Below are 72,089 nucleotides of genomic sequence, written 5' to 3' on the forward strand. Positions count from 1 at the left end.
AAATTTCACAGAGCTAACAATGCTCTGTGGAGGTTAGGAAACAGACTTCCTTGATCATCTTCAGAGGACTCCTCAATACATTCATCCCTCTGGTTACTAGGGAGCTGTGAGATTAAGTTGTATAATTAATTTGCACAGGTTATAGTTTGTTGTTACTGAAGCCCTACCCAGCTAGTACAGACAGCCAAGCACTGCTGGTGAGTACCCTCCCCTATTGGTAAATCCATAAGAATGTAAACTGATATATTGTGGAGCAGAGTTGTATATTCTCATATGTATATGTTAAAATCAATTAAATTTGAAAATATTCCTGGCTGTAGAAAAAGACCTGGGAATACTGACTTCATTAAGATTCCAGTTTTCCAACACAAACAATTTAGGGTGACATGCGATTAAAACCAGAACATATCATGACAGGGCAAGTATCATGAGGAGAAAGAGAGTCTGGGTCTAAGCTACATACAGCATGAGGATCCAATGGGCCCAGTGCTATGGGAGATCCCAAGAAACCATTGACTTTGTGTACATGAGTTTGCGTGTGCGCCACACGTGAGTGTGTGTGGGTGTGTGGGTGTATGTGTGTTGAAAGAACCTGGCCTCTAGCATTTTGGAGCACATACAAAGTTCTAAGTCAGGATAGTAGAGAAAGAGAGATTGTACTGTTTTATGTCAAGAACAACCCACATGCACTGAGTGAAAGATGTATGTATGAAGCCCATGTAGCTATCAGGGTTTGCTGAAAGCTACAACTTGGCAGAGACTTCCATGAGTCTCAGTCTCTGACTAATAGCAAAGGAAGTGGACCCCTAATCAGGACTCTATATCAACCCATAACTTATGGCTTTTTGTGTACATTGAGTTCCCTGATTCCCTACTGTTTCAGCAAGTAATCACATTGAATTATGAGCAAGAAGTGTCTTTAAAACAAATGTAGACATATCTCAGATCTGAACAATTATTCATGAAGAATCCTGAAATTCTATTAGGTAGAATGAAAACATCAAAAATGTAAACACTAATGTAAATGTTTTTCTGATTTGTACACAAAGCTGGATATAACAATATTAATAGGTACATTTTAAGTCCACTAAAGACATAAATATTAAAAATAAAAAGATGACTTAGCCGTTAAAAGCTTTTTTTTTTTTTGGTTATTTTCTTTATTTACATTTCAAATGTTATCCCCTTTCCAGCCCCTGCCCCCAAGACCCCTATCCCATACTCCTCCTCCTGCTTCTATGAGGGTGCTCTCCCACCTGTTCATCCACTCCTGCCTCCTCAAATTCCCCTACACTGGGGCATAGAGCCTTCACAGGAACAAGGGCCTCCCCTCCCATTGATGCCTGACAAGGCCATCCTCTGCTTACATATGCGCTGTAGTCATGGTTCCCTCCATGTGAACTCTTTGGTTGGTGATTTAGTCCCTGGGACCTCTGGCGGGGGGGGGGGGGTGCGGGGGGGGTCTGGTTAGTTAATATTGTTGTTCTTCCTATGAGGTTGCAAACCCCTTCAGCTCTTTCAGTCCTCTCTCTAACTCCTCCATTGGGAATCCCATGCTCAGAATAATGGTTGACTGCGAGCATCCACCTCTGTATTTGTCAGGCTCTGGCAGAGTCTCTCAGGAGACAGCTATATCAGGCTCCTGTCAGCATGCACTTCTTGGCATCCAGAATAGTGTCTGTGTTTGGCAACTGTATATGGGATGGATCCCCAGGCAAGGCAGTCTCTGGATGGCCTTTCCTTCAGTCTCTGCTCCATACGTTGTCTCTGTATTTGTTCCCATGAGTATTGGGAACAAGATTTGTTTCCCAGAACCCACATGGCAGGTCACAATCATTTATAAGTCCAGATTCAGGGCATCCAATGCCCACATGCATGTGGTGCACATAAATGCATGTAAGCATACACATGATCATAAAAATTAAAATTTAAATATGTTAAATGTAAGATAATTATAAAGGCAATGGCATTTAAAACAACACATTGTAAACATAAGGCTTTTTTGACTATTTTGTAATTACTCATCAAAATCAACTAAAAAGTAAGCAATGAAAAACAAATCCGAGTGAAAATGTTTGAGACCATACTGACAAACATGCTTTTTGGACCCTGATAACTGACAGCTCTATGTCCACACTAAGTGAGATAGACTCTTCTGTCTTAACAATTTTTGTCAGGGACTGCTAGATAGTTAATGAGTCATGTACCTCCTGAAGTTTGGACATTTTCAGAGTTGTAAGTGTGGACTTTCCCCAAGCTATTCCCAGAGACATTAGACATTCCACATGCTCACCACATGTCAAGGTCCATTTGACAGTAAAATCAACTGTATATTTCCTTATTTGGTTATTCATTTCCAAAAGCCTGGAAAAAATCTACTTCTATATCATGAGTCAATGAATTTACTTCAAAGATTAATGAATTTATTGAGCATTTTCTGTGAAGAAGGCATGATTTAAGAGTTTTACTTAGCTACTGGATGAAGCCTCTCAGAATTTCACTAAGCTCCTGTTTATAAGCATAGCAGAGTATTATTAATAGTGTCAGGGGTTGGTTCTCTCCCATGTGATGGGTCTCAAGTTGGGGCAGTTGTTGGTTGGCCATTCTCTCCATCTTGGTTCCATCTTTTTATCCCTGAACTACTTGTAGGTAGGACAAATTTTGGGTGGGAGGTTTTGTAGGATTGTAGTCCTCCTCCTTCCACTGCAGCTGAGAGAAACAGATGCAGAGACCCAAAGCCAAACCATAGGCAAATATCATCGGGGAGTCCTGTGGAAGAATGGGGTGAAGGATTGAAGGAACCACAGGGGTCAAGGACACCACAAGAAGACCTACAGAGTAAACTAACCTGGGCCCAGGGAGGCTCACAGAGACTGAACCACCAACCATTCATTGGCTGGACTGAGGCCACCTAGACTTATGTAGCAGATGTGCAGCTTGTTCTTCATGTGGGTCCCCTAACAGTTAGAGTGGGGGCCATCTCTGACTCTGTTGCCTGCCTTTGGTGCCTTATTCCACAGCTGGCCTGCCTTGCCTGACCTCAGGGGAAGATGATGTGCATCAGTCCTGGATGTTTCAGGGTGAGATGGTACCCATGAAGGGCCTCTCATTCTCTGTGGATAAAGAGATGGGGGAACGAGGGAAGTGGTATGAAAGTGGGACTAAGAGGGAAGGGGGCTTCAATTAGACTGTAACGTGAATAAAAATAATACATTAAGAGTTTTACTCAGATTGCCTTTTTACATCCTCAGACCAACTTTTGTGAGAATCCCTTTATTATACTCCCTTAGAGGATGGATAAATTGAAGTTCTAGAAAGTCTAATATTTTTCTTAATCACATAGTTAAGTAATGACAGTGCCCAGGGTCTTAGCATTGCAGCCTGGCTGAACCAATCCCCTATAACCTGCTACTTGCTACACAGAGGCCAGACAGCTAAAGCTCATGGAATCCTCACTTAAGGGATGTACAGATAACATTATAGAGACTGAAAACGGTATTTAGAACTGTGCATGCGCACACACACACACACCAATTAATGAAAAAAGAGACCACAATTTTGGGGAAAAAAAGGGGGGTGTACATGGAAGGATTTGGAGAGAGGTAAGGGAACAGAGAAATAATGTAATTTCAAAAAAATACTCTAAAAATCTGTGCATTCAATAAGGCTTGAGGGGTCTAGTTGAATCTTTTTCTTTTGGGCTTAGTCTGGCCCTTTTCATATTCTTAAATCTCCTTTTTCATGATGTCCAGACAAGCTTGGTATTTTATTTTGGTGGCTAAAGCCAGCTTCTTAGAAAAGAAATGGGTATGGGTATGATGATTTGACAAAACTGGACAGGGCGCACTGGGTCTGTGAGAGGCACTGTGGACAGAATATAAACACTGATTCATATGGCATCAAAGCTTCATCTGTAAAGTTGAGTAATTTTTATTTCATTGTATGTAGTATATGACATTACAGATGTGTAGGGAAAGAATTTTAAATGATTAATAACAAGAAAAATAAGTATTGTAACTCTCTAGCTACCATCATGGTGAATAGTCTTAATTTGAAAGCAGAAGACCTTCCATAGCATGCTTGGATGACACACTCTATATATACATGTGCGAATGTATGCAGGTGATCCTGCATGGTTAAAGTGTGCAGGATCATGTAAGTTTGGATACATATAGGTGTATACATAGATGCTGTAGCTTAAAAGATGGAAATAAAACAATGACTATGTGTTAAAAATAGATAAAAATGAGACCAAGCCAAGGTACTAAGTATTACAGTAATGGTAGGTTCAGAGTTCTTGAGGAGAAAGGAGGTTGTGGGTGAGTGAACTTTGGACATGTGTGGGGTAAATGTACGCTACATTCTGATACCTCCAGCCTATATTCCTCTGTCTAAAATACACAGACCTTCTGTTTGTAGGATGCTAGGAAGGGGTATGGACACAATAGCAAACCTTTCTACATTGTCCCTGTTGTCACCAATAGATACATATACTTATAAAATTTTACATGTCAATGAACACATATTTTACCAACACTGTCTGTGTGTGTGTGTGCTTAGAATTCTCTATGCATCCAGTGTTCAGGTCTCTGGCCCAAGTACATTTCTGAGGGTTGACTTTGGGTCATGAGGCATACAGACTTCAAAGATGTTAGGATCTGGCAATGTGGGAGATGATGAGAGAGCCAGTGACTGTTTGGGAACAAACACTGGAAAATTCTTTTCTTGGCAGGCAGTGTTTTCTGTCAAACAGGCCCGAACCATGTGCTAAGAACTGAGGTCCATATCTTCTCCAAGAAGCAACCTTCCCATCAAAGACACACGTGGATGGGAAACTCTCAACATCTCTGACGTTGCCTAGAGTGTGCAAGGCTATATGAACTGTGCAAAACATTTTTCATATGTAACCTTACACCTCTGTCAGGAAGAATGCTTTTCATTCCCAATCCTTCTCTAATGTCTGAGGTAAGGCTTTACTTGCTGATGTCATTCCCTGAGGTTCTACAGAATATCCCTTAATGGTGGGCAGGAGGGGCAATTTGCAGCCTGAAGCCAGCATGACAGGGCATAGCAAGGAACTTGTGTAGCTTTCAATTTGTGGAAAATGGATCTTTCGGTTTCAGAACCAACAGCTCACTTTTGTCTTGTTCTATAAAACAAACAGTCTACTTACTAAAAAGCAATGAAGATGTCTGGTAATTAGCCTTGTATATAACAAGATGTCTGACTTTAAAAGAAGAAAACCTTTCCCGGCTCACAGCTGCGGAGATGTTGAGTCTATGGTCAGTGTACCCCTCTCCCCTGACTGTGGTGAGTCTATGGTCAGTGTACCCCTCTCCCCTGACTGTGGGCATGTGACAAGGGAACTGTTTGGAGGAGCATTTGGGGGAAGCAGCTTCTCCTTTTGTGGCCCCATCAGTCCTGGCTCTCTCTCTGGATGAGCTTCTCAGGACTCTTACAGGAGCACACCAGTGCTCAGAAAAGGCCACTGGTAAACAGTGGGTACATGGCTGCAGGGATTTGTTTCCGTTGTAAGCCTGTTGTAATGGCTGACCATCATAATGAATTGACTGAATCCTGTAGGCAGGCATTTGTTCACCCATTTCTGTCCCTGTGGCGCAGACAATAAGGCACCCAGAATAGAGTTCTCAATTTTATTAGAGAATATATCTAAAATACATTATCCATTATGCTGTGGTATGTTATCTGAAGGGAAATATACTCTGTATCACAACTATATCAATTTTTACATCTTCATTTACACCTCTAGAAATCAAAAGTCACTAAGTTATAACATAATTCATTTTTAAGAATAACTTTGCTACAAATATATAAGCTTTTTAAAATTTTTTCTTTAATATAAGATCTTGGAAGGGTGAACATTCATCTCATTTATAATCATAAAACTATGACTGTTTTACCTGTTTTGCCTAAGTTACTTCAGTTTGTCTCATGATGTGGACTTGTAATTAATCATTCTACCCTCATATGGTTTTAAAAATAGCATTTTAACAAACAGGCCTGAGTATTCATTATCCTATGGCTGTGAAGAGAAGCAAGAGGCCCTGTCTGTTCTTTGCGTTGCATTGCCGTGGCAGAGAAAAGATGCCCTAAGTTGACCACTGGCCTGCCACTGTGCTGCCACCACATGAGACACCTGGGTCTTGCTGTTCACATTTTATTAGTAAGCACAACGGGTGAGAGGTAAAAGGTCTACAATACCAGATGCAGAGTTGGGATCCAAATCACCAAGCCTAACTGTGCTTAGCTACAGAGAGGCAGCCACACTTGTGCTGTTTGGACCCCTGCTGCAGAGTCATTTTATTTAAAGGACGCTTTGATCTTTCTATTCTTTAGCGGCTGAGCTGGACGCCAGTTGTCCACCATTGCTTCTTCAGGATCCCCCTCCGCATTGAAGTTCAGTTTACGGAAATGAGACATCTAAAAGACACAATGTAATTAAAGAAATTAGTTTCACAATATTACATACTTAAAGTGACATGTTTTAGATTTAAATTCAGCCTTCATGGGGCGGGGGTGGGGGGGGCGGACGCAGGTATACACCTTTGATCCCAGAACTTGGGAGGCAGACAAAAAAGGAAAAGAAAAAAAATTCAAACAAACAAACAACCAGCTAAATGCAGCCTCCACATGAAAAATCTATTTACATATACTATACAAAGCCACTGGGATCTTTCTTTAAATAGAAATTTTCATGAGCTTGCTTTTCTTGCTTTCCTTTTAAATTGAACAAAAATCTGTAAATTCCTATGGCATGTAAAGCAACATAAAGTTTTAAATACATATTAAAGTTGTATTTTCTGTCACAGAGAAGACAAAGTGCAACACGATAGGTAACTCCAGTCAGTTTTGGTCTTTCATGCTAACACTTTCTCTTGCTAGAGTCTGACAAGTGTGACTTAGAAATGAACAAGGAACACAATGCTCATGAGCATGATGGGAAGATTTGTTAAGCATCTCTGATCTTCAATACAAGGCTTCTGTGTTCCCAGGAAATCGGTGGAGGCTGCCTCAGAGGTGGGTGTGCCTGGATGTGGTGCTCAAGAGGTTTTTCAACCACCTACGTTGAATAGAGCCAAGAAGCATAGCGAAACAAAGGGCATCTCAGAGGAGGAACCAGAGCTGTGGCTCTGAGCTGTACACAAGACCTCCAGATCCTGTTTGTGGACCACGAAATGCAAATATGCACCTACTATGGGATCTTGCCAAAACATGCAATTCATATGTATAGTTTCATACCATTTTCTAGAGTACAGGGTAAATTCATTGTCCATAGCTATCTGTATTTGGCACTAGAGTATGTGCAGGCAATAAATCTACCTATCAAAGCTGCTATTGATAGAAAACTTTGAAATATCTAAGTTCTTCTTAGTGGAGAAATGAATGGAATGCCGATGTTTAGCACCATGTCTCAAGCACCGCATCTACAACAAGAAGTGGCGTTTTCATTTTTGCCTCGTGCTACTTGACAGTGCTTGCTCAATTGTTAAAACTCCGGGTTAGTTTTCAAGCCACATACCAGGCAAACATACCATCTTGTGGCCCACTTTGATTACACTGCATGTGAGTTCTAATTGTATATTGATTTCCTCAGAGGACATGTGTGAACTATTTTTATGATTAACACATTAATATTCTAACAGAGAGCACAGAAAGGAAGTGTGTTCTCGGCCACTTCATGGAACGCACTTCTATTTTCCTGGGCTTGCAGTTTTATCAACAAATTCCAGACAGTGAAATAAAGTTTGGCAATGTGACCTTTCTTGCATATCACAGGTCTAAACATTCATGATTCCAAAAATTTCTAGGTTTAAATTACACAGGCCCTCAAACAATTGTGATTTCAAAACTGGCTTCTTTTATATTACAGGGATCTCCCTTTTGGAATTCCTGAGAAATGTCCATTTCCCACATTTCGGCTTTATGCTAAGGAAGCCAGGAGGACTGTCAGGATTCAGAAGTGCGCCTCACAATCACAAGATTATGCTAAACTCTTCGTGAGCAAGAGGCTGGGAACTATCACTAACATCTGTATAACTTTCAATATGAAATCTTGTTTTTCAAAGACTCTCTTTCCTCCTAGCTGTTAAAAAGGAATAAGCTAATAAGCAGATATCATTCTCCTATAATCCTCACAATAAACAACACTTTCCCAGATTAAACAACCTAGCTAAGTACTGCCGAAGGTGCTGGCTAATACCAGCAAATCTTTACTGCCAAACACTCTGTGACAACAGCCACAGGGTGAGACCACAGGAGGATTAAATCCCAGGCCTGACTGGGAAGAGCAGCCTTTCTGCCTCCACTGATAGAGAACTCTCCTTAGAAAACCAACCTGCTCGCTGCTGACAGTAATGGGCTCCCTGAGCACGATCCAGGTCACACTTTCCAGCAGAGGCGGAGTGGTCAGAGAGCCAGGGTATGTCCAGTAGTCCAAGTTTCCAGGAAGAAGGGAGCAAGGATCGAAGTTAGCAAAGGCCGCACGCTTCCCCTGCAGGGCAAATACACAGAAAACAGTCAGCACAAGACTCTAGCAGGAAAGACTGTCATCCACAGGTCTAGTCAGCTCTTACTGCAAGGCTTGTGTGCAGAGGTTTCAGGTTTATTGACAAACAAAATGAAGAGCACTAGCACTGGACATTTTGCTTGGAAACATAGATTGGCAAGTGAGAGCGTCCAAAATTACTGTTTCATCTTGTCATCAAAACAATTCCTTAGGATTTTTTCAGTGTCCTTAACTGATTACATCTGGCATTTAAAGCTATATTGTTACCACTAAAATGGTAAATATAATTAGGTTGCAATAATAGAAATGTAGGTTCTTTGATAGTAAGGTGATAATTTTGCAATGATATTTCAGAGATCCATTAGAATTAAAACACAGTGTTCAGCTCTGGACACAGCACTTTTAAAGCAGTAACTGTGGGTGGAAATGTGAGATTTCACACCACTGTGTTCTTTATAAGGTCACTGAGAGACGAAGCAATATAAGATGAGAATAAATAAAGAGAACTAGACATAATTAGCAATCAGGAGAAAGAATAGGGCCATATGGAAAATGCATCATCAGGGCAATCACATGTGATTCAAGGACGGGAAGGATAGCTGCAACGGTTTACATGTAATAAGCTGGGTGGTATGTCAGTTGGAAGATGAGCTTTGTGTAGCCAACCTGCCAGGTGACCAGTCATTGCAGGTGGATGACCAAAATCTGCAGCACATCATTGCTGCACAGAGGATTAAAGCATAGAAGGAGGAACTCAGGTCATTGAATATGAATTTCCACGAAGCAGGCCTTTGTTCATCCCACACACCTCTCGATCTCTTGATTAATGTAGTGATCATAACATAGCAAGTTTCTCACGAGCATTTTCTGTATGAATCAATGGGTGGTTCGTTCAGAGGACTTTTCTGACTCTTTGATGTTCTCTAGTTCTTGCATATGTATGCTTCTAATAGCAAATCATTACAAATCACACTATTTATCAGAATTAGAAGCTACTTTTGCAGAAAGAAAAAAATCATTATATAGAAGCAATTATTTACCTCCAGTAAACTGTTCATGAAAACACCATGACATCAACAAGACTATCCATTCTGATCAAAGGAAGTTTTTAAAATCAAGAGTATTAAAAGACTTACCTTTGTTTTAATGGAATGCAGTGCTTCAAGGACTTTCTGAAGGCCTTGTGAGGCAGGTCCAATCTGCAGAAATGCAGGGGTTATAAGGCCTTATGAGTCAATTGGCACCACCACAATTTTGATTTGAGCAACTCTATCAAAAATTGTTCAGAGAAAAACAACAACAAAAGCAGCAACAAGTAAAATCCACCCCTTAGACATCCGTGGCTTGTAAACACTGTCAACACATGTTTTGGCAGCAGTCACTGAATCTTTAACCCACCTCAGCTTCTGTCTCTGTAACGCACTCCCCTGAATTAGCTTGCTCTGTGTCCTATCTCCTCCAACCACTAAGCTGAAAGAACAAGATCTTACCTCAGTGGATGCCTGAGGAGTGCACACTCTTGCCTACCCTCCTCCTACACACTCTTCCTGCCTAATCCCTGCCCCTCCCCGCCCCCTCTAGGTTTCCTAGTAGTCCCTTGACTCCTGTTCCTTTCCAAAAATCACTAACCATGTCCTCAGTGCTTTAAAACCTCACACTAGCGCTTCTCAGGATTATATCCTGAGCACTATTATCACGGTTCTCTGACTGCGGCCTCTGGGTGTCGCAAGGAGCCCCTGTAGCGTCCACTTCAGCATGGGACACTCGTAAATGCCCATCCAATGTTCTAGACTCCCCTTTCCGACTTGCTAGGGGCGGCTCAACTCTGAGATCCTACAGTTCCTAAAATTTGCTGACATTGAACCACCTAGAACCACCCCATCAGAACTTGATCTCAATTTAGCTGTCCGCCCAAAACAGAGTAGTAACCTTCACTTAAGGTTCAATTTAAACAAATTATATCCTATTGGCCATCTTCAGTTACATTTTGTCTCTTCTTCCCATTAATATCACTAGTTTCTAAGTGACACACTCCAAAATGTCCCTCAGATATCCATAACGAAGACATGAGTGATGGAGGGAGAATTAAACCTGAAAATGCTTTAGCATCAGAAGCATTTCCTCAGATTTTTGTAGAATGTTCTCCATGTTATAAATATTCTGCCTAGTCAATCACCTCAAACATAGAAAAAAACCCAAGCGACTGGGCCATTAACTAACCTTCAAAAAAATACCCAAGACAGCCAGTCCATCTGGTTGCTGCACAGCTTTTCCAAAATCCCCATATTTGGTGTTCCAGTGAACCAAGTGAAGCTAAAGTCATGGGAGACAAAAGCAGTCAATGATCCGCACGATAAAATCCAACAGACCTGACCGAGTAACTACTCTTCCGTTTGTAGCGCGAGGTTATCACAGAAAAATGTGGATTTAATTCTAATTATACTGGTTATAGCACTTATCACTTCAAGAGCAATGCTAAGTCAAGGACACGTAGAATTTTCAGAAACCGCAGATTTTATTTATGGATTTATAATAAAACAAACTCAGTGCTATTAACAAAAACACCTAAGAAACCAATGGAAGATCTTTGGCAAAGAGTTTGTCCACTCAGTATGGGCTGGAAATTAGTGCTAAATACGATTTTCCCTGTAAACAAGATCTTACCTCTGCAGCATATTTTTTTTTGTTCACGGTGTGCTCAGAGCCCTGGCCATCAGATGAGCCCCAGTGAAAGTGAAACTGAATCAATCTGTAGGTGCCACTGAGGGGTCCTTCTTTCAGCACTGGAATTATAATGCATGCATGTAATGTCTCTGTATACATACCACACACACACACACACACACACACACACACACACACACACACACGCACACAGAAATTAAAATGAGACAGATTTAATAGAGTGCTTCTCAAAGATATTTCAACGGTTTTATTTTCCAATGTGCTAACTGATGGACAATAGATGCCTTGTCGATCATTGCTGGACTTATTAGTGGCATTGTCTTCTATAGGTAAAGATTCAGAGAGAGGAGATTTACAATGACACTAATTTACAATTTAGTGAAAGGACTAGTGGACTGATCGGTCTGTGAGCCCAAGGACCTGTTTTCTATGTGGCCCAAAGATTGTCCTGACTTCCTACCAGTCACATACCAGAATTTGGGGGGGAAATTTTAAAATATTGTAAAACTTAACTATTTTATGTTTACACTAACTGGCGTTACCCCCTGAAAACTTGTATCAAACCTTTAGGCCTTCCTAACCTGTAAAATGTGTGCATTCACTTATTTTACTAATAATCATCTGTATCATCTCTATCAACTGTATGTACAGCTCAGCATGCTTTGTTTTCTCCCACAAGCTAAAATTCTAAGTACAGGAGCTATCCTGGATTCTCTATCCTGAAACTAGGTAGTCTTTAATCAATAAATCATCAGAGAAGCCACATGCTTCAATCCCTGCATTCAAGGTACTTGTCCAGTGTATCTCGGAAGAGGATGATAATAGAAGGAACAATTAAAACCTTTACCTTACTTGTATGTATCTATGATATTTAAACAATATAATCAAATACTTTCAGAAGTAACCAAGTTCTACTAATTTATTTTCCTAGGACTGGGATTAAAGCAGCTGTTCCTTTAGGTACATTTTTTGGCCTTAGACAATAATTTTATAAAATAATGAGCTTAACTCCATGGTGGCTTTGTAAAACATAGAACCGAGTCTGTTTAGTAAATATCATTTGCTTCATTTCACTTAAATATGTTTAGCCAGTAGCTAAATCTATTCAAAGTAAAGGGTGAATCTGATGAGATATGCAGGGTAGCCTTTCCACGGCAACTATGCAATCACTGGCTGCAGATGCTTCCAACAGGCCAAGAGAAAACAGGAAGAATGAATCATAAATGCTGTTATATTACACATATGTGAAGAAATATGAACTTGTATATATAATGCTAAGATCAAGTCCCTTAAAGCACAGACGAGTCAGCAAGGAAAAACATTAAGCCCAGCCTCCTATACTAGTTTATTTGGATTTTTGTTTGTTTGTTTTCTCAGAAATGAACGAACACTTTTCTTAATAGTACCTGCATAACAATGAAATCATCTTTACCAAGCAACTAAGTACTAGGGGGAAATTTCTGTACATTACTTCCTCAAAGCTCACAACCAATTGACCAATCATATACAGGAAATGTCATTTATAGAGTCGTTACCTCAACCAAGGGCATATCCAGTTCAGGGAACCTACCCTAAGCATCAGGCATCACCAGTGTTAAGAGAATTTGCTTTCCCAGGAAAGAGAATCAAGCTACCACCTCACATTGTAAAGTGACTAAACATTCCCATTAGTTCTTTGAAATCCCATCATCTTTCAATTGTTTTGGGGGATATTGTAACTACAAATATGTTTAACTCCACATACACCTTTATTTTGAAAGGCTTTGTGAACACCAAAAGAAACAATTCAATGTAAACATGCCCAGTGGTAATCTTTAACACTGGACAGCTATTTTAGCTCACATTAAAATAAAACTGTTGCTATGCAGATTCAAAGTCCATTGTAATTAGAAAAAAGTTATTAATTCTTTAGAACAGAATTGCTACAGACAGCAGCAATTCACGTCAGGTTTCAGACAATTGTGAATATGGAGTTGATTTCATGCTTGGAAAACATTGTTATAATCATACAGTTGTTTTATCATGTATAGATGGAACATGTATTATTTTGTCTAAGAAATAAAAATTACAATACTTTGATTAAATATAGCTTATACTATATTACAAGATATATTTATTTATTCTGATTACTATATACCATTTAAAAACTCTCTTGGTTTATAATGAAATCAGTTTTTCTCATGTGAAAATATTTTTCCATGTAGTAGAAATCACTGGCTTTATGCTTCTTCTCTGTAGTAGAAATCACTTCTTCTCTGTAAAACCCAGGCCTTAGTAGTGGGGCAGGCTTTCGGCAGAGTCTGCACTCTCTGTGTGCCATAGAAACACATTCCACCAGGTGGCAGATACCGGAAAAGAACTTTCAAACTTTAATTTAAATTTCATATCAAAATTTGTCCCAATTTTTTAGCCTTTATAATCTGTCATCAGTTAAACATAATATAAATACCGTAACACTATATAATGTCTTCATATACTGGACTTAAAAAATTATTTAGCAGTATTTTCATTATGATAGGAGATTTTATACTACTAAAATAAATTAAGAACCCATATAAAATCATTGAAATTTTACCATTTTTCACTATTTTTCTTCTTAGTCACTATTGAAAATTAAGATCTATTTGAACAACAAGCTAAAGACCATCGGGGTAAGTAAGCTCCCTTAATCCCAAATTACAAGTTCACATTCTCCAAATGTGTTGCTCATAAACAAATATTTTAGCAATTTCCTTTCAGACAAATAAATACTTTCCACAGATACAATTTACATGTTAATAGCTGAACTACTTTCTCCACAAATAGTCTGGAATTCTAAAATCCACGGTTACAACCTTTACTATTGATTAGATTATGCATCCTCTTGCATTGACAGCAGGGAATAATCCCAGCACTATAGTCATGCAAACAAATCTGAGAGGGGTGGCTCGGTTCCACTTCTTCTAACCAGTTACAATTCAAAGTGCCCAACAGTTTTAGTGGAACCTGGTTAGCGATTACATAAATTTAAACTGACACTTTTTAGGAGTAAGTGTCAGGACTCAAGAGTGTTTAGGAAACTCTGGTCATTGTCCTAGGTATTAATAATTATTCTGACATTACTAACTACGTGCATGGGAACCCTTCATTGGTTGCTTATGATCTCTTGTGGCCGGTAAATTTCGAGCTCCAAAATTAAGTCCCTTGAAAGTTCAACAGAACCCAGGTACAAAGCCTCATTATGTTATCCAGACAATGGTTGGCTTCAAAGGCAAACAGGGGAGTCACTCAACCTCTTTCTTTCTTCTTGAAGTAGCATAAACAAATAAATACTGTTTCTGTTTTTAAAAGGAGAGCTAACTGAGATGAACAAGATGTGGGTGCTGACCCAAGAATTCTGACATTGCTCTCATTATTCATCCCCAACTTTGCAATAAAGCAGAGAGTTTTAAACTTATCCGCAAGAGTTAATAAGTTAGGAATGGTTAATGCTTTGAACTCCTTTTGTACCAGAAAAAGCTGGCAGGAAAACATTTCAAGCGGAGAAGGTTGTTTCTGAACAGTGCTTTTAAAAAGAACATTATTAGCAATTTTTCATTAATTTGAGATTATTGGCTTTAAAGGAATGTTGACTACTTTAGTGCGAGCTTCAGTCTAAGACATTAATTCCATGCTTTAGGAGAATTACCTCCAAGCAAGTAAACACAACAGCAGAGCCAGCTAGCTCAGCTTCTGACACCAGGTACTTAAGTCTGGGTATAAGATAACATTCGGAACACACTGCAAGGCCTGACTTCAAGATAAATTCTAGAAGGCTGAGATCCCAGTGCTGGGGGGCAGGGCGGGGGGTAGAGGGGGTGTAAATGACTGATGCATTTAAATACAGAAAATAAAAAATTTGAAAGACTAAAAATGCTAAAGCAAACGAACAAAAATACCTCAATAAAACATTGCTAAAATGTTAACTTTTGAAATAATATATAAAGTAACAAAAATAAATTACTTTTAGGCTTTAAATGTAAAGAAAAATTACATTGGCTTTTAAAGACATGGTACATACAGCTAAAGACTGATAATATTTATCATCTGAAGATACTTCATTATATTCTTTGTAAACAGCTGCTAGTTAGAAAGTAGTGCCGCAAAGAACAAGCCTCGGCAAGTGATTCTTTCTTTTCTTCCTTCTTCCTGCCTTGCTTCCTTGTTTCTTTCTCTTTATTCCTTCCTTCCTCCCTTCTTTCCCTCCTTCCTTCCTTCCTTCCTCCCTTCTTTCCTTCCTTCCTTCCTTCCTTCCTTCCTTCCTTCCTTCCTTCCTTCCTTCCCTCCCTCCTTCTTTTCTTCATGTTGTGGGCTGACTATAGTATCACTTCCCTTTGTTAAACTTGAGACTCTAAGAATCTTTTTAAAAAGAAAATCTATGTAGCATATTTCCATGTGACATATTACTATTTAACATTTTCTGTAAGTGGGTTTTCCTTTTATATCAATATTTTAATGCATTCTAGATTTTTGTTTAACCAGAGTAACTGAAAGAGATAGGAGATACTAGCCAAATTATAAAGGAGTCTTTCATGGGCAAAGGAGAACTCTAATCTTTGCTGACCCTTGTTTTTCCTAGACTGTGTTGCTATCTAGGGCACACAGACACACATCCTGTGCTCTCTTTAATCCCCTGGGGGTTCCTAAAGCCCTTTGCTGGAGTCTCTTCCAAAACACCCAAACCCTTTATTTCTCTGAATGAACCTTCTGGAAAGCCTTTATTGAAGTATCATGTCAGTTACTAAGCCTCCTCCATGCTTCCACAGTTCCTACGACCACATCATTTGTATAAGCACCAACCTGACAGCCTTTCCTTCTCACAGATGTTGATAGACACCCAACTGAGGACATTGTCTGTGAATCTCTAGCTAACAGACTTTCCAGGATTTCCCACCAGGGAAGGGAGTTTAAGTCAAAAGAAGAATTGGCAAGCATACATCCTGCTCCCCACCCCCTTCCTGCTTGAAAATTCAAGGGCTTAGCTGCAGGCTCCTAGTATGGAACCATCTCCTTTACTCTAGTCTCCAAAAGCGCCGGAACCCTGACCTGTGCCAGCTGAGCTGGCTTCCTCTCTTCAACCCCCCTGGCCCATGTTGTTTGTCTCCTGTGTTAGAGCCTCAGATTCTCCTTCAGAGAATTCTTACCCCAATCCTTTCTATGATCTTTTGGATCTCAACTCAAGAGTCTACACTTCCTTGAACAGTTTCTTTGTATCAAAGTTATAGTCAGAGCCTATATTTGTATGTTCTTCTCTTTTAGATATTTTCAATACATGGTGGATTCTGAGGACAACAGAAAGGTTCACCTGCCCCCATGACCCTTAGTTTATGAAGTGTGAACTGATCTTAGTGATGAGGGCAGACAGGAGTGAGAAAGACAGTTAAGCAGATAGGGAGGGGGCCATGGCTAGGTAGCAAAGGTGCGAATTTCCAGGATAACCCACTTCTTTGGCACCCTCATCACTTGAGACAAAAACCTGGCAGCTTAAGACAAAGGATCTGTAAGATTTCAGCCTTCCGCAAGCAGGCCCCTGCTGATAGACAGGCTCAACAAGTTCTGAAGCCTACTCTGGCCACACACAGTTCTAGACCAATCACCCATCCTAGCTTCCTCTAAACTGACCGACCCTGAATGACTTGTCAGGTTCAAAAACCCCTGCCCTGGAGAAGAGATTTTTTTTTTCTTTTTTGAGACAGGGTTTCTCTGTGTAGCCCTGGCTGTCCTGGAACTAACTCTGTAGACCAGGCTGGCCTTGAACTCAGAAATCTGCCTGCCTCTGCCACCCTAGTGCTGGGATTACTAAAAACCCACCTTTCTTCAACTGTTAATTCTGACTGAGGTATTTGAGATTTCTCTGCTGCTTTTGAAACATAATGGCCAACCTGATTGTAATACTTTAATTACACATTATATAGCATGCTATTATTTAGCATGGTCATTAGCTCCAACTCTGACAGCACTAGTAGCTGTTTCCTCTGTCTTGCCCTTTTCCTCTAAAATACCCCTTACTCCAAACCACTAGCAAACAATGTGTTTACAGTCCCATTTCATTCAGTGACCTTCAAAGGAAAATATTCAGGAAAATAGGACACTGGCAATTAAATCAACCAGCAGGCCGTAAAGGCAGCCACTGTGTCTAAATGGGACTGGGTCTCCTTTTTCTAAATAAAGAAGAAAGCATTCACCAGCATCCTGTCAGCAGGCCCTATTACAAATAAATTATGGTAATTGGATTTTTTTTCAGTAACTGCCTAAGCATATCCAAACAACTCTGAAAAATCTTCACCGTGGAAAAAATTTTTGAACGAGATACTTATATCTTTATATACTCACCCTATGTCAACACTGACAAATACAAACAATATTTACCAAGAACTTCAACCTTTTAAATATTCAGATTATGATCCCTTTCTGCACTACTGACTTGAAGGCAGTACACATTAAGTTATACCTACTGAGGATAGCTCTCATCTAGGAGGACAAATGTGTTAAAGAGAATCTTAAAAGCTTAAAATTTCATGAATTCCCTGGTTTCTGTATTGCTAAAGACCTGACTTGCTTTCCGTGACATCCCACAGGCACCTTGCCTGATGCCCTACATATCTGACAGTCCCTGAGGATACTTCACAGTAATTAGCCTACTTCTAGGACCTATGAAAGAAATCAGAGTGACATCTTAGCTTTTGGACACAAATTGTGGTGGCAGGGACCTCCTGCCGGTGTCCCTGTATTTTCCATTAAGACAGAAAATAACTATTGGCTAAAAGCCCCATGTTTTCCTAAACACTGACCTGCACAGTCCTGAGAGTCATCAAACTCAACGTTAAAGGAGTGGCCGTTGTTGACAATGCTCTTGGACACAGCTTTATCATAAGATACGAGCAGAGGCTGTAGGGCAGGGTCATGCTGGGCAGTCGCTGTGTCAATGTCCACAGGGGACTGCCGGTCTCCATTGGCAATGGGGAAGTCCTTGTGCCAGTTCTCTGGTCCTAGATATGAGAAGACAGCTGTGAAGTCATTGCTGTGGGAAAGGAGACACCAGCCACCGGAAGCCACTGGTGTTTCTAGACACAGTCTGCTCAGTTCCACATTCGGAGGTGATACTAACTTAACATTTATGAAAACAAAATGTGCCTCAGTCCTTTTATTTGTAACATGGGGTAATAATATTCCAAGTCTACCTCATAAGGCCAACACGAAAATTAGAGTCAATATACATCGATTTCTTAACATTGTCAGACAAGCGTTAGCAATTTTGAGATCTTTTTACTCAAATTCAGTGACTAATACTGGACAGAACTACTGAAAACAGAGTGGTCTGACTGGGGATATAAGTCCTCTTGTGACTGAGTTTGGAACATAGATTCTAAGGCATTATAACAGGTCCGAGAGCCTCGTGCTGCCACACTAGGTGACAGTAAAGACCATATAGACCAAAACTCAGGCTCAGACCCCTCCTTTAGAACTATCTTTGCTGGGGAACCCACACAACCACAAGCTAGTGCACCTTCTTTTCCCCTCAGATGGCGTCATATACCAAGGCCTTTGATCTGGAAGACGTCTAGGTATCTACGATTGACCCTCTAACACTAGAAGTTGAAAGATGCATGGAAAACTCGCAATTAGACCCAACCGGGCTCCAGAAGATGCCACAACAAAGTGCGCTGGGAATCTTAGCCACAGTGCAGCAGATACTGATGTGAAGGGGACAAGTGTTTCCCCTTAACCTTTCTGCGACACACAACTAAAATGTTAGTAACAACCCTTGCTCGATTCTGCCTAGGTTAGCCTAGGGTGACCGGCTGTGGTCCCCATAGGTATTGTCGTCGGGTGTTGCGTTGGGTTATCCCTCCCAACCCCTGTGCGCGGCCAAGCAAGTTTGAGATCAGATCCTAGACAGCGCTCTAGGTCTGGCGCCAGGGACAGACCAGAGCGGAGACCCGGCATCCAAGCTGCGCTCCGGGATCTGCGGAGCGAGGCAGGTGCCTGAGCCGAGACCCGGAGCGCGCGGCCCGGAGCGCGCGGCCTCCCCACTCACCGTTGTGCTTGCTGTATCCCCAGTGGTGGGACATGGTCACGCCGGTGATTGGGGCAGAGCAGAAGTTGTCGTCCGTCTAGCGGTCCTGCAGTGTGTGTCGCGGGTCGCACCGTCCGGCTTTTATAGGCTCCCGCCAACTTGGTGCTCTGGGCGGCCCAGGGGAGGGACCGAGTGGACCTGAGCAAGGGGAGGAGACCGTGGAGGTGGCGGACGGAGGTGACAGGCAGAGGTGACAGGCGGAGGCCTCGGTGTTCGAGGGCCCCCGCACCTTGCTTGGGGCGGGGCGCCCTCCGGCTGCTCTCCGCTTCTGCGTCCGACCCGCTCTGCAGCAGCTGCACGCTCTCCAGCTCGCCCCGGCGCGGCGCAGCCTCCCGGGCCGGCGCCCCTAATCCCCAGCCCCATTGTGAGGACAGACCTGGCCACCGGCCCGCACAGCGCGGCTCCGCTTCCCAGAGCTGGCGGGCCAGCCGGCCACCCGGCCGCGGCCCGCACGCACGCGGCTGCGGAGTTTGACCTTGGGCGGGGAGCGTCCTAGAGGCGCCGGGAGCGGGGATCCTGGAGCCGGGAGCGGGAAGCGGGGGGGGGCCCCCTGCTGCCGGGCTGCGGGAAGACGACCCGGCTTTGCCGCCAGGGCGCCCTCCAGCTTCCCTCTTGCTCCACAAATTAACCCTAGGCACCGAACTGTTGATGTAACATAACCAACACTTCTCACAAATCGCTTTGCTTTTTGGAATTGGATTTTTAAAATGTCTTCCAAGGAGATGAGAACTTCCCCTTCCTGGCAAAGGAATTTGTATTTGACAAGCCGAAACCACCCCCCCCCCAACAAAACAAAACAAAACAAAAAACACAAAACTTAAAAAATAAAAAATAAAAGTAGCTCTATGGCTTTCCAGGGACCGTGGGTGTTCCGGGGACACACCTTTCAATGTTCTTTTTGTGTATTTTTATTTAAACATTTTTCTTCACCTAACACTTTTTTTTTCTTATTTGACTTTGAGAACAATTTTTTTTTTTTTTTTTTGTATTGAATCTATTGTGGACCTGGGGCCATATTATTTAGAATTCAAATTGAGAAGGGTACAGTTTTTTGTGTTTCTATGGAGGCACCTAGACATCACGTTACCTATATATTAAAATCTATGTGTAAGTATAATGAAAAATATCTGACTACATTTTAAGTGTTCTCAGACTCATTATGTGCCTTTATTTCACCCAGTGCCACACAAAGATGATGCACATATAGATCTCCTTGTTCTTATACAAAGACTCAGAAAATTATGGTCTTCTCTATACAAGACTCTCCAGGTTGATATCAAAAGAAATGTTTGATGAAGAATGTTATATATGACCATTACAAAGTGCAGTTCACAAATAGTCCCTTGCATCTGTGACACTAGAGATGCACAGTTTGCTAGGAGTTTCCCACTTCCTGTTCCATTACTACCATGCATGATATAAGAACAGATTTTGATGAAGTGCTTCTCAAGGCTTCTGACCCCACCAATTCTGGTTGCAGCTACGGGAATCCTCATTCTGTCTGGTACGTTTTAGTGGGAGCCAGGCTCCTGCTAGGGAGTCTCCTTGCCCACCTTTGGACAGTCAAGAGAGCATCAGGTATTATATCTCATATTCATTTTCTTTTCAAATTACAGAGGCTATAGGCATTTTCTTTCTGCCAGGTCTTCATGATGGAGATGACTTCATAGTATCATGTGGATCAGTCACTGTCTAGCTCTGCTGTACTGGGGACATTCCTCCCAGGCAGTCATTCACTGGCTGCCAGATAGTAACACTGGGCTTGTAAAAATAAAACCAGTGCTTATGTATTCATGTCTTTTTAGAGGGAAGAAATGTACTTCCTTCTAACCCAGGAGGTGGGGGAAATTTACGTATATATGTATGTATATACATACATATGTACATATTCATATTCAATGTACATATACACACATATACTCATATATATGGGTATATATAACATAATCAGAAAAAAATATAAAGTTACTAAGACATGTTCCAATTATGATAACAAAAAGTCTGAGATAAATCAGAACAAAATTTTTAAACAAAATGGCAAAGCATTTGATTTACACTAAATATAGCTAGCTAATATATTTTATAAAGAAATATATGATTTATTCAATAATTAATGAAATAAGTAGATAGTTTCATAGTCGTTAGAGTATTAAGTTTTTAGGGAGACTAACAGCCATTTACTTCTTAGGACTCCTAGAGTCCTGTCTGTAGGCATGTCCCTAGCCTACTGTCTATGATGCAATATTCTAAACTGATAGAACTATTTAATCATTAGTTTGTAAACCAGCATCCTAATTTGCTATTGCTTGCTCATGTGGGAAGTGAGAATAATTACACCCAGTTAGGACTGTTGTAAGAATTAAGTTAGTGAGTGCACATTAATCACCTGCCACCTGAACCATCAGAAAATTATGGCTTTAAAGTTTGTCCTAAACAGAGCTGTATAAAACACAATGCAAACTATATCAAAAGTGAGCATCTGGCCAAAGGGAGAGAGAGCCTCCAGCTGACTGGGAGATATATACATACATATATATATATATATATATATATATATATATATATATATATGCTTTCACCATGCACCCTAAGGTGACTCTGAATTAAGTTTCAGCATGTCACCATAATACTAAGATAATAATGGTATTCATATCATAAGGTCATGGTGAAAACTAGATGATATAACATGTAAAAAAAAGGTTTGACATTATGCTAACAATTATGGCTTATTAAATGTGAGTTATCATTTTACTATTGTATTTATTGAGCCACTACTAAGTGCTACATATTTTACATATGTTGGGGGGGGGCTACATAAGGTAAACCCATTCACTTCCCAAGATCTCAAGTGCTACTTTGGGCTGCTACCATGTCAACTTGATGCCGATGTTCTTGGAGCCCATGATGAATGGATATGAAGGCTGTAGGGAACAGTGAGCAAACACAAACAAGGTGAATTCCAGCCATGCCAATGAGTGTGAAGCTCGAGAGGCAGAGTGGCACAGGATAAGAGGCCACTCTCAGACCGAGGGTCCTAGAAGCCCTGCTGAAGGAAGCCCTTAAAGAACCAGTAAGGAATGACCAGGAACAGAACAGCTCACATATAAGAAGTCAGTATAAAAGCCTGCTCAAAGAAGTTTCTAGCTTTATCACTGGGATGAAGAAAAAGAAGACAAGCAGTCACATCAGCCAGGCAGGACTTGCAGCCAGAAGAACAGTACAGACCACTGTACCAAGGAGAGGTTTTCTGTTTAAGTATACAAGGAAGCCAGGTGACAGGTGCAAAGGAGAGAACAACACAGACTAGAACTAAGACAATTAGGAGCTTTAGGCAATCTAATTCATCTCTTCATTTTACAGACAAGACAGAGGGTCTGGGTGACTCTTGCTACCTATGCCTTTGTGTGTGTCTTTCTAAGAATTACTTCCAGAAAAAGATGCAAGTTCCTCTGATATGGAAACTCTGGCTCTGGCTTCCCTTTTGGCCTGTGAACCTACCAGCATTCCTCTTAAGGAATGAGAGCCAGGGTTTGTGGATTTGTACTGTGTCTCTAGGTCTTACCTTCTGCATAAGCCTGCATGATTTGTTCTAGTCTTCAATCCTCCATGTTCATGTGTGGAATACATATGGCATACCCAGGGCTGCTGAGTGATAAATTTTCATTTAGCTTTGGCTTCCTGTGTTATTAACTCCTCTGTTAGTGTCCTTGTTATCATAGGGAGAAGTCCCCATTTGTGAAATTAGATTTAAGCTTTCAGTGTGAGCTGAGTCCACCATAGGGCTTCAGTATAGCCCTGAGCAACATAGGCAGTCTCTTGCAACTTCCCCTGCTTCATTGTAAACTGATGAGGGAGAATTCTAGCTCCAGAATATCATTATAAGAAAGAGGGTCTGGAAAATCTCAAAGGCCTGGCATGGTTTCACGTCTGAATAAATAATAGAATGGTTATTATAATACTTTCTCACTAAAAAATAATAGTTTGTCTTTTCTGTGCCACTAACTTGAACGGAAAAGGAGCATTTAATTAGTGTGTTTGAGTTTTTACATTCTAAACTTACTAAAAGTATTAATTTACCAACACAATTCTAAAAAATTAACTTACTAAAAGCATGTAGCTAACAATGCAGTTCTAAACACTTCACATCAGTCTGTACTGAAGCAGTGGCACTGGAGGACAGAAATAAGTTTCTTGAGTACAGGTCACTCAGCTAGCAAGTGGAAGAGTCAGGTGTGGACCAAACTGGCAACTCTGGTTCAGGTTTGAACCCTCAGCCACCTGTCCTTTGGCCCACTGAGAGCCAGTGCATTCCTCCTGGTCAAGGACCCTGGTCCATGATGCTAGAAGAACAATGTGTGAAAATTTTATGTGCAGTCCTACTCCAGAAAGCCAGGTTGGGTCAACATGCAGAACACTTTTAGAGCATCCTAGCAAAGTCTCTCTAAGTAAAATATGTGTCTGAGATAACATTAACATTACATCTGCAAACAGTTGGCTTCAACTGCCCTTAGCAAGCTGTTTTGTAGATTAAAAAAAATTGTAGTATGTACATTTTTAAATTTAAAGACATTTAAAAATGTCTTTGATTTTTCATGATACCTGGTAATATTTAACTTCTATAAAAACTAAATACATCCAAAGTAGTCAATGAGTTCAAGTATGTCAACAAGTGTCCATTTTACACAGAAGTAGAATGAAATGTTAAATGAGAAAATTAGACATGTATGTAAATTATACCTTTTTAATATTTGGTGACTCAGGGAAGCTGCCATTTACCATACACAATTTTCTAGATCTAATAAAGGCCGACATCCTTTCCCAACACCGTTCTCAAACAGTTTGCCTTGTAAGGAACATTGATCATCACTGGATACATTTCTGGTTTTCCCAGTTTGGGAGACAGGGGTGGTGTGTGGCTGGCATCCAATGAGCACATTCCAAAGTGGCACTGCATATGGACCCATGTACAAGGAAAGACCCTGGGACTATTAACCCCCAATTCCACCTGTCTAGTAAAATGTTCCTTACCCATTTACTCATTAGCTTCAGTTGCCTGTGGTCAGCCAGAACAGGAAGTAGTAAATGGAAAATTCCTGAAATAGACAATCTATGAGATTTTTATCATCTACTATTCTCATAAAATCCGACAATGTTCTGCTTCATCCCACCCAGGACATGAACCATCCTTTGTCCAGTATAGCCATGCTGTAAACGCTACCTGCCAATAGCTATTTAGCAGACATCTTAGTTACCATATTCACTGCCCAGGTATCATAGGATTTTGTTCAAGCAACACCTGTTTCACTCAGTGATGACCCATAGCACAGAAGTAGTAACCATGGCATGAAACATGGGAGGATAGAATAACTCTGGGACTATATACCAAAGCTTCAGAATATTAAAGAATATTCTTAAGTGTGTGTGTGTGGGGGGGTATGTGTGTGTTTTCTATTTACATTTTGAGTTGGCACTAGAAGCCTTGGGTTGTATCCCCTCACATAAGGGAAGTCCCACTATGTCACTCTGTAAAATCCTGACATAAGACTGTCTCTACTCTAAAGGGCGGATAGAACCCAGATGCAGAATGCTTGCTTAGCAATTTCAGAGTCTTGGGTTCATTCTCTCTATGTGTCTCTGTCTCTCTCTGTATCTCTGTATCTCTGTATCTCTCTCTCTCTCTCTTTCTCTCTCTCTCTCTCTCACACACACACACATACACAAACACACACTATAAGGTAATTCTTTTCTCAAAGGTCTGGGAAACAATTATGGTAATTACCTTTGTATTGAAAAACATCTGAGACCTAGAACTGTGCTATGTTCCTAATAGTCCCTCACTTATTTTTGGTTCAGTGGATTGGAAAGAAAAGAATAAAACCAACCCTACCACTGCACCTTGGGAAAATTGTCAGTTTATGCTGCTTGAGTGTGCACCCAGTGCTACCCAGATCCTAACAGCTTGTTAGGTGAGCATTAGATTCACTGAATGATTAAACTTCTCTTTTACCAATAAATCACCACTCTGGGGAATTTCTGACTTCCTCTTACTAACATAAGCAAGCTAACACTTTCCATGAAGGGGTAAAGGCATCAGAACTAAATGCTTCCTCTTGCTTAAGGGCAGGAGGCCAGAGTTAGCAGTCTACTCCCAGGGGAGCAGACAGCACACACACACACACACACACATACACACACACACACACACAGCCAGCACCTTCACAGTCCTGTAGCATGTATGAGCGGGCTTCAGAGAATGAACATAGCTACATTTTATAGCTGGTTTTCTCATTTTATGCTTACTCAAGTTCATTCAGAAGCAGAAAGGAAACATATTTTCATTCAGATAAAATTTGTTTGAAAAGTTTTGAACTACTCAATATCAGGATTCTGGAAGAAAGAAAGCATATAAGCTAAGAACATTGGTCTGACTTTGAATGCTGATAGCATTTTCTTTAAGTATCTTTGCTTCATAAAATAATTTAATGCATTTTAACCACTTAACACAAAATTTCAAAGTTATACTCTGTAATTATCAACAGTATTTCTATCTCTTGTCTCTCCTTCACCACCCACCTCAGTACAGTGTCTGAAAGATAAAAATACATTTGAATGAATAACTGAATGTTTTTTCAGTGGACAGACAAAATGTCACTTGACTTTTATATGTCACAAAATATGTTTTTTCTTTCTTCTGTCTCTCCTCTTCTTCACTTTCCTTCCCCTCCATCCTTCGATTCCTCTTTTCTCTTCCTTTCGTTCCTTCCTTCTCTCCTTCACAACAACAGATGTCCTTTAAACCTTTTTTTCTCTTTTCATTGTCTGACTATACTGAAAGGGTTATAACAATTCACGACACGTCCACCAAGTTCTGGTGCTGAAGAGTCCAAGTTCCGTGCTTCCCTTCCTGCACCGTGGCAGGGGGGCTGCTTTTCTAACATCCAGGGTGCAAGACTCTTCTTATTTCATTTTCTGGTGCCCATTTTGTAAGGCTGTGCATGAAATAATGGATTAGCAGAGCGAGGAAATGTAGGACAGAACAGGTTGGGTAGATAGAGAGGAGACCACTGCTGCTCTTGTAAGCAGAAAACTCTACCCAGCTTTCCACAGTTCAGAGGTGTCCCTAGTGTCTCACTCCAAGAGCAGGAAGAAAACGGAACTTGTGTTTATGATTGATTTTTTTCATCCTCTAAAGTTATTTGCTTTTATTTTATAGCAGTAGTATCTGTTATATAAAACATTATATATAAAATTATATAACAGATATACAAGTTACATGTATGCCTATGTAACTTTAAAAAAAAAAAAAGTTCTGTTTGGGGGTTGTGTGCCACGGGGCTCACTGGAATCATCCCAAATATGCCTGGAGTCCATGGTGGGCTCCCAGGCCTGCTGACACACAACCACACTTTTCAGGTCACCTGCCCCAAGTCCTGTTATCTAAGCGTCCTTTCCAATGGGTGCTTATATCTCTAGTAAACACTCCCCTGTGTTGCTGGCTGTGCCTATGCCTGATAAGTTCTTCTTTTGGTAGCAACAGCCCAAACTAGCCTTTCTCCAATGCAATGTTCAGAGGCTGTCCTTCTCTTCTGGTTCTTTTCTTTTTCCTGCATCCACATAGTTTATTGATCTTGTTTGATCTCTTGTTCTCTTGACATATAAGTACATTAGAAAAGCCTAGATTCATTCTGAGAAGAGACTACAAAGTCATGTGTGTATTTACTTGTAACATGTGTCTGAGAAGAGGCTTTACAAAGTCACTTGTGGATGTACTTGTAACACGTGTCTCCTATCGAATGCTTGCTCAGCGAAAGGCATTGCTTCTAGCCTCATCTTTTCTCCGAGCTCTTGTTTGTTCCCTGACTCCTCTGGAACTCTCCCTCCCTCCTGGGGCCCAATCTATGTTCTCTATCAATTAGGCTGCTAAGGACAAGAGGTTCAGCATACCTCACAATCTTGACAACAGGCTGTCTGAAGAAAACAAAGGAAAAGGGAGAAACCAGACTTTCTTTAGTGAAATGTCATTAAAATGTTCCTTTAAAAGAAAAGAATTTACAGAAGGCAGCTAGAAAGTTACAACTCAACCTATGAGCTAACATGCAAAGAATCATCTAACCTCCCCACACCAAAATAATCCTGCTTTCTCTCAATTTTCTAAGGTCAAATTTCATTTTTTATTTTTCCAAAGTATTCTTACCTATATTAAAAAAATAAGGGCTAAGATGGCCTTGTGGTGTACACCTAGGGTCTTATGCATCCGACAGGTTGAGTGGAAAAACCACAAGTACAAGACAAATCTTGGTAATTTAGTGCAAGTCTGTCTCAAAACACAATAATAATAATAACAGAGAGGAGACAGGATGTAGCTTGTAGTAGAGTACGAGGCTGAAGACCAGTATCATACACACATAATAAGGTATTGAGTAGTAATTATAAGTACATGAACATATTTGACAGTATTTGTCTGTGCTCCATGTAGAGGGCCCACGTCCCCGAACTCAGTGTCTTAGTGGAGTGTTTCAGGTAGGAGTGCCTCCTGAATCTTCAAAAGCATTCTTTTCTCAGATTTCTAACCATGAGGCATAGCTTAGACTGAGGAAGAGGACTCTTTATCATGTATATGGAATTGCTTTAACCAGCCTCCCACCAAACTGGAAACAACTGGGGAGCTAAAGTCACTACTGAAGAAATTAAGAGAAACTTCTAGAAAGAAAAAGAGCCCGAGAAGACAGAAGCACGGGGTGATGGCACAGATGAGGGCTACTGGAGCCTAATCCACAGGCACAAAGCCAGCTCCTCTTCAGTGTTCACACAGGAGTGCAGCTGTTAAAATAGATAAGTACCCTAGAACAGAATTCCCTTTCATATCTCCTAAAACACGTCTCTTCCTTACCGAGTTCAGTTTTCAATTTACGAGCAACGAACATTTGGATATATGTAAAACTTCTTTTCCCCATGCATTTTCTTCATTAACAAATTTGGATTCTCCAATATTCTAAAACCTCACTGGCGTATCTCTGACCTTCAGACAGCGAGGAAATAACTTTCACCGGAGCACTGACAAAGACTAGCTAATAATATTTTACAAGTCTCACTTTACCATCCCTTATCAGTCAGACAAATACTTTTGAGTTCTAACAGGTGCCTGGCTCTAACTTAGGTCCTCAGGTCTCAAGATCAAGTAGGTACTGCTGTAAAACCTTGCAGTCCCCACTGTTCATCACACTCATATCAACACACCAACCTTCATTTCACATAGAGACTTCAAGTACTCATGCTGTTCCCATTAGTGTATACAGAAAGAACTGTAGGCCCTTTACATTCACTGAATTGTATGGAGCGTTTCTCTCTCTTCTCTGCCCAGCACTGGGCCCTACTCTAACTTGGCTCAGCTTGGCTTGTACAATCACATCATTTTTGCCAGCAGTTTCTCTAGTGCTCCTGCTCCATCCAGGTATGTCCCTGGTGACCTGAGGTCCTGCTCTAAACTGCTCACAGGAAGGCCTAAGTGTGATTTCTATAAGCCTCCCTTGTACTTTCCAGCACTTCCATTTGTATTATGCTTCCATGGGAATCAAGAGGCCTTTAGGGAGTGACCTCCCTTTAACAAATGTGTTTGGAACCATCCAAATTTCAAAAGATTGCATGGATGGGATAGAAACTCCAGGCAAGTTGGAACAGTGAAAGTGTTTACTTTATGGAAAAACATATATTTTCCCTGAGGTTTCAGACTCCTCTGCCTGGGACTGATTCAAATACAAGGGAGAACCCGGTTCCCTGTTTACTGCAGAGCGACTTCTCAACTGGCTAAAATTAGCGTTTAGATCACTGGGCTGTGCTGCCGCAGTGCGCCCTGTCCCCTGGGACTGTGCTGTTAGACTCGCTCTTGCTCTGGCTGATCACCTGTGATTATCTACCTGACCGGGCTGTCACAGGTTGTACCTGCTAAACATTCTCTCATCTGCAGAAGGTAGATCATTAGCACTGGCAACCCCCTTGATCCTAGATGTTCTGCTTAGACCTCCTGACTCCTCAGAAGCATAAATACTTTCCTCCGGTGTGATTTGTACATACATCTGGCATCCACACTTTAGGACATGCCTAGGCATGCTCAAAATTGATTTCACCGCAGGAGTCTTTCTGCCTTCCGTATTCAGATGGATTTTCCCCCATCATGAAGCACCTTGGGGACCCTGTTTCATGACATTTGAAAAGCCAGTGTCGAAGAGAAATGAACATGATAACTCCTTGGCCTCTGCTCTCTGCCTGATTTTCTGGATGTCAATCTCACCAATCACACATCTCCTACAGTAAGAACAGAGCTCCCAAAGCAGAAACTGCCCCATGAAAAATTATTTAACCTTCCTCTAAACCACCTCTTTAGGCAGTGTGTTGGTTCAGTGTGACCACACTTCCCTCTGCTGCGTATTTTGCTTTTAAATATCATCACTGGGCCAGCAGATGGTAAAGTCTCCTGCTGCCAAGATTAAAGACCTAAGTTTGATTCCTCAAGATCCACGTAGAAGGAAAGAATTGACTCCCAAAAGTGCATGAACACACATACCACTTAACTACCTACCTAAATGAACACCCACCCACCACTGAACTACCTACCTAAGTGCACACACACACACACACACACACACAAATTTAAAAGAAATTCACCAAATATAAGCAGAATTAAGTGAGAATGCTCATACCTCTTTCTCTCATCTGAACAGATGAAGTCTAGATCCCTAACACTGCAAACAGCTACGTGAAAGCAGGAACTTGGGATTGTAATAAGCCATTAGACATTTTCTAACGTGAAGTAAAATTAATTTTAAAAGGATAAGTGTTAACTCTCACTGAGAAATTTGTCAGAACGACACTTCTTTGTATTTTAAGTGTATTAATTTAATTCTTAAACTAACTCTCCCTATAGATCCTGTTTTCCTCCACACAGGCACGAAGACTACAGTCCCTCGTAGGCTCCTGTCCAGCAGACGCTGTGTGATTTTTCCCATCTGTCTACATACGAAATAGGACTTTATATGCTCAGTGTTTATCAGTCTCGCAGTCTAGTGAGTGCTTCCCAGTTAGCCTCACCTCCCCTTTTTTCAGTTAAGATTCTTACGAATAAGTAAAAATCCTTCATCTTTTTGGTCAGTCACTACTAATAGAAAATATCAAACCTGTAAGCAAAGGAAACATGATGTCAGTTCAAAGTACTTTGAAAAACTTAGCAACTTAGACATATACATGATTGCAACCCAGGGTGGCTTTAAGAGCTGTTAATTTGCAACAGAGATTTTATCGCCATCTAGTGCCCAAAATGAAAATAACATGTAAACATGGTTAGCTCTTACAGTGTCTCACTCCAGGGATTCATCTATTAAAATTCATTAAGTTTTCATACATTAAATATGAACAAAATCTGGCATATAGACCTCTTGTTTATTCTTACTCATTTTATATTTTTATGCTTAATTATATACTATACATGCCCAGAGTTCATTCTTATATTGAAGAATATCTAGAACTAATTTTCAGTAAATGCAGTTAATGTGTTATTGGACTATGTATTGGACTAATTTTTTATGTTAATTTTGCTTGTGTTGGTTGTTATTCTTGTATCTTATGTACATATTTATGACTGGTTCAGACGAATAAGACTGATGGGTTCCAGAGCCATTTTAGATGGCAATTCATGGCAAACTGCTCTGCAAGGTACAGAGGCCTGAGGTGCAATTGTTTGGAGGCCTGTACTCAATCTGGAAAATGATGGTCCCTGAATGCAGAAGCACGTGTCAGTTTTCAATACTCCAAAAGAAGTTTATTGTGGCAGCGAACTTTTTTCATGATATCATCTGTTCACCTAAGCAAGTGGTTCAATTCTTCTGACACAGTATTAGGTGCCGATGGTGCCATGCCCATGGTGGAAATAGAGCCTATGCCCTCGTGGAGCACAGCCACAAGGTCCAGGGAGACAGCCTCCTCCAGCCTTGTCCAGCCAGGCACTAGAATAGTAACCATTTTTAATCAGTGTGAGACCACGTGCCTACCAGACATAGCTTAAATAATGGATACAGTCTTTACAGAGCTCTGAACATTACAAGCTAAATGCCCTGAGACAAGCAGCTTGTGTATTACCACTAATGATCAGAGCTCCACACCTCCTAATTTCAAGGGATTTAATTAACACATCCTCTTCACACTGACCAACCTGGTTTTGCCTCACCCAAGTGGTAATCTATTAAATAACTCCAGCCTCACAGGACTTTATCACATGGTCTGACTTCCAGTGCCTCAGGGCTCCCGGACCCAGGACTGTTCCCACTGCCTATTGCCACCCTTTTCTACAGTCACTAACACACCAGCCACTCAAGAGCTGAAAGATAACCACCTTTTGGCTGTGCAACTGGACTTTGTGTTTAGAAACATTAAATGTATTAATAGTCCGTATATGTCTTTCTGCACTGTCGGGACATGTCATTGTGTGGTACATTTTTTGTACATTTTTAAAAAAGATTATACAAAAGGTTCTGTTATGACTAAAAAGAGCACTAGCTCATAGCACTGGCCTGGATCCCAGAGTCCTCGTCAACTTTGACTTAACGCTTTGGGAGCACTCACATGATGAGATGGGCCAACACCCACTGCCCAGGTTGGCAGCTTGGTCTGACTCCCTTACCGATTGCCTTGTCCTCAGAAAGATAAATACTGAATATCTCCTTTCATTCATATAAATCAGAATTAAAGTTATATGTGTGTAGACATATGTGTGTAGTCGTGAAACTAGAAAAGGGATCATGAAGGGGAGAAAGATCTTAAAGAAGAGGGACAATGGAATTCCTGTTAAAGCAGAGGAGGGGACTTTGTGGGAAGCTGTCACCTGGAGAGGGCAGTGATGGAGGGCTGAGTTATAACTAAGTGTAATTCCTAACACAAATGACACTGCCATAGTGAAGCTTGTCACTTCATATGTTACCTTAAAACAAGTGACTTACTCTGAATTTTCAGTTTAAGGAGAAGATACACATTCTTTTCATTTGCATTCTGTCTTGATTGTTTCTGTGATCAACGCAAGCTCTTGGCTTCAGTGTTGACATCCCCTCCTTACTGTTCCAGGAACCAGTCATCCCAGCCTCCAACTCAAAAGACACCTGACACAGTTTTTTTGTTGTTGCTGTTTTTGTTTTTTTGTTTGTTTATTTGTTTTTGTTTTTAATAGGCATGCAAAGATTAAAGTAGTGAAATAAAAAATAAATGGCTCTACTTTGGGCAAAGAAAATCATCTTTATGAAGAAGAAATTTAAATGCTGGATCAAACATTTTAAAACACCTGGCCTTATGGGTGTGTTTTATAGGTGATTAAAGCCAGGCAAACTTGGTAGTAGGCAAATTTTTAACGAGTGATGGAGTATTGCTGGTATTATTTGAGGTAAAACACATTATGACTTCAGTTTTTGAGATCTACAATGATGTTAACTTGTGTTTTCACTTAAGTGTGGTAAGGTCCACATACTCCTCCATACCCGTATACATAGCATGGGCCCATCACTTCTGTAGTATCCGTAACTCAGCCTGAAAATACGAGTGCTGAGATTCTGAGTTTAATGTGCTCAGTGAGCCAGTGTTCTCTATCGCTATTTTTCCATCTATTTCTTCTTCACTGAATTCATACTAGAAATACTATTTTTTTTTTTTTAGAAAAGGTGGTTATTAAGAATGTTAGGTGTGAAATTCATGCTTCTGGGTTAGATCATGTCAAAAGGCACTGTGGCTGCATGTGACTGCTTCTCCTCTTCCTCTAGGTGTTGTCAGATAGCTTGAAGTAGGGAGCACCAGGAGGAGACAAGCAGGCTCTTCAGGGGCAGAGTTTCTTGCAGGAAGAGGGCAAGCCCAGAGCCTTACTTGAAGGAGGCCCTCACCACCCTGCCCTTGACCGGCTGAGGAGGGCGCCAATTCCCCACCAGAGGCACCGGAGGCTCATTCTCTGCGCTGGCGAATAGGCTGCGCAGCTTGGCCATCTGCAAGAGGAAGCAGACTGTTAGAAACCACAGGCTTTCTAACTGGGCCAGACAAACCACAAACCAGGCTCCAGGGATAGGACTGAGTTTGTAAGCCCCAGTTCATAGCATAGACCTTTTCTGACATTCAGAATTCCCTGCTCTCAGAATTACACCTTCCACACCAGGGCTCAGCATGAACTATATATACATAAAGGGGATGGGGATGTATCATATGCCTGAACGTAAGAAAAACTTCAATAGGCTCCCACAGTGTAATCAAGTCAAGTGTTTATGGAATTACATTTTAAAGGACTAGAAAGAAATTTAAAACGGGCTATATGTTAAACTGCGTACTTTTTTTTTTTCTTAAGGGATCAGAAAATGAGGAATTCTCATAAAAATATCGTGTCTTGGTAGTCGAGGTAGTTCAGTGTGTAAAGGTGCTATGGCCAAGCCTGACAACCTGAATTCGATGCTCAGAACCCACAAGGCTTCAAGCTGTCTTCTGAACATCAGAGTTAGATTGGCAATGTTAAAATATATTATGCTCCACTACTAAATTTTCTTTTAGTTTTCCCCCTTTAAATATTGTCATTTTACTTTTAAAATCTTTATACCAATTAACAAGACTGTTAAAGGTGAATCTTGATTTTCTTTTTTTAATGTTGGTTTATTCTTAGGTCCGCCCTGGAAGAAACACACAAGCTGCTTTCTTAAGCCAAGGAGTCAGGCTGGGAAACTGATTTTACTGTGAGACATCCTATTCCAGGCTGTGAGCCCTGTGGGGTTCACTTTAACCATGTTCTCCATGTCCACACCCATTTAGCTTTCCTGGAAGTCGTGTCTTGTAAGTATTGCCAGCACATTCTTTAGATAAATGGAAGTAAGGTAGGGGTGAAAAGACAAGTTAGGAACTCTTGGAAGTAGACAGGCTGGGCCCGGGATGAGAACTTTGTACTTGGTTGCCCTTGTGAAGAAATAAGTTTTGTTTCTGAGCCTCAAGTTCTTTTTTTGGAAAAAAATCTAGAGAAATGCAACATCCCGCAAAAGGTGTCTTGCTAAGTCATTTCTGCACCTTTCTCGTCCTCAGGCCTGAATTTGCTACCCCATCTCCTAGCCAGTCTTCACTCATACTAATGAAGGAAGTTCATGGGTTCAGGGTTCCACGGGCTCTTATGGGATTGTGTTGTCCGACTACCCTTAGGAAGCATCCTTGAACTGAACTGAACAAGCTGAATGTATTTCTAGAGGCCAGACTGTGAGACATCTTGAGGACTACACCACCAGTCTAGCTCTCAACATCTATTTCAGCTTTTGCGGTCTGCAGTCCCCAGTTGACACGCAGGGCTCTGCAGTTGGCCTCACCTGGTCTGAGCTCACAGTCATGGGCTCCTTGAGCAGCAGCCACACAATGCACTCCTCGCAGGGCGGCGTGGTGAAGGAGCCGTGGTAGGTCCAATAGTCCCGGCAAGCAGGGAACAGGCATGATGGGTCGAAGTGTGTAAAAGGAGCCTCCTTGCCCTGGAAGACACCAAGCAGGCTCTCTAAGCTGGCACGTGCGCCAAGCGCCCCCTAGAGGCCTCATCTATTCATTCACGAGAACTGATTTCAATAGCGAAAGGGAAAGCAGACATTTGAATAGGTTCAGGCCCTTCACTAATAAACCACAGATGAAAAGGAATCTGCTTGGTGTTCAAACTTTATCTGTCATAGTCAGTGCAATATGTTATGCCTTGTTTACACGATGGGTGGGACTGAGAGTCTGCCCTTTCTCCCAGAGAGACTCAGACTGGAGTAGAATTACTTCTTGGAAGTTTGATGTGACGACTTTCACTTTAGTACATGCCATGCTTAGAATACTTACTTCTAGTATTACACCTAAAAGCAGCTCCTTAGAACAACATCAAAGACAACTAAAATGTGTCTATTAGTTACAAGAGTTTACTGTTAATATTTAAAATATGTGGGGCTACCAGGAAAGGACAATACCAGGATCGAGAGTGTGACTGTGCCTGGCCTGAAGAGCCTCAGCAATCCTGTGCCCACCGTGATAGGAGAGGGGCAAGCAGACCCTGGGACCTCTCACTTTCTTCCTAGGGAAAGTACTGATCTGAGAGGCTGACTAACAATTGAAATAACAGCTGTGGCAGTGCTCTAAGGTCTCAGCACTAACAAATTTACTTTTGTATGCAACGGAGGGTATCAATCAGACAGTGACAGACTCTACCTGAAATTCAAAATGACAATTGATATTGTCTTAGGTTTGTAGAGCGAAAATGATTCACCCTTACCTTCGTCTTAATTTTGTCCAGGGCATCAAGAAGAATCTGGAACTCGCCTTTCTCCCGTCCTATCTGTAAGAAAATGACATCAAATGAGATATTTTCCCCTCTGCCATAATTGAAGATCATCTTAAATCTGATTTGACCCATCCACATGTAATCAGTATTTATGTCTTCCATATTCTCAGGTTAAGCCAAATATAACTTTATTCACCCTGAAAGATTGTAGAGTATATATTTTCTGATCTAAATTTGGATTTCAGCTCTCTGAAGTGCAAAACCACAAAATTACATGTTGTTCCTTGGCCCTCTGCAAAGTTCTTTAAAAGAGTAAAAGCCAGGGCACACTTTGTATCCACAGCCACACCCACACCCACTGTCTTTTTTTCTCACAGTCAGTGAATTCAGAACCTAGAACAAACTAGGTCACTTGGAATGAAAAAAGTCGGATTTTCACTGCGGGCTTAAAATTCAGATTGGGTTACCATGAAGTTCATGTGTTAATGACACTAAATCCACTTTAAACCAAGGTTGGCTGAACAACACACACATTGCTTCTGCCACCCTAGTCTGAGATCCTGTGGGTGGCGGCCTCCCTAAGCCAAGGAGAGGTCTAGCCAGGCGCCTGGCATCACAGACGTTCCCAGCACTGGCTTTCTGGTTTCCACTGTGATGGAAATAGAGTATTGGAGAAGGAAAATGGACACTGTCAGCCTTTGCTCTTGCCTTTGGAAGCTTTGCGTCGCCACCCTCACACATGCCTCAAACATAAGGAAGGACAGAACATGTGGTCTCCTAAACATTAGAAAAGGACTACATTCTGAACAAGAAAAAATTAGTGTCAGTATCTACTTCACCTTCAGGAAAATGCCAACCACAGCGATGCCATCAGGCTGCTTCAGAGCCTCTCCAAAGGTGTTATACTTTGGATTCCAGTGAACCAGGTGAAGCTGCAACCACCAAACACAGGTCGTGAGATAAATCCTTTGATATGGAAATGGGCACTATTATCCACAAGAGACCCAAAGGTGTGCAGTCTCAGGGTTGTTACCAAACATCTTCATGGAAGTTGATGAAATTCTAAATATTAATAAGCAATACTTTGGTGACATTTTAATAGTTCAAATAAAAAAAAATGTATGGAAGCTCCTGTCCCTGCTTAGACAGAGCTCCAGTGTCTGGCTTATCTTAATTTAGGATGTGAGCACAGCTTTAACAATCAAGTTGTCCATAGTGAGTTACTTACAATAGCAAGAAATAGTTCATAGCTGCTAAAATGTTATATTCAAGTTCAAAAAAATGTGTGATAATTCCATACACAAACATCGCACTCAAAGCCTTTTCTACATTTGGAAAAAATTAGCCTGGACTTTCTCTAGTGGTGGAGGAAAACTCTAACAGAAAGACGTCTCTAATGCTCTATCATTCTCTACCCTAGCTCTCTAGATTGGCTGTAGAGGAATGGCTATACCCTTCTAAATGTGCATGGCCCGGCCTGGTCAGCACTTGGAGTTTCTTTGAGTTTACTTAGCCACCAGCTAAGTGGCCAGGGATGCCCCGAGGGATCAGAAACAGTGTGTTGCCACAGCCACATTTCTGTCCTACCCCAATGCTAATCACCATCTGCCTTGGAAAAGACCAAAGCAGAAAAAATGAAATTTTGTTCACTTCTTGTCAATGCTATATAGACCTGGCTTCCTAAGGAAAACAGAGGAGACCTGTCTTATTCCATTTGCAAATTATTGCCTTAAATGAGATGCATAGGTGTATAAGCATACTTCCTTAAGCAAGCAGAAAGTAAGACTTGTTTGTAATTACAGGAAGCTGTTTTTTGAAGCACTACATATACTCATAAAAGTGGTATCTGAAGCTAGTTTGTACAAAGAACACCAGGCCCAGCCACTCTGCCTCTGTTATGTAACCCTCAAGTGTGTCAGCTGCCAATTTGTAACATTGTACATAAGGTTGTAGCGGGGATCAAAGGAGCTAATGCATACGGGTGCTTCCCATGAATTTGCTTCCTTGTTGCTCTGGTTCTATTCAAGTCTATGGTCCATTTCTCAGTGTAACCTGGGGAATACTCACGGAGGATGCTAATCCACTTGCCCACTTCTCTCTGACCTAGGATATTTGATGGCTTCACTATATGTTAAAGCTAAAACATCTTCAGTGAGAGGCTTGAAGCAGAAAGGGTTGTGTTTCTAACTTTCCCATGTTGACTGTTAGAGACCTAGAGTGAATGGGGCAGGTCCTCCTACCTCCGCAGCGTATTTTACTCCGTCCACAGTGTGCTCAGAGCCGTGGTCATCAGAGGACCCCCAGTGAAGATGGAATTGGCGAAGTCGGTAGGGTCCAGAGAGAGGACCACCCCTCAGCACTGCGAGTAAAACAACAAGGTCAAATGGTGAGTTCAGTTTGCCTCTGCAGAGCTCTGTCTGAAACAAGCATTCACGAAACAAGTCTCGAAACATTGTGGGTAAAAGATGTCACCATCTGGGAATATGGAGCCACTCCCACCGTGCTTGTAACTTTAAGTCAGAATATATCAAGGTAAGAATTTTCTTTTCTCTCTTATTTTTGCTTGCATGCCTTGTCATTTTAACACTCTAGAAAACAAATTAAAGCACCAGAGGAACTATGAGGGCCCTGAGAACAGATCAGCCGTACAGCACTGTCGGGAAGAGCCACGCATTTGACAGGACTTAGGTACCGTTTTGAGGTCATTCTCTCATTGTTGTGTGATCTCAGGCAAGACACTCAACTTCTCTGAACTGGTCTTTGAATCTCTGAGAAGGTGATAATAATTCCACACTCTGTGAGCCGCTGTGAGGATTAACTGAGATTTAAGCTCATCTCACAGTGCCCCTGTCGAGGACCATGGAGCAGGCAGGAATTCCTTTTTCAAGTCCCACTTTTAGTTGTGTTTTTCCTTAGATGACAAGTGAGAACCCTGATGCACATCTGCTTTAGACTGTGTCCACTCAAGTCAGATGGGACAAAAGTTCAGGAATTTCCCAGGAAGCTAGTCAAGGTGGACGGCTCTATATGATCATTCTTGGGAATTAGTTTGGGCTTGTACAGCACTTATCTTAATCTCTCATGTAATCTGGTCTCAATTCCTTCTGCCTAGAGAGTAATTTAAAGGTGCAGATATCTTCCCAAGGATGATGAAAACAGTACAGAAACTCTAAAATCAAGATAGAACAAGGTACGTCCAATGCAAATTGCATTGTAATGGCAGCTGTTTTAGAAAGGCTTGTCTTCTCTCAGTGACATAGGAAACCCCACAGTGCAGACTTAAGCAGTAATTTTAGGCTTGAACCAGCTTGATCATATGGAAGGGAAGTAGTTTGATTTTTTTTTTGTAGTTTCCTGTTCAATCACTGGAAATAGCAATGATTTGGATATGAGCCTAATTTATTTACTAATTACTATTAATTTATTAGTAATTATTAGCTTAGTTCATTGTTAATTGTTTATTATTAATCTATTACTTCTCTAATTATTAAATCTCTAACATTCAACAATTTTTCTTTTAAAAATGCTATTTCATGTGTTTTGGCTTGGTGAGTGATACTTTTATTTCGTTATTTTTCTTGTTATAGTTTGATTTTTGGTTTTTGTTCTAAATGACAATTCAGCTTTTAAGTCAAAGAAAAACTGGGAAAGAGTAACATGTAACAATAGCTCAGGAAGTAGTAAGTTTTTGCACTCCTCCTACCTTGGAAGGGAGGAGTTGTCTGTCACTCTATCATTATTTCTTATGACATCACCAGAATGGCCATTCTTGTTTAATCAACAAAGGATATTTTTAGTTTAATAAAGAATGTGGTTCTAGGAAATTGCATTAATTACTAAAGACTAATTCTCACTTAGATTTATTTGCAATGAAGTAATGCTTGTTTTGTTTTTGTTTTGTTTTTTCTTTTTTTCTTTTCTTTTCTTTTTTTTTTTTTTTTTTTTTTTTTTGGAGACAGAGTTTCACTCTATAGCCCAAGATGGCTTGGAACACATTAGGAACTCAAAGGTCGCTGCATATTTGTGGCAGTCCTCTTGCCCCTGACTCTTGAGTATTGGGATTGCAGGTATGAGCCACCAAGCCTTTCTGAAATTTCAAATTATCTCAAATTAGTATTCAAATATTCAAAGTATTTCAAATTAGTCTTATTTTATTTCACAGATCAGTTACTAATGTAGGTTAAAAAATAAAACCTCCCATGAATGTTTCAATTCCACACTAACATTGACCCAAGAAAAAGTGATCATATACATCCGAAACACTCACCACAAAGATACTTCCTGAAACCAGGCCACTTTAACTCACACAGTGACTCTGCCTTTTCACATTAATTAGCCTCCTTCCAGTCACCAGGAAAGAGAGGACCCATTTTATTTCTTTCATCATGATCGAACCTGTTCTCCATATCACCAGGAATCATAAAATCATTGTCTCTCGGTGGTCAGAAAGTCCATGTGGACTCTCTGTCCTCCCCTCGGGATCCATACTCTGTCTCTGGAGTGTTTTGCTAACCTTTAGCTTGGGCATATGGCCATTTTGCAGCAACGAGAGGGTGTGACATTCCTCTTCACTGTGTGAATATAGTTCTCCACAACTAAAGCCAAGTCTAAAGTCATCTCCATTTCAGGGATAAACTTCTCCTGCTTCCCATAATTCTGTTACTGTGTTACGAATTGCATCTTGCCATTAGATCCTGAACACACCCACATGACCCTGCTGAAGTGCTATACTTACTAGACCTGTCATAAGTATCGTCAAACACAACTCTGCAGGTCTTCCCATTGTTCAGGATGGTCTTAGCAGAGCCAGGATCATAAGATGCTGACCAGGGCTGCAGAGAGGGGTCGTGCTTGATGTCTTTAGTATGCAGTTCAATGGGTGACTGGTTGTCCCCTTTGGCAATTGGATAAAGTTCATGCCAGTGATCAGGACCTAGGAAGTAAATGAAAGTGAATTTATTCATTTACTAGTACAGCTCAAGGCCTCTATTTAGTGAACTGTGCCAGCAAAGTAGACAGAAGCCAAAGAGTGACTACAGAAAGGTCTCTGGTTCAGACTGAGCAACACAGCACTTTGATTTCAAACCTATTTAGAACCTTGCTTACCTATGCTCGAAGAGCATTCCAATCTCCACATTCCCTCCCCGGCTTGAGAACCATGTCGCCAGAAAAGCTTATCTTTGAAATGAATCACAGATTGATCATATATTTTTGGAATACTTTGCAGCTTGGAAGGGATATTTTCTTCTTTTTCCCAAGGCTGACTTTGTCAAAGCAAATATTGTTACCGGACCCCAAGCTCAAAGAGGCTCACTGGTCAGTTTCACAGAAAAAAATCAACTGGACCTGACTTCAGGCTGAGTGACTTCTCAGACACATCATCGGACCTTAAGCTAGTTATAGTGAGTATGTCTCTGAGCTTCAGGTTCCTCCGTGGAAAGGAAAACAATGAGTCATGTTAAAAAGAGCAGCAGCATGGAACACCAGAAAGTTCTCACTATATGCTAGTTCTTAACGATTCCTCCCTGCACACCTGTGCAATGCAGGCACACCCTGTTGTGTCCTAGCCCCACTCACCATTGTGGCTGGCGTAGCCCCACTCCTTAGCCATGGTCACCTTTCGGTGTTTCTCAGCGCTGGACAGCTCCTGCTCTTTCTTGCTCCTGTTGTCCGGCAAGGTCTCCAAGAGTCCCCTCTTTTATATAAATCTCCTGCAGTGTGCATGGCCTTATTAGGTCAGCGGTGAGGCAGGGGGCTAAACTGGATTGGGGTGGTACTCGGAAGGCCGGGGCAGGAGAAGCCAATGAATTACAAGAGCTGGACAGCTGTCCGGGTGAGAGGGTAGCAGGAGGGGGCAGGGAGGAGGCACGGAGGGGGAACGGAGGGGGACAGAGCCCCCCCTTTCTTGGCTCTCACAAGAGCCCTGGCTCCTTCCTCTGTTCACTTTGCAGGCTACCAAGCAGCTGAGCTTTCTAAGATCTCCCGCTTTGGCTGGTTCCCTCCAGTTTTCCTGCACTTGGGGGTCTGGAGGAGCAGCCGGCTCATGCTGCAGTCTTAAGGTGTTACTTAGCAACTAAAAGTTGCACCCGCGGCTCTTGCAGCCTCTCTCAGAAGACTTTTAACTCAGAATGGAGGACCTGTTGCGGTCTCTGGATGCTGGGGGTTCCTTTCCCCGCAGGAATCCGGTTAGGTTGGAAAGAACTCCTCTGATCCTCTGACTAGAGCGTGATTCTCCTCCGGAAAACCTGTAAAATTCTGGGAATAGAGATGAGGAGTCGTCTGGGACTGCCCGCTTTCCAGTCCCGGTATCCTTAAAGGGATGAGTCTGTAAGGTAGACCGCCTAGGCTTCACACCAGTCTAGCTTAGTTTGTCTAATACGACTCAGGAGCACAGCACTGGATCCCTGGCCAGGGAGGGACTCTGCACCCCAGCCTCAGTCAGCAGCAGTCTGGGACAGAGCCACAGAGCTTTGCTCTGTTCATCCCAGGGCACCAAGGATACCCGAAGCGTTGAAAGGATACAGTCAAAAATGACTACACTACATAAAAATTTCACTTTCTAAGACATAATTAGAGACAAAGAAAACAAGGAAAAGGTCTATGAAATCGGTTTGGGGGCCAGCTGGGCAGGGCGGGGCGGGGTGGGGAGCTCGTGTCTTTTCTCTCAGTTTTAATGTGTTTTGTAATACAATAAACCACATAAACAGAGACTAAAACTGGCATATCCCACTTATGCATGACAAAGGTATAATTAGAAATATCTGGTTATGGCTCACATGAAAGAAGCCGGTATAATAGATGTTTGCAATTCTATATATCTATTAGGAAAAAAAAATCTAGTTTGGGCAAGAATATCTTGAGACCAGAAAGATACACTTTCTCTTGGAAATGTCTTGAACAAGATCTCTGCAAGCATTTTCTTATAACTTTTACTTTTATAAAAATGACTTTTCCTTGTGGGTAAAAAAAGCTGAGGAGGAAATCTCTCATCATGGCAAAGAGAGCTCATCAGCTAGGTATGTGGAATGGCTGACCGCACTCAGAACCTGGACGCCGGCAGAGTCAGTCTCTAGGGTATTTTTGTGACCAGGGATCACTTGATCCACACAATAGCACTGTGGAATCAGGAACTCTCAGTTAGTTTGGAAGATCCAAGCAAACACAGAGAAACAAATACCCTTAGCTCTAAGGGTATATGCATACCTGGGTTTCTAGCTCACCGTGATGGCTGCTGCTGTATGTGAGATTAATAGAGATGCTTTAAAGTTACAGCCACATGACTATAGATGAGTAAGCTGTAGTCTCATTCCATGCTGTCAACTGTGACACAAACTCTGATCTGGATGATCAGGAGACTGATAGCTAAATTTTTTTTTTAATTTTTTATTTTATTTTATTTTATTTTTTATTTTTTTTTGATAGCTAAATCTTATAGTTACCAAGATTTATTTGTAACTGAGTATTGAGGTAAAAAAGACAATGAATTATAAATGCAATCTAGTGATTCATAATGCTACTATTGTTTATGCTTTAATCTTTTTAATGCTTTTTAAATGCTTTATCTGCCCCTTATCAATGTACATAGTGGGGCATATTTAAAAAGACACTAGGTAGAATTTACAACTAATTTGGATATAAGTTTGCAAACAGTACTTTGGATAAAATTAGTGAAAACTATAACTTAACATAATTCAGAATAACTGTGTAAATATAAGCCAGGAGCAGTGGCTTATGCCTTTAGTCCCAGCATCAGGAGTGAACAAGGCAATCATGTCTCTATGAGTTCCTGGCCAGCTTGGTCTACATAGTGAGTTCAAGAGCCGCCAAAGTTACATAATAAGGTCCTGTTGCAGAGAGAGAGAGAGAGAGAGAGAGAGAGAGAGAGAGAGAGAGAGAGAGAGAGAGAGAGAGAGAGAGGAAGAAAGAAAAGTAATTCTACCTCATTGAACTCATCTGCAAATAATTTTTTCAAAAAAACCTGATCAGCAAATTATCATATTCATGGTACTGAGTTACTGCAACTTAATTAACTATATATTTCAAAATTGCCTATCCTCAAAGAAAAGATACTTCCACATTGGGAATAAGACTTTTAGGCTTTAGGAGGTGGCTTGGATAGGAACAGTTAAGAGAATACAGGTAGGAGAAAACTAGGAGAAAAATAAAAGAGCTGTTAATAATGATCTCCTCCCATTCTCCCAGCAGAATCATGGGAAAGTTGACGCAGTGGGCAATTTTCTGGATTTGTCTCCCCAAATGAGTGTATGCAGAGAAAGAGATCTGGGGGAAGAAAGGAGAAAAGTAGGCAAAGGAGAGCCCTTGGCAAAGTCAGCTTGATCATATTGTTAAGCTGAATGTAAAATATTAAAAGTGATAAAAATTTATATTTGTATTGCCTTACTAAAAAAGAAAAACATGAACTAGGATTTGAAGTAGTTTTATAAATCAACTCAAATATTTTGTTTTAGAGCGTAAGTTTTTACTAACGTTTATTTTTATAGAATTTTTACAGAGTAAGTTCTAAGAGAGAAATGCAAAGAAAGGCAACAAAACTTAGAATTTTCATAAAGCTATCTGACTGTGGTGGACAGCCCTACTTTGGCTTTTCCACTCTTAAATGTCAGCTGAAGCTTGGCTAAGGATATGCTATAGAAAATGACAGGCTTGATTCCCGAGTCTGCTGCTAGTGACAGCTGAGGAATCTGGACCCAGCTTCTCTTTGGCCACTGTTCTTGGCAAGGCTGGAGGAGAGCTGCCTGAGTGCCTACCCTAGCTGGGATATGCCAGGATGATCACTTTACTTGAAAGTGGGAGCATGAGTCCCAGCATGAAATCCTTCCAGATCCATCAAGTAAGAGCTGGTCATCAAGGTCCATAATTCAAACTGGTTTCTTCCAAACCTAATTGGTTACTTTCATGGTATAAATATAGTATTTAAGTATACAGATACAGTATATTATATACGATATTATATATAGCATATACAATAGATATAGTACAATAAATTAAAGAATATTAAATGGAGGGAAATGATTGAATTTCATAGTTTGTTTTCTTAGGATCAAACACTTGTCATCAAGACTTGTTTCTAGTAACCTAATGATAATGTTTGTTTATAGAACTTAACAGGCAGAGTCTTGTTTTGTGTGTTTTTTGTTTGTTTGATTGTGACTTTTCAGAAGGATTTAAGCTGCTTGCCTAGCTTTTTGTTTGGTCTTAGGTACTTCCTATGGGAAATGGATGAAACAGTGCCTATTACAAGGTTCTGTTGATACTTACATGACAATATATAAGGCAGTTGACTGTGATGTGTTCTTACAAAACCAAGGTTATATTTTGTAGAGTGAAGAATATGTTTTGTAGAGCACAGTATGGCACGTGGGGGGGGGGCGTGATTCAGTGAGCCCATGCTGAGGCATCCTTCCCCCCACCAGGTACCAGCCATATGACCAGTCTAGTATAGAATGGAGTTTAGTTGGGGATATGGAAGGGAAGTTGAGAATGAAGTAGAGGCAGAGAAAGAGAGAGGACAGAGAAACACACACACACACACACACACACACACACACACACACACACACACACACACAGAGAGAGAGAGAGAGAGAGAGAGAGAGAGAGAGAGAGAGAGAGAGAGAGCAGACCAGTGAGAACACATGAAGAGAGAGGTAAGTAGGGGGAAAAGGAGAGGAGGGAAAAAGTTGTCAGAGGGAGAAGAGAGTTAGAGTCAGAGAGAGATGGAGAGGCCAAACAGTTTTTTGTTTGTGTATTTTTTTTATAGCAAGCTGGACCTACCTGGCTGTTGCTAGGTAACTGTTGGACAGAGTGTAGAAGAAATGCCAACAAACATAGCTTTGGATAGTAGAGTGAGTACTCAGCAAAATTAGTGTCTCTCCTTGCTCAGCACATTTAGCATCTCTCTGCAAAGTCATCTTGTAGGCCATAAACAGTGCCTTCCTGGCATGATACAAAGTGTAGGTGCTAACCCATAGACATCGTTACATTAAACATATGTCTTGAGTAAATAAAAGTTGATACTCACGCATTCACCCTTTCCTACAAACTGTCTTGTACTGCTTGGAGTAGTCATGCTTTTGGCCCTTTGCTCCACAGAATCAGAGCAAACCTTTCATCCACAGAGAGCCAATTATACACAAAATGCATTCATCCAACAGAGCTAAATGAAACTCCCAGCACTCCAATAATACCTAAAACTCATCTGAGGAGCTGTAAAAATATTCATGCTACTTGATGATCGGGATTTTTGTTTCCAGTGAAATTCATACCGCTAATGGAGTTTCGGGTATTTTCAAAGCATGCTCTTCATGCTCTTCATCCATCCTTCATTGCATCTATAGGCTTCCTTTACTCTTCCCATAAGGCATGTATTCTTCCTTGCTCTGTATCTTTTCACAGTTTCCTTTGGTTCAGCTGTTCCTTCACTTTTCTATACCTTATAGCTTAAAACGGTTTATATCAGGAATTATGTAGACTGTCCCATGTGCATAAAATTGACATGTTCTTGTCATGTATAAGATCAATGATGCCTTAGACTGGTCTTCTTTTGTTTCCAGCTTTCATTCTAACTCAAGGCTAAGGCACTTATTGACGTTGTAATGACTTATGCTTGGGGAGAAGAAACAACACTGTATCTACAGTCATGTAAAGTACTTTGCTTCCTGAGAAGAAAAATACATCAATGTCTTTTCTATAGGAACTAGAAGAATGTTATCTTGATTCCCCTGATGGTACTCTTTGTACACTTCACAATATAAAGCATTGTGACTCTCCGATGATTAGATGCCTTCTCAGAATCGCACTCACTCTTCTCTGCGTTCCTAACAGTAAACAGTGTAAGGCAATTACACTTAAAAATTAAAATGTTAAACGAATTTTTACTCTCATGTTATGAATTTAATTGAATATCTATTTAAAGAATTTAAGTATTAAAAGGTTGACTTTTAAATCATCAATGCCATTCTGTAAGACATTCCTGGGTGGGCCCCAAATCTAGAGCTGACATTCTAGAGGCTTAAGAAAAGACTTCTGCAAAGACTTGGCTCTGGACAGGCCCTAGGGAGGACAGAATCTGGGTAGAGGAGGACATGTGGCAATGATGAACAGTGCACACAAAACAGTTGTTTATGTGCTTGCCAGACTCACCACACACAGCCATCCTCCAGAGAACTAGTCGGTCCTATGAAACCTGACCCATTCTCAAGAGGCAGCCTTAGCCCATGCATAAGCACAGAGCCACAGGTCGAAGTCACCTTTTCCTAGTCCACACTTCCTAAGGTTGCACCACCCAGCCCTACCTCACCCAGGAGCAAGCTCCCAGCTCAGAAAGATTGGGGAGGCAAATGGCCTCAAAACACAACAGTATGTTGCAGACACTGGGATATTGGAGACTGAATTTCTTCACCTTCCATGTAACAGGGCACATAATCATCTTCACTGACCACTCTAAAGTGCTATTATTCATTTTTTCTAAAGCTTAGTAATCAACAATAACAGGACTTTTCACTTGGGACTTGCATCTTATTACTATTTTATCCTGTTTATCCAAATAAATAATGAAATTGAAGTCTATTCTTAAATGTTTTAAATGCTGAGTACTAATGTGAGAAACTTTAATATTGTAAGAATAAAAATAGTTTCTATAGAAATGTTATGCAAAATGTAAATGAAGAAAATACCTAATAAAAAAGAAATGTTATGCAATATATCTCTATTTTTCTTCTTCATTTTAAGAGAAATTTTTATTTTATGTTCCACAAAAAAGAAAGTAATTTTAATCGAACTACAACAAATGTTTTTAAAAAACTACCAATTATGTATTACTATTCCCTATACCTGTAATACAAAGTTATGGTTAATTATATTTCATTGACTTAAGAAAGTTATTTAGACATTTTAAAACTTTATATTGATTCTTAATAAATTTCACATTATGCACCTCCATCTCACTCATCTTCTCACCCCTTCATATCTGCCCTCCACTCTTGCAACCTCACCAAATAAAAACAAACAAATTAAAAAACAAAACAAAAATATTGCATTGTGGAAACTGCAGTGTGTCACAGTGTGTCCCACAGTATACCCTTTTGTTCACACATCTTTACTTGCAAATGTCCATTGCAAGTGAGTCATTGGTCTGATTTGAGGTCTCTGGCTTCTGTTACATCATCCTACTGGATCCTCACCAGGACTCCTCTCAGTTACCCTGCTGTTATCCTGTGTCAATGAGACCCTGCAGTTTTGTATCTGTAGAACCAGCCCCTTCACTCATCCCCACAGTACATAGGTAGGGTAGATGTTGAGGTACACCAACTTAGAGCTGTGAGTCTGGGTCTGGGTGGTAGCTGAGGTGGTCAGCCCTTCAGCTCTCCTGCCCGAGAGGCTACCAGGGCTAGCTCTACTTTGCTGTAAGCAAGTTAGGGTCTACTCAGCCCAGGTGCTGCAGTCAGTGAGAAGTGGCCAGGTCTCACGGTCCACTGGCCAGCCCTCCTGCCTGCTGCAAGTAGTGAGGGTGAGCAGTAAGGAAGCAAAGGGCGTCTCTCTCTCTCTTGGCCACAACAGATGAGGGGAAGGCTAGCTCTCCAGCCAAAGATAAGGGGTGGGGACAGCTCAGCACAATGCTTAGATATCAACAAGGCCTTAGACAGTAGCCTAGATCAGGGAAATCTCCATAGCCTTTGATCATAACTCGGGTCATCAGCATCAACACAGACTCCGGCAGGTCCACAGACACAGACGTGGCTCTTGGTGGCAGCCTAGGCCCAACATCACCATGGCCTTGGGTGGTTGTGCAGGCTCCTCATGCCTGCTTTGTAGTCACTGAGTCTCCATTTTCACCTTTCCCCACAGTGTATGAATTCCTCAGCTTCATTTTCTTTCCCATGTCTCCACCATAAATGTACCCACAGAAGGCACTTGGGTGATTTCTTCCAGGTCTATCTGACTAGAGTGAGCATTTGAGTGTTTTCCTTCCAGCCACTCTGAGCCACGGGCTATTTGGACATTTTAAATTTTACATAGATACAAAAAGAAGCATATTTTTTGGAAAAAAATCATATACGTTATTTGTATAAATAACTTTGTTATTTTGTTTTATTCTGTTTACTCTCCTCCAAACCTATAATGTTTTTGAGAAATTAATTTCTGTGATATAATATTAACAATGGCTATAAATTATAGGCAATTGAAATCTTTACAGATTAGCATATGATTTGATATTTAAATAACTAAACAAATATGAAGTCTTTAAGTGAATTTCCTCAAGCCAGACACTTATTTGTTAAAAATTACCACTGTAAAGAAAATGCAACTGTGGCACATAATGGGGTTAAGCTATGTAGTCACCAAGATACCTGTAGCATATACTTAAGTATACAAAACACATAACAGGGACCAAGAGGATCTGCTATGAGAGCAACCAGCATCACTACCATTAAGTATTCAGATTATCTGAGCTGTCCAGTTCACCACAGTACAATGGTACAGTATCATTTTCTTGTGACCTTGAAAAACACTATGCCACATGAATATTTACTAACATGAATTCCTGCAAGACAAAAAGTATCCAAATAGGTCTCTATGAATGGCAATATCTAAAACATGTGTTTTGTTACATCTAGAATAAACATTTTCTTGGAGACAATACAATGTGGGACTAAAATTTGTGATCTTTACAATAATAGTTCCATATCTGAATTAGCTGTACTAGAATGTGTTTTATTAGTTAGTTAGTTTATTTTTTTTTATATTTTCACATATCAGAAGTATTGAGAATTATGAGGACTTTAAGGAATTTAAAGTTGACACTAATTTATTTTTCCTTAAACCAATTTATTTTAACCTTGAGATCTAATAGAAGTTGACAGAAACAAAAGCTGGTTTTTATAATTTCATAAAGCTGACTTATCAGAATGCCCTATTGATAAAGGAGCAGAACTGAATGAGAAGTACTTGTGTGGCATGCAAAAGTGAGTTGCAGTTCTTAGGATAGACAGGCAGGCCTAATGAGGCTCAGAAAAGCAAACACACTCCGTCACATTCCATAGGCTAGAGCACCTAATTACTGTTAGGTAATATTTATAAATGACAGTTGGAAAGCATGCCCACAGTTGAGAGCCAAGAAAGTATCAGTCAGACAAACTGAACCTGTAGGATACAGTAGGTGGGTTTGAAGTGGAGGGGGAGACCCTGCTGCAGAGATCAGAGTGTCCTGTGCTGGCTTGAAACAGCTCTGTCCTGCTGCTTCCCTCCATTAGTCCCTCATTAAATGCTGAGGTTCTGTTGATATTAACCTTAAGGACAGTTTATCCCACTGGACTCTCTGAGAGCTTCAGTCCTCAAGAGTGATAATTCTGATCAAATCAAAGGTTTCTAGTTTCACATAATAATCATTTGTTAGTGACCTTAAAGACGTCCTTCTTTTCAGAAAGTACCAGGTACAAAAATCAAACAATTCACAAAGAAAGTTCTACTCTGATGAGATGGATGAACCTGGCTTGCTCTGCGGGCAGAAGTTCACATAAGAATTCCTTGCTCACAGCCAGGCTGATGCACAAGGCATTTCCAAGATAAACAGGGCTAGACTCCCTCTTTGGCAGCCATTGTATTCAGACTCACAGCACCTTTCTAGCCTGTGCTGTCTTTCACACAAGGATCAGAAGTGAGGCTGAGAGGCACAGCTGGTCACATCTTTCATCTTTGGCTTAAGTCAAAGACTTGCCACCTTGATATCTGACTGAGGATGAGTGATGGTCATTGTTGACTAGGACTCAGGACTCTGCAACCAGTAACACTGCCTGCGTACACAGTGATGAGAGAAAGAAATAGCCACCTGGCCATTTTCCCCAGACACAAATAAAAATTGGCACAATCTCAAAACTGAATTTAAAAAAGTATGTCTGATTCAAGTACACTCTTCATGTTTTCCCACTGTTGAAATGGTAGTACCCAAGTCTTTTGGACTTTTCAGGTCTTTTATAGAAGGAAAGAAAAGAGTATCTCTCTTTAATTATCCTAGAGGATAAACATAAATAGCCTTTGATAGAGGAGTGGAAAATGAATGGTTGAAATGGGGAGATGGCTCAGCAGTTAAGAGCACTGACTGCTTTTCCAGAGGTCTTGAGTTCAAGTCCCAGCAACCACACGGTGGCTCACAGCCATCTGTCATGGGATCTGACTCCCTCTTCTGGTGTGTCTGAAGACAGCTACAGTGTACTCATATACATAAAATAAATAAATCTTTAAAAGGAAAGAAAGGAATGGTTGTACATATGCATATGTATGAGCAAAAGCACACATATACGGGGGGGGGGAGAGAGAGAGAGAGAGAGAGAGAGAGAGAGAGAGAGAGAGAGATTATGAAGCCTTTACAAAAAAAGAAAATCTTACCATTTTCAGCCACACTGAGTGGAGTCAGATTGTAACTGTGTTAAGCCAAATAAGTAAGAAATAAAAACAGGCAAACTATATATTCCACTTATATTAGGAAGTCCCAATATCTAAACCAACAGAAGTAGAGAACTGCTGAATGGAAGAAATATGGGATGTTGCTGGTCAAATGGTACAAAAAAAGTAACCATGTAGAAATGTTATGCTGTGGTTATCAATAGCCTGCAAAGTCTGGCCTGTAGGCAAGTCTCTGGGAGGCCCCAACTCAGTGGGGCAATTCCACTCTTGGGTAGGTAGTTCAGGGTTATATAAGTATGTAACATGATAAGTTGTATCCTTGTAATATACACAATTTTCATATGTCAACAAGATATATATTATCAATAGAGAATTTAAGAAACAAAATCAAATCTATTAAAAAATAAATTCAAAGATTAGTTTTAAAATGTCTCTTAAAAGTGGATTAGTCCGAGAGGTCCTTGGAGACTAAGGATGCGCTTCCTTCCCTTTGACTTCTGGGTAGTGTGTGTTACTACTTTTGTCTTCAAGATAAAATTTAACTTTAGGGCTATTTATAACAATGTTTGATGATATTAAAAACAATGACTTCAGGAAATTCACAGGCAAATGGATGGAACTTGAAAACATCAACCTGAGTGAGGAGACTCAGTCACAAAAGAACACACAAGGTATGTACTCACTGATAAGTGGATATTAGCCATCCCAACAGTCACCAAACTGGACATTATTGTGGATGCCAGAAAGTGCTTGCTGATGGAAACCTGATATGACTGTCTCCTGAGATGGTCTGCCAGAGCCGGACAAATACAGGGCCAGATACAAATATACCACTGCCCAGCTCAAATATTAAGAAGAAACACGACCATTTTTTTTTCAAATTCTAGGGTTTGTGCTTTTTTTAAAAGGTTTATTTATTTATAACTGGCTTAAATATTAAGGAGAAACATGGGCATTTAAAAAAACGGTTTATTTATTTATATGTAGGTACACTGTAGCTGTCATCAGACACATCAGAGGAGGGCATCAGATACTATTACAGATGGTTGTGAGCCACCACGTGGTTGCTGGAAATTGAACTCAGGACCTCTGGAAGAACAGTCAGTGTTCTTAACCGCTGAGCCATCTCTCCAGCACAAACAAGTCTTTTTCTTTTTAATGTACTTATTTCTTTTTATGTATATGAGTACACCATTGCTCTCTTTAGACACATCAGGAGAGGGCATCAGATCCCATTACAGATGGTTGTGAGCCACAATGTGGTAGCTGGGAATTGAACTCAGGACCTCTGGAAGAGCAGTTGGTGCTCTCTCCAGCCCAGAGTATGGGGTCCGCGATGGAGGAGTTGGAGAAGGGACTGAAGGAGGTGAGGGGTTTTATAGCCCCATGGAGGGAGCAACAGTGTCAACCAGCCAGACCCCCTGGAGCTCCCAGGGACTGGACCTCCAACCAAAGAGTACACATGGAGGGCCCCGTATGTGGCAGAGGATGGCCTTGTTGGACATCAGTGGGAGGAGAGGCTCTTGGGCTGAGGGTGTTCGATGCCCCTGTGTAGGGGAATGCCAGGGGTGGGAAGACTGGAGTGAATAGGTGGGTGGGGGAGCACCCTCATAGAGGCAGAAAGGGGAAGGGATAGGGGGTTTCTGAAGAGAAGACCTGGAAAGAGGAAAAGATTTGAAATGTAATAAAGAAAATATCCAATAAAAAATGTTGGATGAGCTTAAAAGAGCCTTTATAAAAAAACATGAAATATGTAAGTGTTCATCATGAGGGTGTGGATAAGAGCAGTGTATGCTCAAGAAATGTCACTGAATATACATACTATGAGCATCATATGTTAAGATAAAAAGGGGTCTCATAACACACAAAAATATAAACATCTGTAGTAGTATGAATAAGAGTGCCCCCTATAGGTTCGTATATTTTAACACTTGGTCATTAGGGAGTGGGGATATTTAGCAGGGATTAGGGCATATATAGCCTTGTTGGAGAAATTGTATCACTGGGGGTGCATTTTGGGAGGTTTCAAAATCTCAAAGCTGACCAGTGTTTTTCTTTTCCTTCTGCCTGTATGTACAGATGGAGAATTCTCAAGCTATAAGTTCAGCACCATGTCTGCTTCCGTGCAGGCAGGCTTTCAGTCATGATCACCATGGACTAAAACTCTGAAACTGTAAGCAAGCCACAGTTAAATGCTTTCCTTTATAGGTATGGCCTTGGTTCTGGTGCCTCTTCACAGCGATAGAACACTGGCTAATTGAAATATATGAAAAGATAATACATGTAACATACTTGGAATTTTAATAGACATTCAGTAATTACTAGCTAATAAAAAAAGAACCATAAAGTAGATACAATTATGCTCTGATTAACCAGCTACTAGTCAAATGAAGGCTTCATAGAGAAGAATCCAGCTTTTGTTCAGAACCACATAGTGTGTATGTTGTTTACTGTCAGATAGTCATTTGACATACAAACAACCAGGAATGGGAGGAGCACAGGAGGAAAAGGTGGAGCAAGAGCCTGAGCTTCTCAGGCACAGATGAGTCCCAGGGGAGCTGGAATTGTCTCTCAAACTAGAGAAAAGAAATCACTCTGTCCAGGACTTTGATGAAAGACTGAAATATGCTGAAAATCTCTGGGTACTGTGTAGAACTAGAGTAGGGTCTCTAGAATAACACGTATTTAGGTGAAGCAACTCAGATATTAACTGCATGTATAAAGTCAGCTGACTGACCTCCAGAGAGTGTCTTTTCCATTGATGACACCATACAAGCCTAGTAGAGCAGACTATTGTACTCCACTCAGTGTGACCATAAAGTCTCTCAGTAGCAGGATCTTTGGGCTCTCTGGATTCATGAGAATGAGTTTCCCCAAATGCTCTCTGTGCTCAGGATCTTCCTCAACACTTAACTTCAGCTTAAATGAAACCAGCCCAAAGTGGGCTTTCCCTGACCTTTCCATCTATGCTATATGGTTTATTTTTATAGTTCTTATTTTAATTGTTAAATTTTATAATATGCAATGTGATAATTCGACATGTGAATATAGTATAAAAAACAAAATTTCTGTGTTTAAAGTTATTATCAAATTCAAAGTCTTAAATTTTGACCAACACATAATAGTTGTGCATATTTGTGAGTAGAACATGGTATTTCAATACATTTATACAACATGCACCAATAAAATCATGCTAATTATTATTTTTATCCCTTCATCATTGTTTTGTGACTAAAGTGTTTGAGGCTGTCTGTTCTAGGTCATAAATATGTACTAGGTTGTTGTGAACTACAGCCAGTACACTGTTTCATCACAGTACAACTTCCTCTGGAACTGAGGTCATGGTCAACGTCCTGATGTCTCCATTTCCCCCATATATCCTAGCTTCTAATAATTACTATTGTGCACTCTTACGGGATTTTTAGAAAAAAAATCACATATGCAGATTATGAAAAATTTATTTTCCAACTGTTTTGGAACATATGACAGAATTCCATTCCCTTTGTGGTTATAATATTTCATTTTCACATACCACATACTCATCATCTATTCATTTCCTGATTGACTCTTAGATTTATTGTGTTGACAGCTATTGTGATGACTAAAGCAGTACATATGAGAGAGATATAGTTGGCTTTGCTTTGAAGATACTATTTCCTTTGAATGTGGACCCAGAGGTAGAATAGTTGGGTCATGTGTACACCTACATCTTTTTTTTGTTGTTGTTTGAAGTTCAAATTTGTGCTATTTATTTACATATTTATTTAATTATTTATTTATTTTTATTATTCATTCCTGTCATTTACATCTCAAATGATATCCCCCTTCCCGGTTAGAACCCCACAACTCCCCATCCCATCTGTCCTCTCCACACTCCCCATTGCTTTTATGAGGGTGCTTCCCCACCCACCTACCCACTCCCACCCCACCACTCCAGCATCCCCCTATGCTGGGGCATCAAACCTCCACAGGATCAAGGGCCTCCCCTCCTATTGATGTCAGACAGGGACATCCTCTGCTACATATGAATCTGGATCCCTGGATCCCTCCCTATACACTCCTTAGAGCCCTATATGTATGTTCTTTCCTCGATTTCTTAAAATCTAAAGACATGACATTTGTTCACCTCCTAGAATGGATGGATTTTTAGTTTCATTGTTCCAAAGTTAGTGTGTTCAATATAAGGTTCAGTATCCCTTCATAAAAATCAAACTCCCTGAAGAGAGTGGGACTGGAGGGAACATAGTTCAAAATAATACCACCACATGTGAGAAATCTATACCCATGTTATACTAAATGGAGAAAGCTCAAAGTGCTTCTGAAAAAAGGCAAGAAAGCCCATTTTCTCTACACTTACCATAATCACGTTCAACAAGGTGCCAGTGTACAAACCACACACAAACGATAAGTAGCCTTCCTACACTCCAATAACAAACATGCTAAGGAGAAAATATGAAAACAATGCTATTTGCAATAGCTTAAAATACCTTGGAATATATTTAACCAAGAAAATTAAAAACTTCTCCTCACTGAACATTGTAATGTACCAACTAAAGAAACTGAGGAACACACTAGAAGATGGAAGCATCCAAGATCACATGAATCTATACTGTGAAAATGGAAGTGGTACCCAAAGCAGTCTATAGGTTCGATGCCAGCCCCATCAAAATTCTAAGGACATTATTCATGAAAACAGAAATAAAAATTCTAAACTTAAAGCACAATAGACCTCAGAAAGTCCTAAGCAAAAAATCCTGAGCAAAAAGGAACAATGCTACAGACATCATCATAGTTAATTATGAATTATCCTAAAAAATGATAGTAAAAAAAACACAGGGTCCTGGCACAGAAACATGTGTGTGTGTGTGTGTGTGTGTGTATGTGTGTGTGTGTGTGTGTGTGTAATAGAGTAAAGGAGTCATAATTCAACCTATACAACTATAGTCATTTGCCTTTTATTTTTAGAAAATGTGAAAATACACATGGAGAAAAGACAGAGTCCTCAACGAAGTGGTAATGAGAAACTGGACATCTACTTGTAAAGAATAAATCAGATCTCTCTCTCTCTTTAACCCTGTATAGAAAACAATTCAACATGAAGTAAAGACCTTAATGTTAAGATCTGGAACTCTGAAACTCTTAGAGAAAAAAAAAGGGGGAGAAAAATTTTAGGGTATAGGCATGAGCAATGAGTCTCCATAAAGGGCTTTAATTGCTCAGGAAATAATGCTAGAAATTGACAAATGAGAATACGTTAAATAAAAAAATGTTTCTACACAGAAAAAAAAAATCCAGTAAAGAGGTATCCTACAGAATGGAAAACAAAAAACAAAAACAAAAACAAAAAACCTTTGTTAACAACACAAACATATCTAATAAAAGACTAACATCTAGAATATACAAAGAACTCAAAAAAACCAAATGCCAAGAAGTCAAACAACCAAGCCAACAAGAGGGTTAATATAATAAACTGATAGTTACCAAAATATGGCAGGAATTGGAGAGATGCTTCAGCGGTTAAAAGCACTGACTGCTCTTCCAGAGGCCCTGAGTTCAATTCTCAGCAACCACATTGTGGCTCACAGCCATCTGTAATGGTATTGGATGCCCTCTTCTATTGTGTCTAAAGGCAGAGACAGTGTACTCACATATATTTAAAATGAAAACATAAACAAAAACAAAATATGGACAACGAAAAGGAAACTCTTTCACATCACTAGCCACAGGAACATGCAAGTAAAAGCTACAGTGAGATTTATTTCACTCAAATCAGAATGACAACCAGTAATAAACAAGGAATGAAGGCTGGTGAGGATGCGGAGAAAAGGAAACCCCGATGGGGTTGATGAGAATATAAATTAGTCTCATCACCAAGAAAACCACATGGTAAGAAGAGTCCTTAAAGAAATTACAAAGAATTTGCTGGTATCAGCCAGCTACCTTTCCTAGATATGTACCTGAAGTACTCTACGTGAACATGTCACAGAGATATTTGTATGTATTGCAGCACTGTTCACAATAAACTAAATTGTAAAATCACACCGTGTCCATCAACATTGAAATTAATAAAGAAAGCATGTTGTATGTATAGAATATAATTTCAGTCATAAAGAATGAATTTTTATCATTTTGAGGAAAATGAAGGCAACTGGAAATGATCATATCAAGTCAAGTTAGAATCAGCAGATATAGAATGTTTCCTTACACTTGTGGATCAATATTTAATAGAGATACAGATAGTCCTGCATGTATGTGTGACATGGATGTGGAAGCAAAACTTCCCAGAGAAGCAATGAAAACTAGCAGGAGGAACACATAAGAGAAAGGGGAGAAAGGGGGAAAGGATGAGGAGGAATACAGTCAAAATGCTTGATGTACTTGCATGAAAATATTCTTTTGAAACCTTAAGTGACTACACCAGTCAAGAAGAAAATTATTACTGAAGCAACATGCTTCTGGTTTTCTCCTCACATACTGACACATCTTGTCAAGTTTGTCAAAAAGCACCAGTCAACTGCCCAACTGTTATGAATAAGAAAATAAAACCACATACATTGCAGAAAGTTAATTGTACAGTATATGAGTAAATACGGTAATTCCCATGATTTATTCATTCTATGCTCTGGAAGGTTTCTGCTAACATGGCATGCACATTGAAATCCATGCACATTCAATCCAAATTCAGGAATGAAAATCTGAAACTAAGCTATCTGCTTTTGTGTACTCTGGCACTCTCTTTCTTAAAAATATTCAAGACTGAGAATATGAGCTCAGCTATCTGCTTTTTTAAATGCTGAACTTGAGAATTCTGAAATTCAGCTGGTAGAGCTTTTATTTCCACAGAGATAAGAGTTCTAGTTGACCCAGAATTATTAGTTGTCCAACACACAATACTCCATTTATATTCACTCTAAGCGTAAGAATTCAAGACAAATAATCTCCCTATAGTCAACCCATTAAGCACATTAAAAGACAAGAAGACATGAAGTTTTAGGGAAAAACTTGTTATCTATAGCCACAATTCCAAAGCCTGTGCTGGTGTCATGTGTCTTAAGGAAAGTTACTCAGCCTAAAGCCTCAATTTTGTTATCAATAAATGGAAGTTGAAAGTTATTTATGTACTCTTATAAGACTAAATATAACAATATTAATTGATAGTCATGAAAATTACTTGTTATTGGCCTTGCTTTTTAAAAATTCATGAAGATCTTAAATTGGTCATTGGACCAATTCTCAAGGAAGTTCAGGACTCTCAATTCAACAACTTTAGGTGGTCACCCAGACTCTTCTTGAGCAATTCCCATGGTAGTTCTGTCTATGTTCCTCCTGTCCTTGTCTTTGAAAATACTAAAGGAGGAGAATCCTGCATCACTGTCTCATAGGTCCTGGTTTCTTCCAACTAAACAAAATTAGAATAATCCTTCAACCCTAAAACATCATTTCCATATCCCATCCCCCATTATATAGTATTTGTGCTCCTTCTCCAAGCTAAGCTTCCTGCTCTTTATATGACAATTCCAATTTTGGGGTCCATCTTCTCTGAACTTGCTCCAGTTTGTTGATGATCTTTGTCTTAGTTAAGGTTTTATTGCTGAGATGAGACAGCATGACCAAGACAACTCTTACAAAGGAACATATTTAATTGGTGCTGCTTACAGGTTCCTAGATTTACTCCATTGCCATCATGGCAGGAAGTATAGGGGCACACAGGCAGACATAGTGATGGAGAAGGAGCTTAGCATTCTATATCCTGATTGATAGGTAGCAGTCAGAGAGCATCACATTGGAACTGGCTTGAGCTTCTGAAACTCCAAAGCCCACCTCCGATGACACACTTCCTCCAGCAAAACCACATCTACTCCAGCAAGGCTACAACTCTCAGTAGTGCCACTCCCTATGAGTCTATGGGGGCCACTTTCATTCAGACCACTACACTCTTTTTATAAATGATTGCCTGCACAGCAAAACACTACAGGATCTGACAATAGCAGAGACCAGAAATGCACTTGCATTCCTTTCCTGGACACTATTTCTCCTAATACAGGATAAGAGTCTTTTAGCTCTTTTGGCTCACACCTTTGGATCACATTGAGTACTGGCTGTCAGTTAAATACCCAAGTCTTTTTCATGTGAATTCCTGTTAATCCAGTTCTGCTTGAGCCTTGTATTAGTTTCAACCCATAGTTCCAGTCTGATGGATTTCTGTGAATCCTTATCCTTCTCTGTGAGTCTATTAACTCTCTCTTCCAGCTTTGTGTCAATGGCAAATGTGGTTGTGTCTTCATTTATGCTGCCAATAAGAATATTGACTAGCATCTAGCCAGGATCAGAACTCTGTGAAGATGCTCAAGATAGTAGGGATCAGTGTAAGCTCAGGTTCCAGGCATACAGTGATTTAACTCTGTGACTATCCTTAGTTATACTGCCACTCTCTTACCACACTTAGGCAAAGTTTGGAATATGACCTACTGGAACAGCCTGAGCTTTACTGTAACATATAATAATTTCAGTTTATCTTGGAAATATATATATAAATATATTATATATGAATATATCATATATCATATAATCAATAATATATCATATAATCAATCATATATCATATATTATATATCATATATCAATCATATATCATATATTACATATTAGTTAGTAGGCTAATGCCATAAATTCCTGTCTCACTCTGACCACTCTGTCTCCAATATTCAGAAAAATATAGGCACTTTTAATGAGGTAGAAGCAGATAATTGTTGGAACACAATTTAGGAATAAAGTCATGAAAGGGGAATTCTGAGAGCTTGTGAGAAAACTCCAAGAAATCAGGACAAGAGGTGTGTGACATCAGTTTCTTCAAAACTCAGAATTGTCCTTGGAATATGCTTTCATGCTTATTCCAAGTGTAGTAGAGAGGAGTGGCTTTACTTCAGCTGCTGTTATCATATGCCTTTATGGAAAAACCTTTGTGACTTGTCGTTTTGATTGAACATCTGTCAGAATGGCCAAGATCAAAACCTCAAGTGATAATACATTCTGGCAAACATGTGGCACAAGGGGAACACTTCTTCATTGTAGGTGGAAATACAAACATGTACAACCACTTATTATCCATAAGGTTTCAATTTTTAATAAGTCTGTAGCCAGTTTCTTTTTATTCTTCTGTCATTTTAGAAAGAAGATGTGGGACCCAGATGAGAACTGCCTACCAAAATCCAAGGAACCCATAGTTTTCCTTATCTTTTCTTGTATATTTGACCTGGCTACAAATGCTTGTTCTTCCCTGTAGGACTCCCTCTCAGAGACTTAACTCATACACTGAAACATGCTCATTGTCATTTTCATATTGCTAAATAGAGAGGGCTATGCCATAACAATAATATTTACAATAGGGGAGAGACAAGGAAATCAAGGCAACAAACCAATCAACCAACCAACCAATCAATCAAAAACCAATGTCATTTCTCAGTTTGTGGAGTTCTCCACTTACTTCACAGTTATGCACATGAACTGATATTTTCATTTATAAAATAGAATGCACATCTATTATTGGATTCTTCATGTCTTTGCATCCCAGAGAGCTGATGTATATGGGCATTCATCCATTCATTCTAGAAAAAAAGTCATGAATACAAAAGTGACCCAAAAAACCCCTGACCTCAGGAAGCTTATATTCTATTGCAGAGATATACAATTTAAAAGTTTATAGATAAATTATGAAACACAATAAATGTGAGTAGTGCTTTGAAGAATAAAGAAAAAAATGATAAAGAAGGCAGATGAAAGGCACAACTTTACAATGTTTGCAATGATTTGTTTCCCACGTAGAGTTGTTTGCACCACTAGAGGTGGTTTCCTGATGGAGCTCACCCATGGAAATTGTATCATCATAGCTTTCTACTTCAAAGCCTCTTGTAATACATAGCACCTGCTCTTCTGCTGGGTCAAATGGCCGCTGTCTCTGTGTGCCATTCTTCCACCTCTAACACCTCCACACATTCTTGTCCCCTTTCCAGTCCTCATCAGATATCTTTCCATGTGCTTACTGTGGAAGATGTGTTCTCCCACCAAGAGACATGACATTTTAAAAAGGCCTTTGACTTCTATCATGATCGTATTAATATATGGAGAATGTTCCCTTTTGAACAGGCCCTCTAATCTCTAATGTGGCACATCTCATTTTGTAACAAGGTACCAGTTTCTGTTATTACCATGTGATCCACGATTTAATAACACAAGGGTGACTTGTCTTTTCACATGTTTTAAGTAATTCCATTTAGCTTAAAAATGTATTTGACAGTTGTTAAATTCATTACTTTGTATCTATAAATAAAAAGCAGCCTATCAGGATTATCTTAGTTCCCTTAGGTGATGGTTTTATTTTAATTTAAAAATTAAAGTCTCCAAAATCTGAAGGCTATAGAACAACTCATGGCACTATAAGTACTTTTATATTACTTGAGGTTATTTGTAGACAAAAATTACTTTTATCATGGGTAATTTTATGGAGTGAGAGATGATCCCTTTAATCATAGAATTATTCCTTAAGGTGTAGAATGGGCACATTCAAAGTTTTGGAGTGGCATACTCTCAAGATAGATGCTGAAAGAAAGATATGGGCTTTAAGTCAGCTTTTGAGCCTGGTCATGACCCTCAAGACAGCGGAGTGTAAGTCCTCAGTCCCCCATTCAGGTAATACAAATGAAGGTGAGAAAATAAGCTATCTCAGACCACCCAGACTTAGACTGGAACCAATGGGATTAAACCTGCATTCTAATGCCTGTTGGTTATCTTTCCAGTAGGCTATATCATAGTGGAAGTCAAACTAAGCTCATCCCCAATATCAATAATTATAGAAATCTAAACTGTGAAGTCTTGCTAACCAAAGAGTATTGGGTCACATGTGATTTTTAAAGTAATCAAGTCCAGTAAGCTACAAAAACAAAATGCTCACAGCATTTTGAAAGCATGAAAGAGAGAAACTCTTGCTTCATATTGTCTTATGAAATCATTTTTAGAGAGCATGGCAAGTGCTGTCAGCATATTTGGAAGGCATGACAAATGCACCAAGTATTTACATTAACATAGCAGTGAAAATTCAAGACTGGCATCTGAGTCTCATCTCTAGTGCAAAGTGACCTAAGGAGTGTCTATTCTAGCCTCTGCTAAAATTTCAACCAAGAAGCTCCTCTGAAAGCCAGCTTTGTTCTTATGGGTGCCAGATACTGATGGGTCCCCACAGTCATGATCTCTACACAGAGTATTCAGTTCTGTCCTGAGAACTGTTGCTCAACCACACACATCAGCCTTAAGCTAGGCCAAACATCTCAAAAGTTCACAACTCTGATCAAAAGAAAACAGAGAGTGTGAAAGCCTGTGGGTAACTTGGCACTCAGAAAAATTCACAGATGGAAAAATATCAGCTTATGGCTTACATGAGAAGGTCTGTCATTTGTATTAGTACAATGACCATATAACTTATCTTCTTACTCAGAGCTATTGTTAAATAACAGGGCTATATTGTTAAAAAGTACTCTAAGATGCCAGGTGTACAATGCCGCTGGGCAGCACATGAGGGTTTTTATAACACTTGTTTGGCATAATCTTTGTAAATGAGGAAAACACTGGATTAATATACGCGTGCCATGCAGTATTGAAGCCCAGGATTATACTGAATGGCCAGAGGCTATATTTGGATACACAAGAAGCGAACCATTCTGTGTACACAATGGCGGTCCATGGTTAAACAATCCTCAAGAAATGGTGTCAGAGCACTGAGAGCACAGATCTGAGATAAGGGGAGAAATTAAGAGAAAGTAAGGCTGTTGATGTTCCCTGATGCTCTAGAGAACTTTGTTTTGGGTTACACAGTAGATCTTAATAATAATCATGGCATTTATCTATGAACAACTCCCACAGATACAATGTTCCTCTCTGCAGACTCTGTGCTTAGCAGAGACCTACTTTCATCAAACTTAGTAACCCGTGGAAGGCAAATGATGATTGTAGGGTCAAGATTCTTAACCCCAACTTAACAACAAATGCCATAAAGATGAATTTCCTCTTAGTTAAAAGATAACAATAAAAAAGTAACTAAATACATATACCTCATTAAGATTGAGGAAAACTGTCCCATGCAAAACCCAGAAGTCTCCCAGCCCACCCTTAGTTTGGTTTTGATTTCATTTGCAGATGGAGGTGTGAAAGCAAATCAGACCTGTTCAAGTTAGTCCCACTTTAACACTAGATGAAGGGCAGTCTTGAGGGACAGCCCCTTGTCTAGTCTCTAAGGGCCTTTCTGGTGATCTCTGCTTTGCTCCACAGACAGATGACGAGTTTTACCAGCCTATTTTGGTTCCTTGCAGCAGAAGTCATTACAATGTTTTCTAAAATAGCCAGAATGGTAAATATTCTTCCTGAACTCACCCTGCCTTTCTTTCCCTTCAACCATGATGGAATCAGAGTTCTAAATAAAGTGCTTACGTGTGTTTTTAAACAGCCTAATTCACCTCTGTTTACTTTGCCTCCAGGAATATTCCTGGCTGGGCACTCTGGAGCTTCATTTATGGTGAGCTCAGTTACGGCAGGCCATGACATGCTTCCAAGATGGCCTTTGGGCAGAATTCAAAAGAGCTGCTTCAAATTCTTTCTAGCAGCAAAGATGGAATAAATAAATATAATTTTAATAGCAACTGTGGGAGAGATGTAAGAGTCATATTTTCTCTGGAATGAGATAGGATATAAATACATAGATAACTATGCAGGTTTCCATCTCAGGTATTTGTTTACAAGGAACGGGTTGGATACCTCAACTCCACATACTTTATCACTAACAGGGTGGTTTTCCTAAAGTGAGAAGCCAGTCCTGTTGTTTTTCTGCCTTCTGTTTCCATTCCTTTCATTATCTACTAGTATACAATTCGCATTCCCAGTTATGACTTGAGTTTCTATTTAATTTCCCAACCACCTCTCATCCCTGTGGCACACAGTCTTCGATTCCCAATTAGCAACTGGATCCATGGCTGAGATGTCTCTGCTCACGCCACCTCTATATCCTATCATGTGACTATGTCCTTTTGCTTCTCTACAAATCTGTGCAGGTTAATGATTTGCTTTGCCTACAGAATTTGGTGTGCTGATGATTGCACCATAGGTCTTCTGGAGGTTTTATGTGGTATTGATTTCTCTAGAACTAGCTGCCATGACGGCAAATCTAGGCTAACTTGGTGGAGAATCGGTGTCCATATAGAGCAGAGATAGCCATTCTAGGATATGACCCCTTAGACACAGAAGCATCCAGCCCCAGGGTAGTAAGTAAAGACACATTTTAGACCATTTAGGCAGGGTAAGAGCACAGAAAATATTTACCATCATAATCATCTTAGGAAACCCTTAGGCTGGCAAAAGTGGTTCCCTCTCTGCTAGGCAGACTGAAATATTATAAAAGATGTTGGACAAGGAGCAGCAACTCAAAGTTCTAGCAGCTAGCAACATAACCTCCTGAGCTGCCTTCGCTACTTTGTGGGTTCTACTTTTCCCATCCTTTATCCCCTTGGTTTCATTCCCTATCACTAGATTGGAGAGAAAGGATAGAGGGGAGAAAGTTGAGATAGGGATCCTTGAATTTCTTTCTTTCTTCTTTGAGCACAAGTAATAAGAAACCACAAACAACCCTCCTAAACAACCAACCACCACCCACCCCACCCATCAGAGTGCTAGCATTTATATATCCTCTGAAAAAATCCCAGAATTCTAAACATCACACAATTGCACAAACTATCTGCTGCTGGCAAAGCCATGCATCTGATAGAGCATGAGGCAAATCATAGTCAGCTGTTTTGAAGCAGCCCCATATCCTCACACCTGAGATTAAAACAAAAAGTATATTCTTATAATATTTCTATGTTTTTAAAGAAACCAAAATGCTAGAATTCTCACTACAAACTCCTAAGTCCATAATTTTAGTGAGAATGTAATTTTCAAATCATTTTGTTAAATACCAAATACGATTATCTGGGTCCTATGATCATATCTTTAGTGTTTATAGAGATGGTCAAATTCTCTTCCAGTTGGTTGAATTCAAAACTTTATACATCTAAACATCCCTGCTTTTTAAATGAAAGATAAGATTCAGTTCTTCTTAGTCTATAAAAATGTTCCACCATTACCTTTCTTACCGCTTCACCCTATTTCTCACAGCCTTTTTCTTGTTCCAGTACCCTTCCCACCCTCACCTGCTGCCCCAAAGAAAGGCAGACGGATTGAAGCATTTCACTTATCTGACACCTCACACAGTTACTTTCTTCTTTGCAATGTCTTCTTTTATCTTGGGGGGGGGGATGTTTAACAATGCACAATCTACAGATTTTCTTTAGTGTCATTAACAACTCCTCTTCACCTATTTCTTCTCAGCAGGTAAACAAACAAAAACCCTAGCACAAAAAAATCTTTCTGTTACTCTATCCTAACTTTCTTCTACTACCTTTCTTCTCTCTTTCCTTTTCCCTTAAATATTTTTGTTTCTTAGCTCTCAATTCACATGCAAACTCATGGGTGTTATTAAAACATTTTCATACACACTGTTTTTGGGTTGACTCTCCCCCTCTTCTGTCCACTCCCTGTGGTTTCCTTTCTTCCCTTAGTAGCCACTATTCAACTCTCATGACACACATATTCTTTTATTCTCTCTCCCAAACCTTCTTGTCCTTAAAATCTATTTTCCCTTTCATGATCCCTCTTTTAGTTTATGTCTTATACATATATCATCAAACACAGGTGCACCCAAGTGTAACCATACACACACACACACACACACATCACATCACATCACATCACATATAAGATATGAGTGAAAAAATGATATGAGTGAAAGCAGTCAGTATTTGTATTTCTGAGTAGACAACAAGGCTAATTACTTCATAGCTTTTGTGAAGAGAGTAGCAATAAATATGAATATGTAGGTATCTCCAAGGCAGGACTTAGAGGCCTTTGGGTATATACCAGGGAATGGTAAAGCAGGGTCATATGAACTTTCATTTTTAATTTTCAAGGGCTCTTCATACTGATTTCTATAATGGTGTTTCCCATCTGTCTACATCCCTGTGAGCAGTGAATAATGATTCATTTATCATTATCCACATACTCATTTAGTCATAGAACCTTGCAATCAAAAAATGAGCCAATAAACTGAACAGACTCAAAAGAAACACAAAAAGCTAATACATGCTTTTGAAAGTGCTAAAAATACCTAGCCACCAGAGAGATGCAAATTGAAACTACTTTAAGATTTCCTCTTTCTCTGTAACTTCTCCCCCAGAAACAATGAGTCAGTTCCACTAACTTAACTTGTTCCCTTGTGGTTCACTCTTCTACACACTGACTTTTGCACCCCTACTTCTTTGGCTCTGTGTTCTCTAAGGTCAGCAGATATCTAGTCATTGCCTAACTCAGTAAGTGCTCCCCAGCATTGCTGGGCTGAGTTCCAGCTGCTTTCTGTGTGATCTTGACTTCTTTCCCACTTTCTCTACCACTCTGACCCTTTGCTTTCATCCACTGACTTGCTCTGCTGGTTCACTCAAGTCTCTGTTAAGCCTTTTCTTCTCAAAGATTCAAAGAAGCTACTTGAACCTATCTTTGACTCATCAGAACATACTCCGAATCACCTTTTGTCTACACTGCTTACTGGTTGGCTTCAAATCCACCTTCATTCCATAGGCTCACAAATTTATATATCTAGATCTCAAAAACACTAATAAAGACATCAGATATTCTCACCTTGCTCCATCTTCTCCTTTCTACTCTTTCTTCAATATTGCCTTTCTGGATAAATGAATAAACCACCTTTTCTGCTTCAATACATTGAACCTTACTGCAACAGTCTTCCACTGCTTTCTTTAAACTTAACCCTCCACAGTTAATCCTATAATGTACTACCAGCACTGCATGCTATCAAACAACTTGAAAGTCACCTGCCTTCAGCAGCCATCTTGATCTCTGTGGAAGATGCACCACATACAAGCCATTAGTCCCTATCACCAGGCTTTTCTCCAAAACCTCACCTTCTCTTCTTGTCAAGCTCACCAGCATACTTTATGACCCAGAACCTTTACTAGAGTTTTAGATGTTATGTCATGTAGAAGTCAAACAAACCAACAGAACAAGAACTACACTAGCTTTGTGATTGTGAATAATTTAGGGCAAGGAGACTAACTGGGGATTGGAATTGACTCAGTTCTGAGAATATAAGCAGCCATTCCTGGAGTGTCTGTAACTGGAGGGGGCACAAAAAGCCCTTCTGGAGTCTATTCTGATTTCCAATCTCCCTCTATGAGAAATATGGAGCCCTGCTTCTCCCTATAAGAGGAAATGGCAGTGGTACTATTCCCTTTCTGAACTCCTGTAGATAAATCTTCTACGTCTATCAAACCAGCTACTTGTAAACTGCGGGTCAGAACTCCTTTGACAAGTCTCTATCTCCAAAAATATTTAAATTATAACTCATAACAGTAACAAAATTTCAGTTATGAAGTAGCAACAGAAATAATTTTATGGTTGGGGGTCACCACAACATGAGGAATTATATTAAAGGGTTGCAGCATTAGGAATGTTAAGAATCTAACCTGCTGTCTTTTAGTATGATTTTATTTCTGAAGCAAGTGAAGCAAAAGGAAAAAGATAATACAAAATCCATTCTGCTCTGACTGGCAGCAGTAGTAAGTGGCAGGGGTCCCTGGAGAATGTAATGGCAGCTGGCAGTGGTGGGCCTGCCAGTGGAGATGTCCAGTCACAGATGACATCAACAGAAGGCCTTCTTTCCTGGTTTTCTCTTTTTTTTCTGAACTTGGATCATCAAACTTGTTCAGGATTCAGGGAGATATAATAGCTTTTCAATTCATCACTTTTTCCCATTCAGGTCACCTGGTTTTGGTATGTAGCCAGAATGCTCTTCAATGTCTTCTGTCTTTGCAGTTTTATCCAGCCTTATAAGACTCCTTATGTTCATGTGCTTACTCACTCACAGTTCAGAAATACCACCTTTGCTCCTAGACCATGCAGATGTTATTGCTGCAAAAATAAAAGTAAAAAATAAAATAAAAAATTATTTCATATCAGGAAATTTATTGTACTCTCAATGATAAATTAGCATGCTTTTTACTTTCGTATTTTTTTTAAGACAGACTAGTATGTATCTAGCCTCAAGCCTGGAGTGTTGCCAGAGCTCAGAAAGTTTAATTAATAAGTAAAAAAATTATATTAATTTACATTGCTCATGTTTAGTTGTTTATGCTTATGCATTTCTTTTACTATATAAATCACAATTATCATTAATGAAAGCTCATTCCCTTTTGGAATCGAAATATACATTAATTTCAAGGCATAACATTTAGAAAATGTTTGTAAAACTTCAGGTTTATAAAACTTCTGGTCTACAAAATCGGTTAATATGTCCACAAATCCCATGGTAGTTACATTTAATGACCAAAATATAACATTAAATACTATTATCACCATACAGAAAACCTTCCTTGCATAGTACTCTACGTGGTATAATTCATGTGTTATTATAATGCTTAGACAAAGTATCTATTATGACGATCCTTCAATAGCTAATAATAAAGAGGTCTGAAGTGACATTTCCTTACACTAAGCTTCTATATTCTCAGGTAGAAAGAAGCTCATGCTCTGCTGCTCATTAATGGACAACCTTCTATGCTGACATGTGCTCACCCCATCCTTCCGTATCCTCTCAGTGCCATTGTTTAATGGTCTAAATATGCCCTAGATCATAGCTATCCTGTTTCTGAATCCTTTCCAGGGAAGAAAGCTTCTGCTTCTTCCTCTTCTTCCTCTTCTTCCTCTTCTTCCTCCTCTTCCTCCTCTTCCTCCTCTTCCTCCTCTTCCTCCTCTTCCTCCTCTTCCTCTTCCTCTTCTTCTTCTTCTTCTTCTTCTTCTCCTCCTCCTCCTCCTCCTCCTCCTCCTCCTTCTTTCTCCTTCTGCTTCAGACTCTTCTTGTTATTCTTGTTTTTCTTCTTCCTTCTTCCTCTTCTTTATCTCCCTCCTCATCTTCTTAAGTTTGATTCCTATAATCCCTAGGATACTGCTAACAGAGACATTCTTGAGTACACAGCTGATACACATGCCACAGCATTTGAATGTTGTATATGTCCCAGTAGAGCATAACTCATTCTCTGAGCACTGGTCCTCCTTAGCAAGTGGGTTAAGAGCATGGGCAGTCTTTTTAAAAGCCATAGAAGAAAGTGCTAGAGGGTAAAGGATATTCACAGGCCAAGAGTTTATTAAGCATTGACCAAGGCCCAGAATTTTGTCCCTTTTGCCTATCTGACCCAAATATGCCTGAATGGAATCACCTGCATGTTGCTACACTAGACTCAATGGAGATAAAGAACACTGTCTGTTTCTGGTTTTTGAAAATGCAGCAGATATATCTACATGTCTGGATGAAAGTGATGGTTCACACTTCTCCCTTCCCATTTGGAATCTACTTATGCTTACTGCTCTTTAAGATGCCTATCAGGAAGTTGATAGTCATAGAAAGACTCAAGATAACTAAAAGAAGATAAAGTTATTTTTGCTTTACACAGAACTTTGAGTATGAATTTTATCATTTTCATAAATTCTTCCAATATTACACTTTGATAAGCTGATTTACAACCATATATAGGCACATGCTTTGTTCACAATTTAACTCACCTCATCTAAATTATTTTATATTGTGTCCAAATAGGGAGAGAAGGAAATGGGAAGGAGGAAGAGATGGAGGGATGGAGGGAGAAAAAGAGAGAGAGAGAGAGAGACAGAGAGAGAGAGAGAAGAAAGGAGAAACCCAAGAAGTGGTTTGCCTTTCCAAAAAGTCAAGGCATAGTGTGAAAAAGCTATAACATTGTAATGATGCTATGCACGGTGGTACATGTCTGTGATTCCAGCATGTGGAAGGTAAAAACAGGAGGATCAAGAGTAAAAGACACATCTAAGATATGGTGATGGCTTTAGAAACAGGAACTGATTGGAAGCCTTTGGTCACTGGGGATACAACTGAAAGGCTGATAGGTTCCTGATGTCTCCCTTTCTCTTATACCTGGGCTACAAATTGGGCGGTTTTATTTTACCACGAGCTTCCACCATGCTGGACAGCCTCATTCCACACTCCAAGGAATGAGGCCAAGGTCATGGACTTCAGCCTCTGAAACTGTAATCCCAAATAAACCTTTGTTCTTTAGAAAGTCTATATACTTTGCTATGATGACAGAAAGCTGAGCAAACAACTAACCCATTTTGTCTTCTGTTATTCATCAACAGAACACTCAGTGGGAACTGAGTATTCTGGAAACAAAGAAGAAAAATATAAAATCCCTGTTAGCAACTACACAGAATGAGTACAATGAAGGTTCTATTCAATCAAAAAATGAAGAATATGGACATGAACTCTATGACAATTTTTAAAGTTCTACAATAGTTGCTTTTTTTCAAATAAAATACAGTGTCAAGATGAGTTTATTCTGAAGAGCATTAGAACTTTACTTCCTGGGATTTATCTCAATATTCTACAAGGAACTAAGAGATTGAGGAACTTAACGAATCAAAGGATACAAATTTTATTATTTATCAACCCAAGGATATGTTACATTAGTTCTATTCCACTTTTATGATTATAGTCTATAAATGAGAAAATATGGTTTTCTCTCATGTAAAATAAAATTACTTGAGGGTTTTTTGCCTCTAATTCATTTACATTTTACACTTCAATTCTATATATGTGTGTATATTTGAATGTGCATGAGCATATGCACACATGTGCACATGCCTGTGGAGGCTAGAAAAGAGTTTCAAATTGTTGGACCTGAAGTCACAGGTAGCTTTGAGCTACCTCACATCCATACCAGGAACTGAACTCAGATTCTCTGCCAAAGCAGCAAGCACTCTTCTCTATTCAGCCATTTCATTTCTGTAGCACTCGTTTTGATTTCTGTTTTGAAGCACTGTAGACCAAACACACAACCTAATGAATGCTAGACAATGCTACACCTCTTAGGTATTCTTCAGCCAAGAAAAATATCACTTTTATACTTCATGGGAAGTATATATTCAATTTAAATTCAAAGAATGAAGCTTGTTTGAACATACATTTTCACATGTGCTCACTTAAGTATAGTAGAAACTCATATTTAATTTTATGTCTGAAAGTGCTATGAAGTTGGTGCATTTTGCTTTTTTGTCTTTTGTTTGTTTGTTTTGTTTTGTTTTTGAGACAGGGTTTCTCTGTATAGCCCTGGCTGTCCTGGAACTCACTCTGTAGACCAGGCTGGCCTCAAACTCAGAAATCCACCTGCCTTTGCCTCCCAAGTGCTGGGATTAAAGATGTGTGCCACCCCTGCCTGGCTTTTTTTTCCCCAATTTGTTATATATCATCCCATAACCTAAATCTTTGTTTACTTTATTAATTGAATTCCTAGATTCAGTGCATTTCTTTTTTATATTAAGGAGAATGCATTCACAAAAGATGGATCACTAGTTTCTCAGAAAGAAAGCTGGCAGATGAGATTGAGTCACAAGGTGAGCTTGAGGCTTCTTGTTTGAGACCTCACTGACAGCTCCTCCTGCACCTTCAAAAGGCAAAGTGATCCAGTGGAAATCCCTGGTGCTATGTAACTGACCTGGCCTCAGACCATGTGTCTTATAACCACACTCATGACAAGGCTTCTAAAAAGGTCACATGCACAGAACATAAAAGAAAATTGGCCCCTATACTTTCCTATCCAAATTGCTATATTTTCTTCTGATTCACATTTAAAAAGACCCTTGACTTATGGTATTTTTATTTTGAGAACTCTAAAAAAATACATATTTTAATTAAAATATAGTCGCATTACTTTCCTTTTTCTGTTTTCTCCCTCCTACCTCTTCCAACCAACTTCACTACTAAGCTGATATTCTTTTCTGAATATATGAATATATACAGATACATATATGTATTATATACATATGCACACAATATAAAAACAACTTGCTGAGGCCATTTTTGTTGTTTGAGTCTACATGCTTTCATAGTTTGAACA

The 72,089-nt window shown here is 40.0% G+C and overlaps 2 protein-coding genes across 2 annotated transcripts; both read right to left on the reverse strand.

The window, feature by feature from the left end:
* Positions 1-5,640: 5,640 nt before the first annotated feature.
* Positions 5,641-19,796, reverse strand: Ca2 (carbonic anhydrase 2). The gene is made up of 7 exons (XM_021157665.3): positions 19,269-19,796; positions 18,022-18,219; positions 11,192-11,310; positions 10,748-10,840; positions 9,664-9,726; positions 8,357-8,512; positions 5,641-6,441 (listed from the first exon to the last, which is right to left on the reverse strand). The coding sequence occupies exons 1-7, from the start codon at positions 19,300-19,302 to the stop codon at positions 6,322-6,324; spliced, it is 783 nt and encodes a 260-aa protein (XP_021013324.1). The 5' UTR covers positions 19,303-19,796; the 3' UTR covers positions 5,641-6,321.
* A 12,766-nt stretch (positions 19,797-32,562) lies between these two features.
* Ca3 (carbonic anhydrase 3) lies at positions 32,563-41,332 on the reverse strand. Its single transcript, XM_021158334.3, has 7 exons — positions 41,176-41,332; positions 40,334-40,531; positions 37,839-37,957; positions 36,438-36,530; positions 35,590-35,652; positions 34,664-34,819; positions 32,563-33,316 (listed from the first exon to the last, which is right to left on the reverse strand). The coding sequence occupies exons 1-7, from the start codon at positions 41,207-41,209 to the stop codon at positions 33,197-33,199; spliced, it is 783 nt and encodes a 260-aa protein (XP_021013993.1). The 5' UTR covers positions 41,210-41,332; the 3' UTR covers positions 32,563-33,196.
* Positions 41,333-72,089: the final 30,757 nt, after the last annotated feature.

The sequence above is a fragment of the Mus caroli genome, unplaced genomic scaffold, assembly GCF_978045245.1.
Source record: "Mus caroli unplaced genomic scaffold, Mus_caroli_1 scaffold_3, whole genome shotgun sequence".
Lineage (NCBI taxonomy): Eukaryota > Metazoa > Chordata > Mammalia > Rodentia > Muridae > Mus > Mus caroli.

Coding starts and splice junctions, on each gene's coding strand:
- Ca2 (XM_021157665.3), bottom strand. CDS start 19,302: ATGTCCCACCACTGGGGATACAGCAAGCACAACG. Junction 18,220..19,268: donor GGGATACAGCAAGCACAACG/GTGAGTGGGGAG, acceptor TCTCATATCTAG/GACCAGAGAACTGGCACAAG. Junction 10,841..11,191: donor AAAAAAAATATGCTGCAGAG/GTAAGATCTTGT, acceptor CCATGACTTTAG/CTTCACTTGGTTCACTGGAA.
- Ca3 (XM_021158334.3), bottom strand. CDS start 41,209: ATGGCTAAGGAGTGGGGCTACGCCAGCCACAATG. Junction 36,531..37,838: donor GAGTAAAATACGCTGCGGAG/GTAGGAGGACCT, acceptor TGGTGGTTGCAG/CTTCACCTGGTTCACTGGAA. Junction 35,653..36,437: donor TGGTTGGCATTTTCCTGAAG/GTGAAGTAGATA, acceptor ATTTTCTTACAG/ATAGGACGGGAGAAAGGCGA.